Source organism: Ananas comosus, linkage group 4 (assembly GCF_001540865.1).
Source record: "Ananas comosus cultivar F153 linkage group 4, ASM154086v1, whole genome shotgun sequence".
In the NCBI taxonomy this organism is placed as follows: domain Eukaryota; kingdom Viridiplantae; phylum Streptophyta; class Magnoliopsida; order Poales; family Bromeliaceae; genus Ananas; species Ananas comosus.
In genome coordinates this window covers 4,821,119-4,893,207 of record NC_033624.1, presented here as the reverse complement: position 1 = coordinate 4,893,207, position 72,089 = coordinate 4,821,119, and the positions used below count along the sequence as shown (strand labels likewise).

Genomic DNA, 72,089 nt, shown 5'->3' with positions numbered 1-72,089 from the left:
CATCATCCTTAATCTTATTGTGGTAACTCTAATTTACACCAAAGGGATAGTGGTGATTTCACATTCTCCCTCCTCTATCTATCAAGGCAAAGTGCGAAGAGAGCTACGTGAGGCAGACATAGGTTAAGCGTCAGATCATGTAGCCACGACATATAAAACTTACACCAGCAGCGAGCATCTACGCAGATATCGTTTGTGAATCGAACGCGTTCACTTTAGACTCAAAAAATTACTTCTACCAAAATCACTTAAACAAACAACCCACCCAAGCCACTGTACGAGGTACCGTCCCTAAATGTTGCTCAGGACCCAGGGCGAGGGGTGCAATTTCGTCTTCTCCCGTTACCAGAACGTCTCTCAATAATTGCGCGCGCACAGACCTAACTTACCACGGTGCTTGGGTCGCTGTCGAGGTGGGTTACATCGGTTTGATCCTAAGTTCTAATCGTCGAGACATTAGTTTTCAATTTCTGGATAATCTATTCTACTGCGATCGAATTTATGGATTAAGGTAAGATTGCATATCTGAATTTGGAGCATGTGGTAATAAATTGAATAGGTTATACATGTTGGACTTGGAAATTGAATTAGAGAAAACCTGCGATTTGGACTGTCACTTGATTAAACTGCCTGATTTAACTCTAGGAGCCGTTATTAAATTGTACTGTCGCAGTATCCTCGAGACGAGTATCCAGGTGGTTTAGTATACATTTACGCTCGTGCTGGTATGCCGAGTGGATTTTTACAGTATTGTTCAGGTTGTTCCGGACTTGGGGTGCCGTTAGATGACGGTGGACCCGTATCGCCTTTTTGGCGTCAGATTGTGCTGAGGGCACGTTACTTGTTGGTTGTTAGACCAGTTAGAATCGATTTCTTGACTTTGGCTTTTCAGAGCCTGTTTGAACTCGACAGAGATACGCTGCATACTCGGTTGGTAGGCGCCACGAGTGCCACTCCGGAGTCAGGCTTTATGCTTTCGCGTTGGTGTTGCTCATGCCAGTTGGACTTGCTCTCCACGGACCAGTTAGTGTGGATAGAGCCTAGTAGTCGCAACGGGGCAGGGACGGGTGTATTCACAGTCCCGGGGACGGGTATGCTTACAGTCCCGATTGGATTGGGTCAGATTTGACATTTACTACAGTTGGTTAGTGTAGAGCATGATAGTGTAGTGATCGATAGCGGTAGAGTTTACTTCCTGCTTTTCTGACTACTCTTGCTCCCTTCTGTAGACTTAGTGGGTGGACCGATGTGGTTTTGGGCGGTACCCACTGAGGACTACTTGTTTTTACAGTAGTTCTCACGCCCAGTTGTTACCTCTATTTTGCAGAGCCACAGGTTCCGGCTGCTGCGCCTTCCGCGGATCAGGATCGAGGCAAGGGCGTCACGAGTCAGAGCCCTACCCGTCGTGCTGAGCGAGAGGTGCCCCTACTGCAGGTAGATGTTTTGTTTCGAGTTTCTGTACATAGTAGACTTAACTCGCCAGTGCGAGTAGCTCTGTATTTTGGATTTGGACTATGTATATGAAACTCAGTTTGTTTATCTTCTGTTTTTTTTAGCAGCTCTCTACTACTGTTCGTAGTAGCGTTTGATTTACAGGTACAGCTGTCGCTTCGTATACAGAGAAAATTTCTTTGTATACGGCGGATTTGTCGGCGTGTCCGGGGAACTAGACATCCGGGGCGTGACAATAAGGGTAAAGTGAACGAGGCATCAAAAGACCAAACAGCCCCTCACCTATCCTGGAGTACCGGTACCAGGCCGATGCCGTACCGGTACCCCGCAGCAGAAATAGCAACCCGAGAGTGGCTGTTCGCAGATTACACTGGAATTCCGGTATGCCGCTGTGTGGTAATTAACGGTACGCATTGCTGAAAATCTGCAATTGGCAGATTTCAATGCTAGAAATCTGCTCTCGCGTCGCAACGAGTCCGTTTTGCGTCTATTTCGCGCCAACGCGACTCGGACTTATCCCGACACTTCCAGATGTGTCGACAAGCCTCAGATGCTGTAATTTCACAGCTGCTGTAATTTCACAGCTGCTGGACACCAGAAATACTACAACTGTCATATTGAAAAAAATGGTAGAATGTTCCGTAATCTCATCATATAAGCATTGTGTGCAATTGAAACGGTGCAAATGGTGCAATTATAGAAGTGTTATATGTTACAATATTGTGCTATTTAATAAATAGTGATGTTTGTAATTAAACTCTATTTGACTAATATTCGTTTGAAAATTGTTAAACAATGTTATACATTAATAAAGTACCACCAAAATATTATTGTTAATATTTTTTAATAAAATATACTTTAAGTATATGGTAGAAAATACATAATTTAAAAATAACTTAATTAAGAATATTCTTATACATAATTTAGAATTATCTTTTTAATGAGGTAAATATCAAAATAGTCCTAACATGCATGACAAATAATTAAATTATACATAATTCAAATTAATTTGTACATAAATATTTTGCAGCCCTCATCAAGGAAAAAGCAATTCGATTATAAGTTTAAATCGTAATATTATCATCAAATGATGTGCACTATCTCCTTATAGTTTTTCATTCTACTCAAGGCAAACAGGCTAAATAGCGGTCCTATCTAATGTATATAGGGTCTGTTTGGATGCATAATGAAATATCTCCATGGAATTTATATACTGTGCTTTTAGCTTCGATGAATTAAAGAATTCTATAACCATAAAAAATTTCACAGATTAAATTTTTAAACTGTTTGAATGCACATTGTGCAACATCATGAAATTTTTCTTAATTTTAAAATTTGAAATTTATAATTTTGAAATAGAAAAATCTAAATTTAATATTAAAATTTAAAAATTTAAAATTTGAAATAAAAAATTTAAATTTTGAAATTTAGAATTTAAAATCTAAATTTTAAAATTTTAAAAAATAAATTTGAAATTTAAAATTTAGAATTTGAAATTGGAAACTTGAGATTTGAGATTTGATATTGGAAGCTTGAGATTTGAAATTTGAAATTCGAAATTTAAAATTTGAGATTTAAATTTTGAAATTTGAAATTTAAATTTTGAAATTTTCAATTTAAAATAAATTTTGAAATGTGAAATTTAGATTTTAATTTTAAATTTGAAATTTAGAATTTAAAATCTAAAATTTAAAATTTAAAAAATAAATTTGACTTTTAAAATTTAGAATTTGAAATTGGAAACTCGAGATTTGAGATTTGATATTTGAAACTTGAGATTTGAGATTTGAAATTTGAAATTTGAGATTTGAGATCTAAATTTTGAAATTTGAAATTTAGATTTTGAAAATTAAAATTTAAAATAAATTTTGAAATTTGAAATTTAGATTTTGAAAATTAAAATTTAAAATAAATTTTGAAATTTGAAATTTAAAATTTGAAATTTGAAATTTGAAAATTGAAAATTGAAATTTGAAAATTAAAAATTAGAATTTAAAATTTGAAATTTAAAAATTAAAATTTGATATTCGATATTTAAAAATTAAAATTTGATATTTGATATTTAAAAAATAAAATTTGAAATTAAAAAATTAGAAATTTTGGGATTTAAAATTTAAAATTTATTATTTGAAAGATAAAATTTAAAATTTAATATTCAAAAATTAAAATTTAAAATTATAAAATTAGAAAATTTGAAATTTAAAATTTGACATTTAAATTTCAAAATTATAAAATTTAAATTCTTGATATGTAAATTTTAGAATTCAAAATTTTAAATTAAAAATTAAAAATTTGAATAATAAATTCAAACTATAAAATTTAAAATTTAAAAGTTAAAAATTAAAATTAAAATTAAATTTTAAATTTTTAAAATTTACAATCTAAAATCTAGGTTGCAATTTAAAATTTTATTTTAAAATTTAAATTAGAACTTGATACATCTTGGAACTAAGGGAGCTCAAAAATAATAGAATTATTTTTCTTTGGTTAGAGTGAATTATAATTTTACTCTATTTTTTGGAATATAGTTTAACTATACTCTAAAAATTATGTTATTATTTTTTTCTTCCAAACGCTTTACAGAATAATTTTACTGTAGTATCCCTGGTGGTTGATTGCTAGTGAGATTTCAGCATCTAAGGCTTGTCGACACATCTGGAGAGTGTCGGGACAAGTTGGAGTCGTTTTGGCGCGAAATGGACGCAAAACGGACTCAATACGACGCAAGAGTGGTGTATTGATATTGGAATCTGCAAAGTGTAGGTTTTCAATATTGATTACCGGTACCACGCAGGGGAGTACCGGTACCGCAGTATAAATCCTGGACAGCATGCTCTCGGGTTGCGCCAATTGATGCTGGGTACCGGTACAGCATCAGGCTGGTACCGTTATCCGGTGTACGAGCTTGTGGACTGAGAGGCCGAGTACCGGTAACCAAATCGGGTACCGGTACTCCAGCTGAAATTTTAAGTTGGTGAGGGGTATTGTGGTCTTTTTGTTGATGGTTATCATCGCTACCTACCCTCCCTTATCTATATCAACCTGAGTTGCTGAGAGAGGATACTCTTCTCCCTTTTCCTCTCTCTCTTTAGTTTTTGATCGTGTGCTTGATGGAGGCCGTGGCTCGAGCTCGGGAGATTTCGACGTCGATCCAGAGGGTCATTCGAGCGTACTTGCGTCGCAGTTGCGTAGTTGGAGACCGGGCGAGCGCGTGGTTTTCTCTTATTTCGACTTCTTGCCATTGTTGGACGAGTTTTTTGAGGTGGGTTGAAGTTTACCGAAATCGTCGAATTTTCTCCTAAGCCTAGATTTTTGTCAACCTGTAAACTTTCTGTGTAGTACCATGTTAGTAGCTCAATTCACCGATTTGCATTGCTTTAATGAAATCTGAGTTGGAACTTTGAATTCTAGATTCGTTTTACATGTTGGAGTTGGAATTGACTTAGGAGAAAACTATTAAACCCTACACTGTCATTTTTTGAAAATTACCAGATGTAGCTTTAGGAACTGTGATTCGTCTGTATCGCCGCTATTTATATGCGGTGGATACCCAGATTGGTGCAGGATGAGTTTACGCTCGTACTGGGGTGCCGAGCTTATTTTACAGTAGTGTGTAGATTGTTTCGGACTGTCGGGTGCCGTCGCGGTTGACAGTGGACCCAGATTGTTATTTTTGTATCAGATTGTGCTAAGGGCACGTGCGTTTTAGTTGTAGGACCAGCTAGACTCATTTGCTTTGATTATAGTCTGTAAGAGCCTGATTGAACTCGGCAGAGACACGCTTGTATACTCGGTTGAGTAGCGCCCATTAGTGCTTTTGCGTTGATGTCGTGGTGTCCTGGTTGGACTTTCTCTCCACCAACAACCCAGTGTGGTAGTGGTTGGTGTAGTTTCGACAGACGGGACAGGTGTGTTCATAGTCCCTAGTGAGATTGAGTCAGAGAGTGCAGTTTTTATCTACAGATAGTGGTTAGCGATAGTATAGTGACATGTAGCTGTAATGTTTTGTCGGCATCCTTTACTATTCTTGTGCATACTTTCTGTAGACTTAGTGGGTGAGCCGTTGAAGTCAGTAGTGGTACCCACTGAGGACTATTTCGTTTTACAGTAGTTCTCACACCCAGTTGTTGACCCCTTTTTGCATAGCTTTCTTCTACAACTGCTAATGTCGCCGATTCTGATCGTGGAAAGAGAGTTGCGAGCTAGATCCTTTCCAGACTTGTTGCAGTGTTAGGGAGTACCTCTCACAGGTAGTTTTGGGGTATTTATGTACATATGGTTGTTGTCTGAGTACTCGCTGGAGCGAGTGGTATAGTAGATATTTTGTATATACTGGAACCCCTTGAGATTTTTATTTATATATGTTTTTCAATTTGGCAGCTCGTTATCTTGTGGTTCTAGCTCGATGTGTTTACAGGTGCAGCTATCGCTTCGTATATAGAAAATATTTCTATATATACAGTGGGTCTGTTGGCATGTCTAAAAAAATGTGTAATTCGGAGCGTGACATTTACTATCAGTGTAATAGAATTTAACTACGCTTCGTTATCAGATATGCAAAGGGCCTCAATGTGAAAAGACTATGTTTTGTCTTTTTCTTGTATCGCAGAAACTCTTGTAGAGGAGACTTTTGCAGTAAAGCTGCTGAATGTGGCCTTTTGCTAATACCAAAAGGCACCAAGATTTTGCAAATAAAAAAAATTTGAAAAACATGCTTCTAGACCTAGCGAGCAAAAATTGGACCAAACAACCACAGTACGTACTATTCATTTTTGCAAACTAAACGATCTAGGTTCTGTTTGCGTATCACGTGAAAATAAAGTATTTGTTTAATATAAGGTGTTTTGATTAGTAAAGTATTTTTTTAAAAAAAGAGCTATATGGGTTCTCTTTGTAAAAGTGCAAGATACAACACAGTGATCATAATAATCCTGTATAATTTTGGCATATCAAAGAGTTTGAACCTATGTCATTTTAATGTAAATCAATAAATGAGTGCTACCATAACCATTTATTCTCCTACTTTCTGATAAAAAAATAATAATAATGGAAATTGGCCAAAAACTTTCTCTTTCTAGAACTCGACCACTTTTTGTGAGACCTAATTAAAAGATTAAAGTGATCCAAACACCTCCGACATAAAGTTTTTAATCCAAAAATAATGATATTTCAGACAAATTCTTATACTATTGTATAAAAAAAAATTGAAATATGTTCGAGTGTGCTCAAATAGAGGCTATAGAGCCTGATTAATTTAATATTTGTAGCATTTTGACATGATATTATTACTATGCCAACTAAATGGGAAAAAAATGTTATATCATGGTAATAAGTTACAGAAATAAAATTGTAAAAAAAATCAAACATTACCTGTATATCTTGCGCACTAGGAACAAAGAAGGTTCAAATTATATACACATTATAGTATAGCGATTTTTTATAAGAAAGTGTATAATAGAACATTTACACCACATCATCAATAAATAACCAATCACATATTTTTATTTGAGGAAAAAAGTATAATAAAAATAATTTTTAATAATTATGATGAGATGGATAAATTTAAGAACAATAGTCTGATTAGTTGGAAATGACCCATTAATAATATGCTCGGTGCATTTTTAACTTTTTTATTTTCTACAGCCCCAACTATTGGGCCAATAGGAGAAGGCCACATGTTTGAGGCAAACGGTGGGAGATTGGGAATATTGGGCGACCTCCAATGAGTCAATGACACGTAAATATTAGCAATGTGTCCGCGCTTTATCGCAGATAAAATTGATATATTTTTAATTATATTTCTAAAATATAATATATTTTTTAATATATATATTTTTTATTAATATTTGATTTCAAAATATAAAATTTTGTTACATATTTTGTATCTAACTATTTGATAGTTCTTATTTAAATTATTGGGGGTTCTATAAACTTTGAAAATTTTCTGAAGTAAAAAGGAAAAGTTTGTAATATTCTTATTTTTGGACCAGTTTGTCCAAAAGATATATATCCTCTTTTTGTGTTTTTTTAAAAAATTTTATTCTTCTAACTCTATTCAGATAATTTTTGTCGACTCATGTAAGCAATATCGAGAATTGAAAATATTATAATAAAATAAAAAGTAGTTACTTAATTCATAGGTTTTTAATTGACCGACTTTATAATTTCTATTTAGAATTTATTAACATATATTTAATTTTGTAAGAAATTTCTAAATTTAGAACAAATTATATTTAATTTCTTCACATTGGTGGTTAATTGACCGACTTTATAATTTCTATTTAGAATTTATTAACATATATTTAATTTTGTAAGAAATTTCTAAATTTAGCACAATTAACCACCAATGTGAAGAAATTAAATATAATTTGTTCTAAAATTTGGACTTACAATAGATAAATAACAAAAAAAATGGAGTACTCTAATTAGTTTAATAGTTGATAGGCAATAACCAATTTAGAAAAATAACTCAAAATTTTATATAGTTTAGGATTTAAAAATAAAAAAGAATAGACGAGATGCGCCCAACATTATCCCATACGCCATACATATGTTCACAATCAACGGTCTACGATGCACCGGGTATACCAAATAATTGAGTCAGACACATATCAATAAACGAAGAATACCCCACGCACTTTAGTATATAGTAATAGATGGATGGAAAGTGGAAACCCCCTCAACCATGCAGAGTCGTCAAATGGACTCGATTTGATTTTTTGATTTTTTTTAATGTTGAGATCCTTTAATTTCGAATTTTTCCTGAATTTTTAATTTTATTAAATTAAAAAATATTAATTTTTTTGTCGGAATTAGCCATAAATATATAGCTAATTATTCTAATTTTGTTCATTACAAAACAGTTAAAGGCTACTTTGATTGAGAAACTTCAACTTTTATTTTTAAAATTGAATGATTTTAGCGGAATAAATTAGAAATTTTACCAAATTAATTGATAAGTTCATTAAATTTGGCAGATTAAACTATTTTAAACCGAATTAAATTAAAAAAAAAAAGTAACACTCATTCTAATAGTTAATTGAGTCATAGAATCTAGAAAAAACTTCAAATACCACCCTCTAATTTCGCACTTTCTCACTTTAGTACCCTATAGCTTAAAGTGTATCACTTTAATATCCTATAGTTTTATTTTTCTCTTTCCGTCAGCACCTTTGTTAACTCTTCATTAAATTATATAGAAAAAAAACTTCAGATACCCTACCTATGGTTTATTGAATATTACTTTAATACCCTGTAATTAATGATTCACATTTTCATCTAAATTTATTTTTAAATAAAATAAATAAAGTGAATACCATGCTATCTATCTCTCTCAAAAAAAAAAAAAAAAAAAAAAATTGTGGAGGTTATTTTGGTCCAAATTGTACAAAAAGTCCACCCCTTCTCCGTGTCGGGCCACCGGCCAACCTATTGCCCGACACGACCTAGACCCGTCGCGGCAATTGCCATGCTGGGCTGGCTGGCCTAGAGGGTCTGGCTCAAATACAACCAGCATCGATGCCAGGCCACGGCCTGACCCGCTATCGCGTCAGGCTGGACGGCCTACTAGCCACCTGGCCCATTTTACGTTTTTTTTTTTTACCTTTTTTTACTATGGATGTCTTTTTTTTTTTTTTTTTTTTTTGGAGAGATAGGTAGCACGCTATCCGCTTAGTTTATTTCATTTAGAAATAAACTTAGCTGAAAATGTGAATCAACTAGGATTCGAACTTGGGTCTCGGATACCAACCATCAAGCCTAGGGATGTCAATGAGTATGGATACCCGAAATTTTATTCGAACCCGAACCCGAATGAAGCGGATATATCTGATGGATATGGATATGGATTCGGATATGGATATCAAAAATAGAAACCCGACGGATATGGATTCGGATATGGATTTTGATTGTACCCGACTCAAATCCGAACCCGAAAATTTGAACCCGAATATATATATATATATATATATATATATATTTGATGTTATATTTTTTTATATTTTAAAAATTTAGATTTAATATAATATATTTTGAAAAATTGAAAAAGAAAATAATTATTTCGGGTTCAAATTTTTGGGTTCGGGTTCGGGTTTGAGTTTCGGATTTTTGGTCGGGTTCGAATTTGGATATGGATTTTTAAATTCCGTCGGGTTCGAGTTCGGGTTCGGGTCTCGAGTTTGGAGTCGGGTTCGAATTCGGATTTTTAAAAATCCATCCCGAATCCGACCCGTTGACATCTTTAATCAAGTCCTTTGCCACTTGCTTTAGGGACGGTCGGTTTTTTCTATGAATGTCATTCGATATTTTTGCTGGTTGTCTGAAACATCCCGTCGTCTTCTATCGGACCAACAACGTGAGACCCCTCTCTCAAACCTCAATCAGTTATTCTAGAATAATATGTTGGGAGAGGAGAATTATTATTCTTGCCTCTCCATAGAATAATTGCTCTTATCTTTATTCTCCCCTATTAATAATGATTTATTTATTAAGCTATGATAACTAGTATATTATATATTTATTTTTTTAACTAATTAAATTTTTAACAGATCAAATTCTTAAATATTTTTTCTATTAATTAGTTTCTAAATAATTTTAAAACATTGTTAATTAATAACTAATTAACTTATTCAATAACTATTAACAACTTGTGACTTATTAAATTTAACACATAGTTAAGTAAATACTTGAACAAATAATTTATTATTTATAATCTAGCAAATTAAATAACGAACTAATTTAATATGTTTATTCAAGTAATCACTAGAATTTATATTAATTTAGTAATTAATATTTCAACTAAATACATAATAATATTAAATAATTAATTAATTAGTTATTGTAACTAATTAACATGCTTCTTCATCATCTTATACAGTATCCTTAGTTAGTTAATTAATTAACTTGTTAAAATATTATTTTATTAATAATTTTAAAATTTATGCTTATTATTTAGATAAAATATTATTAGTTTACAACTATAACTAATCTTATTCGTATTATTCCAATCTAACCATTCAAACATAATTTTTCTTACTCCTGAATAATCTAATTCTCATCCATACACAAAATCGATACCCCTTCATTTTTATTTTTTTTTTAGAGAGATAGGCTGACCCGCTTCGTTTATTTCATTTAGAAATAAACTCAGTTAGAAATGTGAATCAACTAGAATTCGAACTTGGGACTTCGGATATCAACCACAAAGTTCTTTGCCACTTACTCCTGTTAAAATATACGCCGTTACCCGCTACCGTGTGGCAGACGCGGCAGATCATAGTTTTTAATGTCTATTTAAGAGCAAGATCAAGCCGGTTGGAATCTTTGATCGAGTCTCTCATATCCATCCTTATTTTTTGCCGGCCTAAAAGCTAAACACGTACCACTTGCTATACAGAAAAGAACACAACAAGAACTTGGAAACAAATGAACAAAAAACAACTTTAAGCTTGTGGCCCAAATTAACCACATCTTTTAACCACTCATTCTCGTATTTATCATCCCCCTCTCACTACAAACCTAACTCTATGTTAATGTACCTATACAGCTTCTCCAAGTACGTGCACTCAGCAATGGACACGGCCGACGACCTCTCCTTCGCATTCATGGCGGGATGCGCGGTCGCGAGCCACCAAACCGAAAGCAGAAGCCCGAAAACCACGGCTCCAACAGGCGACTCCAGCTTCGAGTTCTTCCCTACTGCTGCTGCTGGTGCTGGACAGGAATCTCCGTCCCTTTCCGACGTCTTGGCTGCCGCTGACGATCACGGCACGGTCCTGCTGAAGAAGAAGAGCGGGAGGGGGTCGGGGGCGCCGAAGCGCGTGACGTTCCTGCTGGCGGAGCCGACGAGCAGGTCGGAGAGGGAGGAGAAGGGAATGCAGAGGAGGGAAGGCAAGAGGCATCGGCGGCGGTGGCAGAAGCAGAAGGGTTTGTTCAGATTCGTGGTGTCGGCGTGCCGGGAATGCCAGGCAGTGGAGCCCTCGAAGCACGCCGTCAGTAATCGTAGGATCATCGCAGTCTAGCTAGTCGTAGTTCATGCATGCCAGTGTTTGCTTGGTCTGAATGTAATTCAAGTATCATTAGTTTAAAATGCTTAAACTTAGTTATATCATTCTTATGCAGTATGCACTCCGTCGTAATCCCTTATCAATCCAATATGCGAATAATATGGTGTCACAAACATGATATGCAATCAAAAACTGAGCCTTCTTGTTCTCCACTATATATATATTCTTCACTCTAGCACATCACATTCACAAAGAGCCGAATTATAAATCCTTCGTCTTTAGCCTAGATCTCTGTAAACTGAGCCCTCTTGCTCTTTCCTTGTAATTTTAATGAAATTTAGCTCTAGTTTGGCTCTTACTTCAGAGGAATTTGTGCAAAAAATTTGAGTTTGATTCATCTCCAAAAGCTTTTACATATTAAGAAGGAATTTGGTTGAGCGAAGCCCTCTTTAACCTATTGCTTGATTTTATCAACCGAGGGTCACTTCTTGAGCCAAGTTGTAAGTCAGTGGGAGTTCCACTCAGTCAATGTTTGACTCGGTCAACTAATTTGGAAATTGTTCGGCTCCCAAATCCCAATAACAATTTTGTTGAATATAATTATTAAATACACTTTTCTGTGGTAGATTAATTTTTTGAAGAATAGCGATTATTTCATGTACTTTAATATGGTATCAAAACAATAGTCTTGATGGGTTCGAGTTTCACCATACCAAATATGAGATAGAGTATTGAATATAATTAATTAATTATTAAAAAAATCATTATTTGATAGCATATGTTTTTGAAGAAAAATAATGGTTAAGAATAATTGTTTCATACAATTTAATAGATTGAAATCTAGTTGATTTATATTTCCAACTAAGTTTATTTCTAAATGAAATAAACGAAGCGGGTAGCGTGTTATCTATCTCTTTCTCTCTCTCAAAAAAGAAATGGATCAACAATGCATGAATATATATAATTTAATAGATTGAAATGGATCTAAAATGCATGAACATACGAATATTGCACTTAGAGTAGATAATATTTTATCAAAGTGTCTCAACATTGCTCGTAACTCACAATGGGCAAGATCTAAAAAGTGTTAAGAATTCACATGTGAATTGTGAGTTTCCTGAGATATGCCACATCCTTGGGCTCATATGGGAATAAGCTGGGCCTAGAAACTTTCTAACAAGAGGCATTAGAGCCGATGGTTCAATGATTCTAGGCTACTCGTGTAAGTGGTGTAGTGAGATTGGTTGGTGACTTTTACTAACATTACGGGTTCAGGGAGCGGAGTCGTGTGCATTGAAAAGAATTAGGCTCCGGAGGCGCAAGTTAGGCTTATGGGCTCAAATGGTTAGTGTATTCGAAAAGCAGTTAGGCTCGAGAAGCGAGAATCAGGCGCATGGGCTCAGATGAATTTTCGAGTGGCGCAGGTTAAACACACATGCATTAGATGAGTGGGTTCGCGGTGAAGTGGTATGGGCTCAAATGGTTGGTGCATTCAAAAGCATTAAAGCTCGAGAAGCAAGAGTCAAGCGCATGAGCTTAAAATGAATTTTGGAGTGACCAGGTTAAACATGCATGGGCCGGATTAGTGGGTTTCATGGTGACTTATTGAAAAAAACTTGAAGAACATGTCTTGGAGAAAAAGCCAGAAAAGGCGACAAACTTAGGCTTCGTTTGGGATTGCGGGGAGATTGCGTTATGTGCGGTGAGAAACGACGATGGAAAAATACCCTGTTTGTTTCCGTACGTAATATTGCGTTCCGCATATCGCGATGAGTTGGTTACGATATATTTTCTGTGGTCCTACTGGAGAACGTAGAAGCATATCTCTATATGCTTTTTCCTCAACTCCATTTTATCTAATAGCGTTAGATAGACCTCAATACCAAACTAAGCCTTACGCTTCGTTTGGGATTGCGGGAAGATTGCGTTACGTGCGATGAGAAACGACGATGGGAAAATATCCTGTTTGATGGGAAAATATCCTGTTTGTTTTCGTACGTAATATTGCATTCCGCATATCGCGATGAGTTAGGTTACGATATATTTTTTGCGGTTCCACTGGAGAACGCAAAAGCATATCCCTATATGCTTTTTCCTCAACTCTATTTTATCTAATAGCGTTAGATAGATCTCAATACCAAACTAAGCCTTAGAAAGCAAAAATCTTGATTTTTCAAACTCTTATTTTCTGCATTTTTTGACCTAAACTTTCTAAATTATTGTAATCAAATCTTTCAGTTCAATTAAGTTGACTGAATAACGGAGTAACGCTGATGTTGGTAGTGATATGATATTTTAGTTATTATCACAACATACCAATATGATCTCATGGTGATAATATGATATTTCAGTTATTACCGTATAATCACCATGTCATTAAGTGGGAGGAAGAGAGATTAAAAAAAAAAGATTTTATATGCACCTGATGCACTCGATCATCCATACACTGCAAGTGACATTTATTTAATGTTTGTAAAGTAACTGCCCAAAATTCATGATTTTTTATATGTTAGGATTTTTTAATGTTATATATATTCCATAGGTATGCTATAATTTGAGAAGTTTTTTGTTCAAAGTTTGTTTATAATAGATAGATAGACAATCTGGTGCACCTAGTGATATGAGTATTACTGGTATACTAAATCTATCGACCACTCACTCAAACTCTAGGGGATCACCACTAATAAGAGATCACCATTATCCCAACCTTGCAATTTTTTATCTGAGGGTTAGAAAGTTAGTAGTAAAAAAAGCTTAAATATTATGAATAGTATTCCAGCACAATTCTATATTTATATATAGAGAGAGAGAGAGTCCGGCTACTATAGTACTATCCATTAGATCTCTTTCTTTGACTCTTTTCACCTGTTAGATCATACTATTCAACAACCACTCGCTCAAGTCACGAGGACCAATATCATCCTAATTAGGAACCACTATCATCAGCCACATATCCAAATCTAATAGCACCAATTTTATCTCTATAATAGTATAGTAATCTAATTTTATCTCTATCTCTCTCTCTATATATAAAATTATATATAATGTATATTTTAATTATATATAATAGTATATATTATGTATTTTAATTATATGTATATAGAGTTTAGGTTATTGGGCATATTTGTTGGCCCACAAAACCAACCTAGTAAAATTATACTATAATTGCTCTCTCTCTTTCACTTGCTTGCAGAGTCGCTTTTCCTAATTTTTTTTAATATTATAATATCGTATTTCATATATTTATTTTGTATGTTGAATTATTAAACATTTTTTTGTATTAAAGATAATATTTTATAAAAATTAAGCTATAGATTGTATGATATTGAGAATTTCAAGGGTCTTATTTAGGACTTGAGCTCGCTCGACTCGAAGTTAAGCTCGCTCGAGCTTGGCTCGAATTAATTTCAAGCCCGGCTTGTGTCTAAATTTAGATCGAAGTTAATTTCAAGCCAAACTTGAGCTAAGATAAGCTCGCTCAAGCTCAGCTCGTTTCCACCCCCTATCGGGAGTGTTTGGTTCTCCGCAAAAATCACAGAAAATAATTTTTTTGGTGGAAAATATTTTTAGTCCGCTAGATTTCCAGAAAGAGTAGTTTTTCTAAAAAGGAAATTTTCATATTTCATTGAAAGGTCTTTTTTATTTTTCAAATTATTTATCCGTGGGGCCAAAACTTTGGAAAGGATGTTTTCTATGAAGAATATTTTCTTTTCTCGTAAATAATTTTTCATGATTTTCTAAGAAAAAAAGTTATTATTGAATAATTTATTCCATTATTTAAATGACATTTATGAAAATTTAAAATAATATATTGACTAAGATATTCATGCATCTAGACGGCCATGGCTACTATACTATTATGAGTATTGGAGCTCTCGTACTCATAAGTTGTTTTCAATGATGGAGCTTCCGAATCGACGATCCACTCCGTTATATATGATCTAGAGTATTTGAAACTTCTAGAAAATAAATTTTGTAAATTTTCGAAATCATAATAAAGTCCATTAAGTGGGTATAAAATGAACGGTCAAAATCGAACGACATTCTAAAAAAGGATGATCGGATCTTTCAATTCAAGATCGGAGTTATTGATCTTTATCTATGCAGTGAATAGAATTTTCTATCAAAAATTCAACAAATTCCGATTCTTTTACACCGTTAAACTAGCAAGTATCTCATACCGGCCGTTAAAAATTGTCAAATTTGTGACCTCTTGATCGTAAGGTAAATGATGACGAAAAATTATAAAATTTGATTTCTAGAAGTTTTTAAATGCTGTAAATAACGTTTAACTGTGTGGATCGTCGATTCGGAAGCTCTATCATCGAAAACAATTTATGAGTACGAGGGCGATCGTACTCATAATAGTATAGTAGCCGGACCCCATCTAGACATGCCTTAAAAATCTTATTCAACTAAGCACAAACAATTTGCTAAACAGAAGTTGCTATGCTGGAGAATAGGGTTATGTGTTGATTGGAACAAGGAGTTTTCTTTTGTTTTTTATTTCTTTTGAACATATAAAAAAATGAATTTTCAAATTGTATTATATCCAAACATTACGTAGTTTCTAAAATCAATTGTAAAGGAAAAAAAAAAGGTTCATTATTTGATTAGTAAGAATTAGTTTTCAAGAATATTATTTCTACTACATTATTACTAAGATGGCGAATTCCACCTAACTCAACAGAGATTGCGCTGAAAGAAGTTCTAATTGAAATAATTAAAAGTGGTTAAGAAACCCTTTTCATGAGAGAGAGAGAGAGAGAGAGAGTGTTGAAGCCATATGAAAGGTACACTAATATCCTTTTGTATTCATAAATTTTCGATCATTGGATGAAAAAATGGGCAGTTAGGATGATAGTGGTTCTCGATTAGGATGATAGTGGTCTTCTAGAGATGAGTGGGTGGTTGATCGAATAATATGATCTAATAAGTGAAAATGGTTAAAGGGATAGATCTAACAGCCGAAAATATATGAATACAAAAAAGTCTATACTCATAAGAGTATAGGCTTCAGACTATATATGTAAGGACTGAGATTTTTGACAGTGCAACTAAACTCTCTGTTGATGATGTTTATGTGTGTAATTTAATTACATAAGCACTCGTCAAGTTTCGGGCGAAAATGAGCTAAAATGGAGAAGATACGCGACTTTTAGTTTTCACTTAAGTGAATAGTAACTCCGGTTTTTCGGGGAAGCCACGGAGTAGAGTTGGCTTCTGGTGCGTATCGGACTCCGNAAAACCAAACCAGCAAAATCCTATTCTAATTGCTCTCCCTTTTTCACTTGCTCACAGAGTCGCTTTCCCTAATATTTTTTAATATTATAATACTGTATTTCATGTATTTATTTTGTATGTCGAACTGTTAGATATTTTTTGTTTTAAAGATAATGTTTTATAAAAATTAAGCTATAGATTGCGTGATATTGAGAATTTCAAGTGGCTCGTTTAGGACTCAAGCTCGCTCGACTCGAAGTTAAGCTTGCTCGAGCTCGGCTCGAATTAATTTCAAGCCCAACTTGAGCCTAAATTTAGACTCAAAGTTAATTTCAAGTCAAGCTTAAGCTGAGGTAAGCTTGCTCAAGCTCGGCTCATTTCCACCCTACTGGGAGTGTTTGGTTCTCTGCAAAAGATCACAGAAAATGATTTTTTTGGTGGAAAGTTCATATTTCATTGAAAGGTCTTTTTATTTTCCAAATTATTTATACGGGAGACCAAAACTTTGGAAAGGGTGTTTTCCATGAAGAACTTTTTTTTTTTCTTGTAAATAGTTTTTCAGTATTTTCTAAGAAAAAGAGTTATTATTGAATAATTTATTCCACTAATTTAAACAAGATTTATAAAATTTAAAATAATATATTGACTAAGATATTCATGCATCTAAACACGCCCTAAAAATCTTCTTCAACTAAGCACAAACTATTTGCTAATCAGAAATTGCTGATGCTGGAGAATAGGTTTATGTTTTGATTGGAACAGGGAGTTTTCTTTTGTTTTTTTATTTCTTTTGAACGTATAAACAAATGAATTTTCAAATTGTATTATATCCAAACATTACATAGTTTCTAAAATCAATTGTAAAGGAAAAAAAAAAAAATGTTCATTATTTGATTAGTAAGAATTAGTTTTCAAGAATATTATTTCTACTACATTATTACTAAGATGGCGAATTCCACCTAACTCAACAGAGATTGCACTGAAAGAAGTTCTAATTGAAATAATTAAAAGTGGTTAAGAAACCCCTTTCACACAAGAGAGAGAGAGATAGAGATAGAGAAAGAGAGAGAGAGAGTTGGAGTCATATGAAACATACACTAATAAACTATTTTATAAAGACTCGATTCCTATCACCTGTTTCACTTTTTCATTCACATACCACTTCTATATTAAGCCTAAAATTATGATTTGATTACTTAGAATATTATTTAAATTGAAGTACATAATTGACTTGAGGAAAGGGAAGATACCATGGTAAAAAAAGGCATCTCTTTTTGGACATCCAATTCTTTTATAATCATTTTGATGAAATCTTGTTTAAACATTACTTTAGATAATGTAATTTAGTCGCCGGTTGGATAGCTAATAGGGTTAGAGTGCAAAACCTTTTTCCTGATCTAACCTTTGATTTTGAGTAGTAGGGATAAGAAAAATAAGAATTTATTGCGAGCATTCACTTTCCATAAATAAATAATGAGACCTATGTTAATTTTTATATAAAGTTTTTCTTTGTAATTTTAAAAGAAAAGGATAAAGTGTTTATGGAATAGTTTATTACTAAGGCACTTTATCTCAGCAGTTAGAGAGAGAGAGAGAGAGAGAGAGAGAGAGAGAGAGAGAGAGAGGTGTCACAACATTGCATAAAAGTATAAGAAAAAAATAAAAATTATTTTAATGTACAATTATCATAATTGTTTCGCTTCTCCATCTCATTTGCCATAATATGATTGGTAAATAATATATTTTGTATATCCTTCTATATATATACATAGTAAGTAGGTCTTGTGTTGTGTGCTTGTTTCTGTGCTCCTAAGTCGTTTTCGATGATGGAGATTTCGAATTAGTAATCGGCTCCATTATATTTGATTTAGTTTATTAAAAGTATATAGAAAATAAATTTTGTGATTTTTCGATATCATTTACCTAACGATCGAAAGGGTTCCAAATCAATAATTTTTAATATTTGATATATATCATTTGCAAGTTTAACGACATAGAAGTATTAAAATCAAATGAACTTTTGATAGAAAATTTTTTATACTATTTACTGTAAGATCAATATCTCTGATTAAAAATTTTAGTGCTATATCACAACTTTTTATGAGATTTTTATTTTTAGCAGTTGATTTTGAACCCTTTTGATTGCTAGATAAATGATATCCAAAAATGACAAAAATTATTTTTTAGATATTTCAAATACACTAAATCAAGTCTAACGAAACCAATAGTCGATTCCGAAGCTCTATCGTCGAAAACGGTTTAAGAGCATGAAGGTCTCCGTGCTTCTAATAGCACATAAGTTTTGATGTAAATTTTTAATATTTAATTTTTAAATTGAATTTAAATTAATATATTATAAAGATAAAGTTAGTATATTAATTTGATTGTGTTTTTTATATCTATCTGAACCAAACACGGACAATGGAAATGATTTATTCTGATTCCGATTTAGGTGATAAACCAAACAAAATTAGGTAATAAGTTATTCCGATTCTGATTTCAGCTTATTTCGATTCCGATTCCAATTCCAACGTCGAACCAAACATGTCCATAGAGTTAAATTCAGTTAGTGAACGATTAGTAACAACCTTTATTTATGTAAAATTACTATTTTACCATTTCAAATGTATCTTTTTATAGTCACCAACTTTTCTTATTTGTCTTTAAACTAGGGAATATAAAAAGTATTTTGACTTTTTACCCTTTCAAATATATCCTTTTACCTTTATCAATTTTTCTTATTTGCATTTAAGGGCGTGTTTGATTCGAAGTCGGAATCAGAATCAGAATCGGAATTGGAATAAACTGGAATCAGAATTGGAATGATGCGTTACCTAATTTTGTTTGATTCATCACCTAAATCGAAATCTGAATAAATCATTCCCATTGTCGGTATTTAGTTCAGGTAGATATAAAAAACGTAATCAAATTAATATACTAACTTTATCTTTATAATATATTAATTTAAATTCAATTTGAAAATTAAATATTAAAAATTTACATCAAAATTTTGAAATAATGTCAAAATTTTAAATATATTTTTTTTTTAAAAATTAAACTTTGAAGTTGAGTGGATAATTTAAAATATAAAACTAAATTTCGATTTATTCAAATTCAAAATTAAAATTACAATTTAAATTTTAATTTGAATCCATAAATTTAATTTAAGTTTTAAATAAAATTTTATGTAAATTAAAATTTAATTTAAATTCAAATTCATAAGTTATGTGACGTCCCGACTTCCCAGGGCGTCACCCATCCTAGGACTACTCCCGTCCTACACACTTAACTCTCTTAACCTCTTGGGTCTAGCCACCACCCAAAATGCTTAAGTCGGATTAAGAGTTTAGCCCTATTATATCTCATATATAGGACTATCTGGGGTTTCACAATCTCCTCTCCTTTAAGCCCTGACGTCCTCGTCAGGCTCAGACTCACAAGTACCAGGCGATGTGAGACTCATCTCACTAACCCGTCATCCAGACACTGGCTCAGCCAAGACTAATCTCACACTTCCGGCTGGTAATTGGCTCTGATACCATCTGTGACGCCCCAACTTCCCAGGGGGTCGCCCATCCTAGGACTACTCCCGTCCTAGCACGCTTAACTCTCTTAACCTCTTGGGCCTTACCACCACCCAAAATGCTTAAGCCAGGTTAAGAGTTTAGCCCTATTATATCTCATATATATGACTATCTGGGGTCTCACAGTTAGATTCGAAATACTTGATGAAGTTTTAATTTTTAATTCAAGTTCAAATTAAAAATTAAAATTATATATTTAATTTCTAAATTTAAACTTATATTTTAATTAAAAAGTTGAAAAAAATAAATTTAATCCAAATAAATATCTATTTCGTCCGGATTGAACTTTCAATGATTGGAGGATTCCCATTCCACTCAAAAATCGGAATCAGAATGGGACTCCTGCGTACCAAACACCCACAAACGGATTCGTCATTCCGATTCCAATTCCCAGGTGAAAAAGAAGTGAACCAAACACGCCCTAAGTGGGGATAAAAAACTTATCTCAGATTTAATTCGAAATGACTTAATGGATACTAACAGCGAAACTATTTTTAAATAACAGAAAAAATAAACGAGATGCATATTTAAGATAAAAAAATAATAATAATATATAATATTTCAAAAGTTTTAAAAGATATATAGATAATGCATAGAGCTACCATACTTTCGGAAACATAAAAGAGTGAGTGCTTTTGACTTTTTAGCCATTGGATCAAGAATATTATACGGTTGGGATGATAGTGGTCCCTTCTAAAGTTGAGTGGTTTCTCCAGGATTGAGATGTTTCCACGGAAGAATAATATTAATCAAAAGATTAGAAATAGTCAAAAAAAAGTTGATCCAAGAGTTAAATAGTCGGAAGCACTAACTTTTTAATACTTCTAAAAGCCTAGTAGTTCTACTCTATAAATAATTATTCCTTAAAATTATACTTTGATCATTAGAATCTAATATATATTATAATGAATCCAGCTACTATTTTTTTAGAAGGACGGAAGCCTTCGTCCTCCTAAATCATTTTAGGTGATAAGGATTTCGAATCGATGATCAGAATCGTTAAAGTTAATCTAGAATGTTGATCTAGAATGTATTTAAAATGTCTAGAAATTAAATTTCATGAATTTTTGAAAATTATTTACGTAGTGATCAAAGGATCACAAAGTCGACAGTTCTTGGTGGCTTATATGAGCCGTTTGCTTGTCTAACAGCGTAGAACAATCTAAACAGGTTGAATTTTTGATAGAAAATTCTTTATACTATTTAAATAATGTTTGATAATTCCGATCATAAACTAAAGAAGTCTAACATCTATTTTCACAAAGTTATTTATTTTTAATCGTTTATTTTGCAACTTTTCAATGAGTTTGATAATGAATTTAAAATGTATGAAATTTAGTTTCTAAACATTATAAATACTCTAGATCAACTCTAACGGTTCTAATTATCGATTTGGGATTCTTATCATCTAAAACGACTTCGTATTCTTAAATGAATAGTAGCTGTACTCATATTATAATTAGGGAAAACTTCAAATACTATTCTTGTGGTTTCACATTTTTTATTTTAGTACGTTGTGTTTTAAAGCGTATCAATTTACTAACTCGTGGTTTTATTTTTCTCTTTTTACTATCCCCACCACTAATTTTTTCATTAAATCAGTAACAAAGTTAAAACTAAAAGATACTAAAATAAATATTCAATAAATCTAGGCGGGGTTTCTGAAGTTTTTTTACATATAATTTAATGAAATATTAACATAGAAGCTCACGAAAAAAAAAAAAAAAAAAACTATAGGCTTGTGTTTGGTTTGGGGTTAAGGGGTGGGAAAACCCCTTAACCCCGGTTTTATTCCCAAACATTGATTTTAGAGGGGTGGGGTTAGCTAACTCCACCTCAACCACCCCAAATGGGCTAACCCGGAATAGCCCATTTGGAGTGGGGTTAGCTAACCGCAGCTAACCACACCCCACACCACTACTCCAACTAAACAAAACGCTATTTTACCCACTATCCTTCTTACCCACCTACTCCAACCAAACACTATTTTCTTTAATCCCGAACTAGCTCCAATTCTCGACCAAACACAAAAATACCCTAACCCCACCTTAAACCTGAACTTAACCCTATCCCTGGAATAACTAGTTTTTCCTTAACCCCGAACCAAACGGTAGCTAGGATACGAAAGTGAGAAAGTGCGAAAGATGCTATTTGAAGTTTACCCATCCCTGTGGTTTCGCACTTTCTGACTCTAGTACCCTATGGTTTAAAATATATCAATTTAGTACCATATGGTTTTATTTTTCTCTTTTCGTCAATCCGTCCGTTAACTTTTCGTTAAATCATATACAAAAATTTTCAGATACCCCATCTATAGTTTATCGAATATTCACTTTAGTACCTTTTAGTTCTAACTTTATCATTGATTTAACAAAAAAAAAAATAGTGAAAGAGATAACAAAAAGAGAAAAAATAAAATCACAGAATAAAAAAATAATATACTTTAAATTATAGAAATTATGCTACTATACTATCAATAGTACTAAGCCCTTGGTACTATTGAGTTTTCGGCCGTTGGATGAATAGATGTGCGGTTAGGATGATAGTGATTTCCGGTTAAATTGATAGTAGTCCCCTAGGGTTGAGTGGGTGGTTGGTTTAATAGTATAATCTAACGAGTGGAAATGATCAAAAGTAAATCTAATGGTAGAAAACTTAATAATATCAAAAACTTGTTACTATCGTATAGTAGCCGGACTCAAATTATAGAATACTAAAATAAAAAAAATACTAAATCACACAGTAATGGTATTTAAAATTGTCCTTAATTATAAATGTGGCCGAAAGGAATCTTTTGGAAGAAGAGGGCGAGGGGGAAAGCAAGCTAGTTGGACTTGGTACTGAGCTAGGGGATTGGAGGGCGACACGAACCTACCGCGAGTAAGCAAGGGCACGTGTCCGCCGGCAGCAGCACCTACTTAGACCCGTCTCCTCCTCCCCCCCCCCCACCCCCTCCCCGCTGGCCCTCCTCTGGATATGGCGGGCCCCCACCGGCTACTCACCATCGGTCCTGCTGCCCTCCGCGTGGCTTCTTCGCCCCACCCTCCCTTTTCGCCATTCTTTCACGCCGACGTATCAATCAACAGCAGCAACAATTAAAAGAAGAGTTCTGCACCAGAAAGCAAAAAAAGAAAAAAAAAAAAGAAAAAGGGGAAAAAGCGCCTCTCGCCTTTCGCTTTTGCCCTTTTCGGCTGCTCAATTGGAAAAAGATGAAACTTCGGTGGTTAGCTCCCTTTAATGCCAAATTTTTTTTATTATTATTTTATTAAATGGAGATAGAAGTCTCTACTTCAGGTGTCGTTGCAGAACTCCCTATTACTAAAGTTTTTTCTTTTTTTTTCCAAATTAAAGCGAGTTTTAATTACCTCAAAGAAAGGGAAAAAAATAAAAAACTACTATTAGTGATAAGTTGCGTTTTGAGCTTTCTTTTTTTTTTTGGTATTTAACATCCTCAAATTCTTTTTATAATTATTCTGAATTGAGCTTCCATATTTTTAAAAGTATTAAGTCGTTGATATTTGTAAGCTTTCGATCCTTGGATTAAGGGATGTACGATTAGAATGATGTGGGCCCCTAGCATTGAGTGTATGATTGGTTGAATAGTATAATTTAACGGGTGAAAATAATAAAAAACGTAGATCTAATGGTAGAAAATTTACAAGTATCAAGTGTTTGGTGCTTTTACAAGCACTATAGCCAAACTCAATAATTCTAACGAATTTATATTTGCACGTAAGCGCGTAGATGGCGTCTTTAAATTAAATACGGTGATTGGATCACAGTATTGTTCCCAAGTAAAAAAGGAATTAAATTGTGAATATGAGTACGGTGATAACACGGTGATTTAATTATTTTGTTCAACTTAAAATTATCAATGCAGTGCTTGTATAGTAAAAAGAGGACCATGTATGTAAATATAAATTTGATAGATCCATTTATAAAAAAAAAAAAAAAAAATTGAGGGGGCTAAATGTAAAAAGAGACCTTGCGTTTTGAGATGAAATGTGAACAGGGGGAAATTGCATAATAAAAAGAGTAGACTCCAATTTGTCCAAGGTGGATTAAGTTAAATTATTTTGCAGTTTTGATTTTATTTTTATTTTTTTTAAAATAGCATATATGTAGTTGGACCACAAAGTATTATATTATATTTACTTGTGGTTTACAAAAAAAATATTACTTTTTCTATTTGGCAGATGATAGTTCCTTGCAGTAAAATAAAAAAATAAATAACAGTATGTTTATGTAAAAATCTCTTCCCTCAAAGTTATTTTATATGAAAATAATAATATTCAACCGAAGATTCCCACATTACACATAAATACAATAAAAAATTTATTTTAAGAAATTACTATTTTATCCTAAAGACTTTTTTCTCAGCTACAGGTCTGTTGGAAAATTTTATTAAAATTTATAATCCTATTTTATTAATTGTTAATTATTTTAGTTTTATCTGCTGAAAAATAACTAAAATCGCTAAAAATGAAAATTCCGACTAGTTTTTGGATAAGATTATCTTAATTTTAAGAAATTGATAGTTGAGAAATCGCAATCAAAAAGTTCAATATTGAGGGGCCTCACATTTTTGACCCGAAAAAAATAAAAAAAAAAAGAAAAAGAGATGAATTGTGTGCGTGTTTGTTTCCTCTTTATTGCGCGGAAAACGAAAGGGGAGAATTACAGAGCAGAGCTGTTGCGTTCAGATATGAATTGTGTGCGTGTTTCGTTTGTATTTTTTTTGTGTGCGCGTGCGTGTTCGATGTTGGGCCTTTTTAAAAAAAAAAAGAATTTTGTCCTCCAAAAAAAATTATTTTTATAAATAGCTCTAATTTTATAATTACAATTCAAAGTTCTGTTCTCGCCATGCAGATGCTATACGTAAGCATACTGGAGTTCAGTGTTAAGTTAAATACTATAAATTATTTATCGTATCCAAATACAGTGAATAATTTACTGTGTTCAATAATTATATTGTCCTGCGGTCAACCAACATAATACAATAGACACGACAAACTATTTACCGTGTCTAGATATGGTGAATGAATTACCGCGTTTAACTTATTTCACCCCTTTCAGCCTGCTCGGGTAACGCTTATGTGAAGCCTGTGTGACGGGAATAATATCAAAATTATAATTATAAAATTGATAAAGCCATTTGTGAAAATAATTTTTTTTTGATGGACCGAAAGCAAAAACAAGCCTTGCATAAAATTATTTAGGGTAACTTCAAATACCACCCATGTGGTTTCGTACTTTCTCACCTTAGTACTCTGTGGTTTAAAGTGTATCAAGTTAGTGTCCTATGGTTTTATTTTTATCTTTTCGTCGGCTTTTTCATTAATTTTGTTAAATTATATACAAAAAACTTCAGATATTCTACCTAACTTTATCAAATATTCACTTTACTATTCTTTAGTTTTAACTTTATTACTGAATTAATAAAAAATTAGTAAAATCAATAATAAAATGATAAATATGAAACTATTGGACACTAAATTTATACACTCTAAATTACATGATACTAAAATGATTGGGCTATCTCATTTCCCAAATTGAAATATGAGAGACAGAGATCGATAAATCATTCTAAGTTTCTTTAAGATTGATTGATGAATTGTTTACATCCTCCCACATCATCACCTTTTGGTGTTTAGTCAATCTCGTATATGAAAAAGTAATCAATTTAAAAAAAAATAATATATATATATATATAGAAGCTAATTTTTTAATATTATTTTGTCAGGTGGATTTATCAATGAAAGTATTTGATATGTATTAAAATAGTGCGTAAGGAACCATCAACTTAATAAAAAGGAAAAACTTCGAAAAAAACCTCATGTGGTTTTACATTTTTTCATTTAAGTATCTTATAATTTAAAGTGTATCAAATTAGTACTCTGTAATTTCTCACTTTATCACTTTAGTACCGTGTGGTTTAAAGTGTATCAAGTTAGTACCATATGGTTTCTCACTTTATCACTTTAGTACCATGTGGTTTCACAGTTTATCACTTTAGTATCCTGTGATTTAAAAACTACAGGGTACTAATCTGATACAAAATTAAAACCACAGGGTACTAAAGTGATAAAGTGCAAAACGATAGGGTACTAACTTGATACACTTTAAACCACAGAGTACTAAAGTAATAAAGTGCGAAACCATAGGGTACTAACTTGATACATTTTAAACCACGGGATACTAACGTGAAAAAAATTGAAACCACAAGAGAGTTTTTTGAAGTTTTTTCTAATAAAAATGAATATCTGTATCTATATTATTATACATACATATATAAAAACCCAGTTTAAATCAATGTGGAGCCATCAAGCTGATTTAAACAAGCGGACTTTTTTTTTTTTTAATTTCCTTTGGCTCCCATAGGGATGTCAATGGGTATGGATGCCTAAAATTTTATCAGAAGTCGAATCCCAATGAAACGGATATATCTGACGCTAAATGGATATGAATTCGAAAATGGATATCAAAAATGGAAATCCGACGAATATGGATTTTGACAGTACCCAACTCGAACCCGAATTTATTTTGTATTTTATATATATATATATATATATATATATATTTGATGTTATATTTGAATTTGTATTTTAAAAATTTAGATTTAATATAATATATTTTGAAATATTGAAAAGAAATAATTATTTCGGGTTCAAATTTTCGGGTCCGGATTCGGGTTCGGGTTTCGGATTTTTGGTCGGGTTCGAGTTTGGATATAGATTTTTAAAATCCGTCGGGTTCGGGTCTCGGGTTGGAAGTCGGGTTCGGATTCGGATTTTTGAAAATCCACTCTCCTTGGTTGATTTGGCAATTTTTTTTAAAAAAATTACATAATTTAAGTTTTTATAATAAAATTTGAAATATAATATTTAAAATTTACTTTTGCAATCGATACGCATAACATTTTTTTTTTTTTTTATCTTCTGTTGCTCCAACCAGTTTTTCTTTCTTAGCTTCTTATTTTATTCTTTTTTATATATTTGTTGTTGCTATAAACATAATAAATTATTTTTGTAGTTTTTATTTCTTTATTCTTTTATTCTTTTTATGCTCCGCTTCTTCTTTAGCATCTTCTACTTTTTTATTTTTTTATTCTTTTGCCTTTTCTTTTATTTTTCTTATGCTTTTCCCATTTCTTCTTTCTTCAGCTTCTTTTATTTTTTTGCTTATGCATAATTGATTTGCTGCAATGCGTGGATATACTCACTTGTGTTAATATTATTTTTTTGTTATAGTTTTTATAATAGATTAATTTAAAATTGTGTTGTTCACAATAGTATTACACCAAGTTACGTAATTTAATTAAGCTAAGAAATTCTACAATCAATTTAAATTTATTCTAAATTATAAATTGTACTTTGCGGTTTTGACCAGCGAGATTTATTTGATTTTTTTTTTCTCCTAAGACTCTATAGTCCAAATTTATTATATAGTTAAAATTTTAATTGTGCTCTACATTTGATTAAGAAAAATGCTACCTGCATATCTATACATTTATAAATATTACATCTTCCAATTCTAAGATCCATAAAAATTTAAATAAATTTTGATGAAAAACAGTTGATTAAACTGAAGAGAGAAAAAGAGCTAAAGTATTTTTGGGCCCAAAAGCGATTTCCAGCTCAATAGAGCAATTTGCAATGTCGTTTTTAAAATCTGATTCTAATTTTTAAAATCAGTTTTTTGATTTTCGAGATAAAAAATCAGAAGCAACTAAACCTGCTTCCTAAAATTTGATTATGATTTTAGACTCAAACATTAAATTTTTATTTTGATTTTTGATTCAAATTATAATTTTAAATTATAAATTTATATTTGAATTTTAAAATTTTAAATTATAATTTATATTTAAATTTTGAAATTTTAAATTTTAAAATTAAAATTTAAACTTTTAAAATTGAAATTTTAAATTGTAAATTTTAATTTAATATTATATTTCAAATTTAAATTTTATCTCAAATTTTAAATTCAAAATTTTAAATTTTGAATTTAAAATCTCAAATTTTATATTTAAAATTTTAAATTTTGAATTTAAAATCTCAAATTTTATATTTAAAATTTTAAATTTTGAATTTAAAATTTAGGATAAAATTAAATGTTTGAGTTTTTTTTTTTGAGAGATAGGTAGAATTTAAAATTTAACATTTAAAAATTTTAAAATTTTAAATTATAAGTTATAATTTTCAAATTACAAATTTCAAATTCTAAAGTTAAATATTTTAAAATTTTAAAATTTTACATTTTTAAATTTTTATATTTTAAAATATTTAATTTGAATTTGAATTTTAATTTTAAAGTTTAAATAAAGTTTTAAATTTTTAATATTCAAAATTTAAATATTAAATTTTAAATTTCAAATTCTAAATTTAGATTTTTTAATTTGAAATTTGTAACTTTAGATTTAAAATTTTAAAATTTCAAATTTAAAATTTATATTTTATGTTAAAATATCAAAATTTATAATTTTGTGCAAATTTGAATATTTAATATTTGAATTCAAATTTTAATTTTTGATTTTAAATTTAAAATTTTAATTTTTTAAAATAAAGCTTTGTGGAAAAAATTATTATATGCCAAAAGCTAGAAAAATTTCGCCAAACAAGTTTTTACATAAACATTTCAGAAAAATTCATTTTTTTTTTTATCTAAACTGAGCCAAACACTCTACAATTTTTAATAAAAATTAAAATTTTAAATTAAAATTAATTTTATAAAAATTATTTTTTAAGAATTTAGACCAAACGGACGCTAAGAATGTGTACAAGCAGACAGAAATGCTATATATGTGATTGAATTTTGCACCTAATTTAGTTTATTATTGTATTTAGTGGCAAATAAGTAAATTGTTGAAATTTCAATGGTAAATATGAAACTGAAGAAAGCAGCAAAAGCACCCATCAATCTCTCCTGAAACCTTCTAGTAGCACAGCTGGAATCCTAGTACAACAAACATCCTAGTGCCCATTGCTTTCTACTTAGCAAATGTGAACATGTATTTTGCCATTTGTAGAGAGAAAAGTATTTTATTTTCCACAGGAAAATCAAGGGAAATTTTGCTCCCCACCTCACTTTTCATCCCCTTATTATGAGTACTTGTTTATCTATGTTTCAACAATATTTTTTTTCACCGACCATTTCTATAGCAAGTGGTAAAAAATTTGGTGATTGGTACTCGAGACCCAAGTTCGAATTCTAATTGATTCACATTTCCAGCTAAGAAATAACAAAGCGGGTAGCGTGCTATCTATCTCTCTCAAAAAAAAACAATATTTTCTTTCTACTTTACGGATATGTCGGTATTGATTATATATAATGAGTAGCGCTATTATACTTTCGAAAGTATTACGGAGCTAGTGTTTTTAACATTTTGGCCCTTAGATCAATCTGTTTGATCATTTCTGATATTTGGATGAATATTATTATCCTAAGGGGACCATTTAACCTGAGAGGGATCACTCAATTCTAAGGGAGAGCATTACCATTTTAATTCTATAATTTCTGATCCAAGGGGCAAAAAGTCGAAAGCACCGATTCACTTATACTTTCGATAGCATATATAGTAGGTCTACGCTGCATATAATTTTAAAATAGTTCATAGATATAATTACAAGTATTATATGAATTTATCCTCGGATTGCCAATATATTACGATAATATTATGATAAAATTATTGTTGTAAGTTTTTAGATATTGTACTTTTATGTTGATGATATGTTGGTTTTAATAATATAAAAACACTTTTCTTATAAAACATTAAATGCAGAAAAAATTATTTCTTCTATTCGTACCATATAAAAAAGAAACAAAAAAAAAAAATCAAAGCTAGATTCATTTTATTCTTCAATTCTCATAATTAATTACCAAATTTAGAAGAGAAAAAATAGGTGTCTATATGTTTTAAAGTCCTAATATTTTAGGGTTAATTTCATATAGGTCTTTGTAAACATAGTAAATTACGAATATATTCATATAAAGTTCAACTTTCATATGTTGTTTCTACAAAAGTCCTAATATTTTCAAATATATCACCGACGTTAGAATCCGGTAGAAAACTTTAATTAACTATAGATTAAATACTTAACCTTGATTAATTTATAAGATAACTTGATATTTTTGCCCCTCTTATATTATACTGTTGTGCTTTTTGGAATGACATATTTATGATGAAAAAATTGACATTTTACTTAAAATATAAACAGTTCTATAACGATAGCAGATTTGAGAAATATATTTGAAAATATTAGAATTTTTACAAAAATAATATATAACAGTTAAACTTTATATGATAATATTTGCAATTAACTATATTTGCAGGGACATAAATGCAAATAACCTAAAAATTTAATTCTGGTACTTTTCTCCAGGAGAAATTTCTCCCCTTACCGCAGGTGACCACAACCCCCCGTTCCTTTTAACCCACAAAAGCTTAACACCCAACGAAAAGAAGCAGCACAGTTCCCACAAGAGAGAGAGGGAGAGGGGGAGAGAGAGAGAGAGAGAAAAGAAGAAGAAGAAGAAGAAGAAGAAGAAGAAGAAGAAGAAGGAGGAGAGGACATGGATGCAGCTTCTTCATCCACTGGTGCAGAGGGTTATGGAAATACAACCAGAAATGGAGGCATATTCTCTTTCTTGTCCTCTGGTTTCCTCATCTCCCCATCAGGAGACAAGGTGTTCCCTTCACCTATCCTATTGTGTGTGTGTGTGTGTATGTATTTGCTTATTCTTTTTCTGTGTCTCAGAAATAGAAATACATTCATACCATTTTTGCTTGAATTCATTAAGTTGGTTGCATAAGAAAAGAGGGGGAAAAAAACTCCTGGGTTTTTGTCAGCAGCTGATGTTATGGATTCTTCCCTCCTCCCCCCCCCCCACAAAAAAAAAAAAAAAAAAAAAAAAAAAAAAAAAAAAAAAAAAAAAAAAAAAAAAAAAAAAAAATTCTCTAACCCTCCCATCCTTGTTTTTCACATGTGAAGCCCATAAAAAAGAAAAATAAAAAGAAAAGAGGGCAGAGTCAAATATGAGTTGTGTTGTGGTTTTGTTTCTTTTTGATTTATTTGTAGGATGAAATAGTTATTTCTAAGGACAAGGAAAGTGAGATAAAAGATGAAATAGTAAACAATTCAAAACATACTATGTAAAAATCCTTTGGAGTTGCTTTCAAACCATGTTTAGAAAGCTCCCATAAGGTCTATGTATATATGTAGAAATATTTCATTCTTGATAAAATCATGTATATATATGAGCCCGGCTACAATGCTATCGATAACACCAAGCACTTGGTGTTGGTGCCACCAAGTTTTCTGCCGTTAAATCTACCCTTTGATCATTTCTACCCGTTAGATCATACTATTCGACAAACCACCCATTCAACCCTAGGGGACCACTATCATCATAACCTACAACCCTTTATCCAAGGGCCGAAAACTTAATAGCACCAATGACTTGGTGCTATTAATAGCATTCTAGCCTGGTTTGTGTGTATATATATATATATATATATATATATATATATATATATATAATTATATATATAGTCGGCTACTTTCCTATTAGTAGGATAGGAGACTTGTCCTATCAAGTCGTTTTGTATGATCGGAACTCAAATTAATAATCGGCACCGTTGAAATTGATCTACACAATTAGAAATGTTTAGAAACTAATTTTGTAATATTTAAAAATCATTATCAAGTTCATCTTAAGAGTTGAAAAAATGAACGGTTATAATAGAATAGCCTTCTTAAAATAGAGGTTAGACTTTCTCAATTCATAATCAGAGTTATCAAACATTATCTAATAGTATAAATAATTTTCTATAAAAATTCAAGCAATTTGGATTGCTCTACACGCGTTAAACAAGCAAACGGCTTATATAGCTGTCAAAAATTGCGATTTTACGACACTTTGATCACCATATAAATAATTTTTAAAATTATGAAATTTAGTTTCTAGATATTTCAAATACTCTAGATTAACTTCAACGCTCCGATCATCGATTCGGAATTTCTATCATCAAGAACCATTTTATAGGACAAGTGCTACTATCCTATTAATGGATAGTAGCCTAGCCTATTATATTATATAATATATATATATATATATATATATATATATATATTATATATATATATATGAGTGCGTCTGGTATGCTTCTGGAAGCACGGAGCGCTCCGTGCTTTAAAGTCGTTTTCGATGTTAGGACTTTCGAATCGACGATCGGATCCGTTAGATTTGATCTAGAGTATTTGAATTACCCCGAAAATAAATTTTGTGATTTTTCGATATCATTTGCCTAGTGATCGAAGGGGTTCAAAATCAACGGCTGAAAATAAAAATCTTACAAAATATGATGATATGACATTAAAATTTTAGATCGAAGTTATTGATCTTGTTTTATATAGTATAGAGAATTTTCTATCAAAATTTCACGTGATTTGGATATTTCTACACCGTTAAACTTGCAAACGACTCACTACGGCCGTTAAAATTATTGATTTTGAGTCCCTTCGATCACTAGGCAAATGATATCGAAAAATCACAAAATTTATTTTCTAGGTACTTCAAATACTCTAGATCAAGTGTAACGGAGCCGTTTGTCGATTCGAAAGTCCCAACATCGAAAACGACTTGGAAGCACGGAAGGCTCTGTGCTTCCAGAAGCATACCAGCCCACCATATATATATATATATATATATATCAGTGTTTGAAAAGGCGTAAGACGCAAAAAAGCACAAAGGCCTTATGGAGCCTAGGCGTGAGGCGCACTACGTGGCATGCGCCTCAAGAAGGTGAGGCTCACATCTAATAAAAAATAAAACACTCTTATCAAGCCTATTTTAAATGAATGTTTTATGTTAAAAACTTCTAAAATAGTTATACAAAAACAAAATAACCATAAAAAGTAAAAAAATCGCATGCATAAATATTCTCAGCCTAAAAATAAAAAAATTATATTTTAACTTTCAACTTAAAAGTGCTTGCTGCTGCTTCTTGTTTCTTGTCGCTGCTACTTATTGCCATTGGGGGGTGGAAAAGAGAACGACCAAGAGAAAAAGGAAAAAAAAACGTTTAATTAAAATTTTTTTAGAAAAATTCTTAACATTTTAGAATATATTGAAGAAATTCAAAATTCGAAAACCCAAACTCTAGACACATTAAACGTAAATATCACGAGGTGTGTTTGAGACGTGTCTGAGGTGCGTGCCTCACTCCTTGAGATGCCGAGACTCGTGCCTTGCGCCTAGGTGCTAGGGCGCGCGCCCCTTTTCAAACATTGATATATATATATATATATATATATATATATATATATATATATATATATATATATATANTACTTTCCGGCTCTGATACTAATTGTTGGGAAGTGTCATTTTCTCTAATACCAATTGTTGGAACCGGTATTTGTGTTGATACCGATTATATAACCCAAGATCTAAAATAGAACAAAATAATATGGAGATGGGATATTGGAGAAAGAAGAAGATAACTAAAATAATAAGCAATTAATTACATTCTATATGACATCCTCAGCCATGTCTATTATGACTTATTTTCTAATTAAGCCATGCCTAACTATATATAGCTATCAAATCATAACAGATAATAAATGCAACTTTTACAAGCACCATAGCCGGACTCCATGTTGGAATAGTAATCCAAACTTAATTAAAATATAGTTAGAGATAAGTTTAAGTCTTTTATTTGATTATGATTGGAATTTGTAATTATCCAAAGTAAAAGTTGCATTTATTATCTGTTATGATTTGATAGCTATATATAATTAGACATGGGTTAATTAGAGGAATAAGTCACAGTAGACATGGCTACATGGGTTTCATCTTGCTTTTTATTAATAGAGTATTAGTTTACTTTTCTTCTTCCTCTTCCAATATCTCTTCTCCATATTATTTTATTTTATCTTAGATCTTGGGTTATATAATTGGTATCAGAGCAAATCAAGCTTCCTACAAGTGGTATCAGAGCAAATCACCCTTCCAACACTCTATATATATATATTAATCAACAACTTTTCTTCTAACTTATTAGATGGAGTTTTTGCTGTTTCATTTTGTTGAATATAAAATATATTAACACAGCGCTTTCTTCAAACTTATTAGATGGAGTTTTCACTGTTTCATTTTGTTGAATATAAAATACATAAATGCCGTTCTCTAATAGCTTAAACTTTTAGAGTACACCGGTTAAAATCTTGATTTTCGTCTCAATTTTTGAATTTAAAAGGAATATTCATCACTGTAGTTCTTAAAGAGTAGTGTGATTTGAGAATTTGTGTGAGACCCATCTAATTCATGCTGTTCTTCAGGCTCAAGAAACTTTTTCTGGTTAGCTCAAGTTGCGAACAATAGAAATGAATGCTTAAATGGAATGTCAATCATCCTCTTCTCTTTTAACTTTCCTAATGTGCGTAAAGTATTCACAAAACGGAAAGATTGCAGGTCGATCTTAAAGAAATGCAAGGAAAGTCCGTAGGATTGTACTTTGCCGCGAACTGGTACTGGAAATGCGAGACCTTCACCCCGGTTCTGCACAAGGTGTACCATCAACTCAAAGAAGAAGGCTCCGGATTCGAGGTCGTGTTCGTGTCTTCTGACGAGGATCAGGCGTCATTCGATCGGTTCCACCGCTCAATGCCATGGCTCGCCGTACCGTTTACCGATCTCCGTTCTAGGAGATACCTAACCCAAAGGTTTCAAATCGAAGGGATTCCATCTCTCGTCGTACTCGGACCAAATGGAGAACTAGTAAGCACGGATGGTGTCGAGCTTGTGTGTCGCTATGGGGCGCGCGCTTTCCCCTTCACCTCAGAAAGGATAGCTGAGTTGGTGGAGGAGGAGAGACTGAAACACTCGTCTCAAACCTTAGAGATGCTCCTCTCAATAGAGGGTAGAGATTATGTGAATAATCATGGGAAAAATGTTAAACTGTCGAATTTGGTGGGAAAAACAGTAGGATTATACTTCTCTGCTCAACCGTGTCCTCCTTGTGTGAAATTTACTGCAAAATTGGCATCCGTATATGCCAACTTGAGAGAAAAGAATGAAAATTTTGAGGTTGTGTTTGTTTCCATGGATAAAAACATTGATGACTACTTGCAATGTTTTGATAGCATGCCGTGGCTTGCATTACCATATGACGAAGAGTTCTCGAGGGCTTTAGCCCGATATTTTGATGTGCAAGAAATACCTACTCTTGTCATAATTGGTCCTGACGGAAAGACGGTTACAAAAGAAGGGAGAAGTCTAATAAACCTGCACTCTGAACTGGCTTTTCCTTTTACTGAACTGCAACTGCGATTGCTCCAGGAAAAGCAAAATGAAGAAGCCAAGGCTTATCCGAGCTCTTTCGACCACGTGGGTCACCATCATGTGCTTAATTTGGTGTCTGAGAAATCAGGCGGCGGCCCTTATATGTGTTGCGAGTGTAACGAGCAAGGATTGGGTTGGGCATACCAATGTCTTGGTTGCGGTTATGAGATACATCTGAAATGCGGTCGAGAGGGTGAAGAAGAGAGCACAGGAAAGAAGTAGGCTGCAAGTAATAACCTTTTTCTTTTTCTTTTTCTTTTTTCGTTTCCTTAGTATTTGCTTTTACTGGCAGCAGATTTTAAGATAAAGCCTACGAATTGTCGGGCTTTGGGCAGAACTTTGATACTAAAGTTAGACAAAGAATTCAAATACCTCTAAAGGGGAAGGAGCGTTGAGAATAGTAACCGAGGTGTTCTCCAAAGAGGTATGTGTTATGACTGAGTGATATGATTATACGTCGTCGTCGATTGCTAGTTAACTAATGAAGGTGAGTCCTGTATCGATATGTACTGTTTGCTATTTCTTTTCCTTTTCTTCAGGCTATGAATTGTCCTACTGAAATGAAAACAGTTATTCGGAACAAACTGCGACACTGCTCTAGAATTTCGTAAGCAACTGATGAATCTCAGGTTTTCGAACTCGAAGTACGTTGAAGGGCAATGGTGTATAATCAACCCTGCTATTTAGTCGGAGGGATTTTAGCACATAAGTGTCTGAAACCTTTTAATATTGCATATGAGTCCTTCAAAACTTTGTTATTCGGATGACGTCGGTCGGTCCTTTAGGAGATGAAAAGAACACTCCTCAGTGTCTTTTCTGACTATCTTCCTTCTGACATCCCATTCTACCTTCTGTACTCTCCCCTCAGCTTCAAAATGGTTTATATATCTCTGAATATCATCATGTCTTCATCCCAAGAACATTCTACGAAGAAATCGAAACCTTCAAATCGCTAGTTTAGTGGAAATTAGTTCCTGCTCTTTATTTTGTCAATCTTAATTAGATCTTACATTCTAGTTTGTATTTTGTACCTGTTCTTTGCCATTTGAAGGGTCATAGAGGCTGAGAAATGAACAGGGGAGCTGGTGGGGTTATTTGAGAATTTATTGGGGAATGCTTTGAATGACGCCATTAGTTACATAGGTTTGCGGGGTAGAATTGTCATCCTATTAGGAGTTGAGCTCCCGCGCTTTTATAAGCACAGGAATTCAACGTGCTTGTGATTTTTCAGCAGTCGAATCGTTTCGAGATCCGTACAGTACTAATAAAAAGGACTTAATGGGGGCACACCGTTAATAATATTGTACTGATCTTGAGCTCATTCAACGGCTGAAAAGTTATAAGCATAAATGCTCCTGTGCTTTTAAAAGCCTAGGTGCTCAGCTCTCCTATTAGTGTCTTATTGAGAGATTAGCATTGGTAAAGTTTATTTTTGAAATATTTCTTAGACTAGCTATTAAACTTAAACTTGAGGGGCTAATATGCATAGAATAGGTTGATTGGGGGAGTAGCATGCAATAGTAAGCGTTAGAGGAGTTATTAGCAATATAAAAAGATTTTGTGGACTACTATGCAAAAAAACCTCCATAAATAATAGGGCTGGCAAGTGAGTGAGCCGTCATGTTCGGCTTAGTATTCGGATTGCTTGAGCTCGACTCGTAATTAGATGAGCTGAGCTTGAACAGGAATAAACAAAATAACTCGAAATTAATTTCAAGCCGGGCTTGAGCATTACTAAACTCGTTCGACTTACAAGCAAAAAGCTCTAATATATTTATATATATATATATATGTATATTAAAATTATTTATAAATATATATATATATATATAATTATATGTAATATGTATTTCAATTATATATAATATGTATTTTAATTGTATGTATATGTATTTTAGGCCATCGGGCCATTATCCCCACATAATCAAGCCGACCCACAAATAAAAATGGATATTCCTTACAAGTTTAGATATATATCAACAAACAAATCATTTTTCTTACTAATATACTATTGCATTTCATACATTTATTTTGTAGAGTGTGGCCGGTATGCTTCGGAAAGCACGGAGCTCTCTGTGCTTCCAAATCGTTTTCAATATTGGGACTTTCAGATCGACGATCGGCTCCGTTAGACTTAATTTAGAGTATTTAAAGTATTTAGAAAATAAATTTCACAATTTTTTGATAGCATTTGCCTAATGATCGAAAGTGCTCAAAATCAATGGCTAAAAATAAAAATGTTACAAAATATGATGATATGACATTAAAATTTTAGATAAAAAATATTGATCTTATTTTATATAGTATAAACAATTTTCTATCAAAATTTTATGTGATTTAGATATTTCTACACCGTTAAACTTGCAAACGGCTCACCACGACCATTAAAATTATTGATTTTGAACCCCTTTGATCACTGGACAAATGATGTTAAAAAATCACATACTTTATTTTTTAGGTACTTCAAATACTCTCGATCAAATCTAGCGGAGTTGATCGTTGATTCGAAGTCCCAACATCAAAAATGACTTAAAAGTACGAAGGGCTCTATACTTCCAAAAGCATACCAGCCTCACTTTATTTTGTATATTGAACTATAAGATAATTTTATGCCTTGAGTTCTAGACAATTTATTTATAAACTTACTAATTGAGAACCTTTCGAAGCCTTCTCCTTGACTCAAGGAATGTGGGGCCCACCATTTTATTTTATTTATTAAATTTATTAGATGGGAATGCTTTTTTTATCCTCATCTTTGAAAATGGACTCAAATAAGGAAATCTGGGCCCATTTTATTATTTATTAAATGAAAGTAATTTTCTTATTTATTAAATGACAATAGCTAAGTTTAAGTTAAAATAATTTTCAATGTTTCTAGAAAAAGTATATTAATTACCCCAAAGCTTACAAAATGTTTTATTATTGATTGTCAACATTTTCATCCCAAGGTATTGATTTCTTTATTAAATTATTTTTTTTGCTTTCTCTTCTTAAATTATTATCTTACTTTTTTTTTCTTTTTACACGCTATTTAGTAAAATTGTTATAGTTTTGACGACATGTTTCTGTCAGCAAAATAACTTTGATATTTTTAAGACTTAGTTTGGTATTGAGGTCTATCTAACGCTATTAAATTAAATGGAGTTGAGAAAAAAATGTATAAGGATATACTTCTGCATTCTCCGATGGAACAGTAGAAAATATATCGTAACCAGCTAATCGCAATATGCGGAACGCAATATTATGTACGGAAATAAACAGAATATGTTTCTTTTGTCCTTTCCGACCGCACGTAACGTAATTTTTCCACAATCCCAAATGAAGCCTAAGTACTAAAGAAATTGAATAACGGCTTCATAATTGAGTTAAACACAAAAATAGTAAAACCAAACAAAACCGTCTCCTTCTATTTTAGTTACTAAAAACTTGTCTACTCGGTATAGTTTACATTTTTTTCCTTTTTTTTAAATTTTCTGTTTCGGTTGGTTTATGCATTTAATAAAGCCAAGTATGTTGTACTAAAGTATTTACTTTGTTTCTTCTGATATTTTTTTTTTCACATTTGTTAAAGAATTTATTTTATAAATAAAAATAGTTTGTTGNAAAAAAAAAAAAAATCTAGGAAACCTCCGCTTAGGAATTAATGTATGACACAATAAATATCTCTCAAAGCTATGTTCACTTCCTACTAATTAGGTAGCACCATGAAGATCAAAGAAAAAGAAGGGAGAGTATCAGATAAGAGAGAGAGCATGAGAGAAAAGATAATGGAGCGCTACACAATGAAGAGCTTGTCTGAAAAGTGCAATTAGGGAAAAAAAAAACAATACATAAGTTTCTTCCTACAGCTGTACAATCAAAAGCACAAAAATGAAATGTTTTGTTTTTGGACCTCAACATGGCATTTTTATTTGGGAAAACTTCAAAAACCCCCCGTGTGGTTTCGTAGTTTCTCACTTTGCCCCCCGTAGTTTAAAATGTATCAATTTGGCCCCCCCCCCCGTGATTTCTTTCTTCCCTTTTTCTTATCAATTTCATTATCTTTTTTTCTTAAATTAGTGATGAAGTTAAAATTAAAGAGTACTAAAGTAAATATTTGATAAATCTAGATGAATATCTGAAATTTTTTATATATAATTTAATAAAATATTAACGAAAAAATTACCGAAAAGAAAAAAACGAAACCATAGGGAGGCAATTTAATACATTTTAAACCGCAGGGGGCCAAAGTGAGAAACTACGAAACCACACGAGGGGTTTTTGAAGTTTTCCCTTTTTATTTTCTTCAATTCCTTATTGCTAATGTTTATTTAAAGACGGCTGCAGCTGAAAGCAAATGCAAGAAAACGGCAGAACGATAGACCCATCCAGACACATTTCTCCTTCAAGAGCACTCCATCCAACATTCCTATTTTTTCTCGTCCAATCAACTAAAGCTTGCTGGTTGATATTCGAGGTTCTAAGTTTGAAACCTAATTATTTTACATTTTAAGTTTAATTGTAAAAGAATTGAAGCAAAACAAAAAGGAAAATGAATAAAGTAAACCTTACCGCAATAAATGAATTTGAAAGGACTAGCTAGATAAAAAGCATCAAAATTCTTATAATAGCTTCTAAAGGAAGCTCCTTATAGAAATCTTTCTTCTACACAAAACTTAGTTTACCTTAAACAGGGAAGAAGCAGACAGATTAATGCTTTCTCTTATTCTGTTTCAGCATCTTGCTGTTCTCATTCCATCAACATTTCCAAGCCCTCAAAGAAACAAATAATCCCCTCACAGATATTTTCTGACTACAAACACCCTGCTAATCCTTGCCCACTATTAAAAAAGAATCATTGCAACAGCCAAAAAATAATGCAAGTCCTACATAACTCTGTTTTGTGACAGGTAATGTACTAATTATGCACCTCCTACACAAACATTCCATACAAATTATGCAATTGACACAAGAATTTTTCAGCATTGCTACTTGCCTGTAAATCCTAATTACCAGTATAACATGAACTTTACCTCGCAACAAATAGTTATTCGAGAGGATGATGACACAAACTGAATACAAAGATTCGAAAGGAAAATTCTTTAAACCAATTTCTTCTATGCCCTCAGACTAAGGAATATAAACCCCAAACAATTCGAAATAGAGGATAAATAAAAACAATTTCAAACTCTTTAAGACTCTTTTTAGTCATACAGTTCGAGAGGAATCACCATATGCAATAAGATACGTAACTGGAGAAGTTATAAAAACCCCACAGTATTAGAGTCCATCCTTTTTAAACCATAACTAATATAATTAGGGCTTAATCAAAGAAAAATCATTTCAAAATCTTAAAACACAAGTGGGGCGTAACTGAACTAAATCCCAAATGATGTAGAACTAATATTAATCAAAATTAATATTAATCAAAATCGAAGCAATTCATTCTCATCCAAGCAACTACTGAGAAAAAACATTTACTTGATCCCAAGCCATAAACGCGTCACGAAACACCGTAAAAATAAGGAATTAAAATGATGTGACAATGTGCAAGTCCAATATACATACAATGAAAACCATATTAAACTAATCCAGAGGGAAAATATAGCATTTCCTATAATTCCGTTGGCACCTACACTTAAATAATGATTCAAAGAAAGCTTTCGGAATGAATTTGCTGTAACTGTTTCATAAAGCTTGTAAAAGCCATGCTAAAGCCTACATACCATCTATAAACAAACTCTCACTAAGTGTATATGGAAGACTGATTACCCTCCTGTATTAAACTGTTAATTACGTATGGTTGCCACAAATCAAAACAGATTAAGTCACATGACAATTAAGAGACAGTACTTAGATACATCTTTTCCTGCTTTAGTTCAGCACGTCATGTACCATCAATAGAAGCAGCGAAACTTTGTCTACAAAATACCAAGATGATCAATTGTATTTGATGAGAACTATTATTTCAAACATGTCAATAGTGCTGGAAATAAAAGTTCTAGCCACATCAATAACCTCTATAGTATTCAAGTGACAATAGCTGAAGCAAAAGAAACCCCCCTTAACATACTTAGTGAAGACATACAACAAAATAATAACAATGCAATTAGGAAGCTCGTGCAGTTAACAACAGAAAATGTTTGTGCAGGCACTCATCAGAGCACAAGGAATAAGATGTAGAAAAGCAAACCAACAGCAATTATGGTAAATCCACCGCAGGTTGTTCGAGATTCAACATTCAAGGATTCTATAGTGCCAAAACAGAGTTGGGAGTAGGGATAAGACCGAACATCAAGCTTGATTTTGAGGTATCTAAAACTAGACAAACCCTGCACCACAAGAGGAACGTCTGGAACACAAAGTAGGAAAATAGCCAATAATAGGCAAAAAAATGAAAGAAAAAAAAGGGGTTAGTTACACTTTTAACTTTTGAAGTACGACACCAACTACATCCTCAGAGTTTCCACATTAACAAATTTGTCCCTGACATTGGTCCTATGTAACAACTAAGTATTTCCGTTAGCCTACAGTTTTTCTCAGATGATGGTGATTTGTTAACCTTTTAAACAAGTACCTGGACGGAAGGATTTAGTTGTTACATCAAATAAACTTCAGGGACTAAAGTGTTAAATTTTAAACTCTAAAGAATGTATTTGAAATCAGGCTTAGTTTGTAATTAACCCAGAAGATCCGTGTTTCATAAATAGACATCGTTTTCACCGATCAAACATATCCATTGCAGGTATGATAACTCCAAAATGATCAGTTATGAGATGGCGGGCTCCTATAGGGTACGTGTTCGTGAATCATGGTACTCATGTAGAGGTTCGCAGAGTTAAAAAGGGACAGATAACTTTCATGTACTATCTGCTCCTGTAACCTGAAAGAGTTCACAAGAGGTATTATTTGAAGGAACAGATTCCCCTCATTCTATTAAATATCTAAGCGTGACACGCAAGCATATCTTTTACGTTCATAGTAATTATCAAATTCACTATTAAAATTTTTAAAGCAGACAAATAGATCCTAGTACAACATCAATAGTCCAGTTTTAGGGTTAAAGTAATACTTGCCATATAGGTTCACAACTTATGTAATATGGTTGAAGGGAAGATTCGGTATGAAATGCTGGGAAAATTGTAATGGTCCTCTCTCTCTCTCTCTGTGAATGTTTGAAGATGGAACTTCTTCAGCGTACAGGCGTCTTTGATTTCTCCACAAGGACGATCCGACCGTTCCACTCAGTCTGATCTAAAGCACGTATTGCTGCATCTGCATCTTCATCCCTCTCCAATGATAAAAACCCAAAGCCACGAGAATCCCCAGACCTACAAGCAGAAAATGTTATCGCAGCCAAAAGAAAAAAATACAGTAGGAATGAAGAACATGTACCAGTGGATAAAATGTCAAAGTGACCTTCACATATTCACCTCATCATCTGTTTATATATATATATATATATATATATATATATATATATATATATATATATATACATATATATGTATAAAATTGAGCTGGAATGTTATCGGTAGCAAATAGGCTCCATGCCACCCATTGTTTTCGTGATGGAGCCTTCAAATCGACGATCAGCACTATTGAACATGATCTATACCACTTGAAGTATCTAGAAATCAAATTTTATGCTTTTTCGATATTGTTCTCTTATCCATAAAGTGGACACAAAAATGAACGGCTGAAAATGAATATCCTCTAAAAAGTGATGATAGAAGCCTTGTTCCAGATCTTGTTCTAAACAGTTTAAAAAATTTTCTAACCAAATTCAATTGATTTGGATATCTTTTCACCGTTAAACTAGAAAACACCTCATATCGACCATTAAAATTACAAATTTTGAAATCCTTTGATCATTAGGTCAATGATGTCGAAAAGATTTGAAATTTGATTTTTTAGATACTTCAAGTGCTATAGATTATATTCAATTGTGCCGATCGCCGATTTGAAGGCTTCATCATCGAAAATAAATGGGTGGTAACGGAGCCCGTTTGCTACTAATAGCATTCCAGCTCAACTTTCTCTCTCTCTCTCTCTCTCTCTCTCTCTCTCTCTCTCTCTCTATATATATATATATATATATATGAGTAGGGCTACTATACTCTTATGAATATAGAGCCCTTCGTACTCATAAGTTGTTTTCGATGATGGAGCTTCTGAATCGACGATCCACTCCGTTAAATATGATCTAGAGTATTTGAAACTTCTTAAAAATAAATTTCGTAATTTTTCGAAATTATAATAAAGTAAATCAAGCGGGCATAAAATGAACGGTCAAAATCGAACGACATCTTAAAGATGGATGATCGGATCCTTCAATTTAAGATCGGAGTTATTGATCTTTATCAAGATGTGAGAATAGAATTTTCTATCAAAAATTCAACCGATTCCGATTCTTTTACACCGTTAAAGTAGCAAGTATCCCATACTGGTCGTTAAAAATTGTCAATTTTGAGATCTTTTGATCGTAAGGTAAATGATGTCAAAAAATTATAAAATTTGATTTCTAGAAGTTTTAAATGCTCTAAATAACATTTAACGCTATGGATCGTTGATTCGGAAGCTCTATCATCGAAAATGATTTATGAGTACGAAGGCGATCGTACTCATAAGAGTATAGTAGCCGGACTATATATATATATATATATATATATACCCCAATAAAATCCAATATTTTGTATGAACCATCGAAAGGGCATTTCCCCATCTCAAGTTGGGGATCCATATCTTGGGGGAAGTAGGTTTTTTTATCAGAAATGAATTTTTAACAGTAGCATTTTAGGAAGGATAAGGGTATACAGAGGCACAAAATTAAGTTTTTGATGTAAATATATGCATATTCAGATTTGCAGAGATATTTATGCAAACAGATAACGTCCAGCGGTTACAATGTAAACTTCTAAAGCTTGAAAGCTTGATAATACTAAGTCAAATATGAAGTTTATATGCGCAAAAGAAAAACTATGCCAATTGCCAACTTCAAAACATGAAATTAAAAAAAAAAAAAAACAAACAAACAAACAAAAACAATGAAGATATCTGTAAAGAACACCATAATCTTGTTTTGAAAAGGCCATTCTTTATAGGCTGGAAATGTTCTCTCTCTTGGAAAGCAGCCTATGCTGCTCCTTGAACACCTAAAGAAAGATGGTTACTAGTAGTCCTTTGGTGATAAATATGTATCAAGTCCTTAGGTAATCAAACAATCAACAACTTCGAATTAGCACTCAATAAGTTTACCGACATTAGTATTATCTATGGCAGTTTTGGACCGTAATGGCAATTTTAGAGTTTCTATGTCCGGCAACCAGATTAGATTAGAGCAAAACTTTCAATCACACTGCCAGTCAAAGATGGGTGTATGTTATAGCAGATGTTAGAGTAAGATCACTCTCTAATATGCATCTTGATGCTTTGAGGGTCCAGATGACTCTAATACAAAATTACCACTAATCCTACTCAAAAAATACTCTTACCCAAACTAAACTTTATTAATTTCATGAACTGAACAGAGGCTGCATATTTATAGGCCACAAACACTAATAGATAATTGGAAAGCAAGAAAACATAACTTAAGAAGCAAGTTGTCCAAGTTATAAGATGTAAAATAAGCCCACAATGTAAAGAAAACATGTTGGTAGTTTGACCAGTTAAGATCCAGCTCAACCAGTCCAATCTTTGATTCTCCAAGCAGAGAATGCACTAACCAATACACATCATGAACTGTTATACACAAGGTACCTCTTCAGCTCATGCATGGTGGCTTCCAGTGAAATCAAAGTATCTCACATGTTGTTTAAATTCTTCTTCAACAGTCTACATTCTCAGCATTTTACCAATGCTAGTAACAATACGAGTATTATTTCTTTCTCTTTTTTTTTTTTTACATTTCATTAATATTGTGAATTTAAAACTTAAAAAGTTTAATATATTGAATCAAGAGCCAATGGAGTCTAGTCTATTTTGTCAGTTTGATACCCATGCTCAACTAGGTGAAGGCATAAAGACTTAAACATAATGTTTATCAATTGGTATTTCATACTTGTAACTTCTTAATATTTCATTATATTGTAAACTTATAAGTAAACTGCATAAAATATAGAGTTAGGTACCAACGGGAGTCTAGCTCATATTTATTTTATTTATACATGTGCTCAACCAGGTGAAGGTGGGAGACTTTGAAACTTAATTTTGTTATGACTCCGAATAAATTTCTAACTATAAGGGAATTCTTGCATTGAATATAACATATCTTGATGTTTCTGGTTCTTCATTTTCTTGATTCTGAAGAAAATAAGAGAAATCTCACTATTTATGATTAAATTCATGTAGGATCCTTCAATCCTTCATGAACTTTATACTGTTGAAGATCTAATTCCCATCTTACCAACCTAGAATACCAAAATGACGAGGGGTACTTGTAAGAGCAGACAAGAATTTATGTCAAGCAGTAAGCAATCAAAATGCAGGGATTTGACAATACATAATAGGATGGATTAAAGACTAAATTGGAATAATAGTCACAACTTTCCTTAGAAGGACTAGTTTAACGAGCTTACTTGGAATTGTCAAATTGTTATAGCAAACTTCATGAGTTACAATACCAGTATATGGAGCTTCCTCCAGCTTTATATTACAGTACATTTTTTCAGTGAAAAACAGACTAGGGCATTAGTGGGTTACAAATGCAGAATTTCTTTCTCAATGCAGAATACACATGTATATTGAAAAATTTTGGTGTAATTTTGCATGTTCCAGTTCTTTATCCATCTCTATTTTCTGCACTTTTATTTACAGCGAAGAATTCTGCTGCCGAAATTAAAACTGATTCTCATGTCAGTTCCTTTCATGACTTAGCTGATCTTCGTGATCTCTACTTCTCTTCGTCAAAGTAGATCTGAACTCGGATCTGAACTACAATGACCATAATATGTCTACTTCTAGATGATCTATCTTAAATTCTAGCCTCCACAAAATTATATGAATGTCACAACAGAGAAAAGCAACTTCAATAATGAAGATGGGCATAGAAGATTTACAGAGGACAGCATACGGCAAAGAAACCAAGACGAGAAATTCATATGAGCATAATGGAGTAAAACCACATCAGCTAGTTAGAATATCTACAAGATAATCCAAAGAATAGGAGAACCATCAACAGATAAATGTGGAGGCAAATATAATTTTATTAAGACGATGAATCTTGCAATATGTATGAGTCTTATGTCTATAAGCTATACCAAGAAGAAATTGACCAAGACTATTAGCAAGAAGTGAACACAACATGGGGCTCCCCATAAAAACTCCAAAAGAAGAAAGATGGTTCGAGTTTTTCTACCTACACTAATATTGGACTCAAGCAAAACTATAGATGTTCTTCAGACAGTTTCTTCCACAGATTAACAATAGGGATGACAACTTCAATGGAGTTAACTGGAGAAAACAGTGCAGAAAAAATTATACACAAGATGTGATCCACTACTCTTAAGAGTACACATAAGAACATACGTTACATTTACTCTGAATAAAGAATATTGTATACAGTTCAGGAGGTTAATAGGAAATGTTTGGTAGAACGAGGATATCACACAAATAATGAGAAAGGAGGAGAACCAATGTACAAGATAATGCAATGGGAAGGACTTAAAAGCTGATTGGCGATTCTAAATTAGTCTACAAGAGAAAATATTAATTTTGTAGGGACTTCAAAAGTAAAAGAATGACACAAGGCCTCTGTCAATATTTAAACTTAATAAATATATATTTGGTTGAAAAGAAGGTAACAGTAAAATATCACAGATGTACTAAGTGTCAAAGAAGATACATGAACATCACAGAGATATCGCTTGTGTCTCTACAACAACCACAAATAATAACCATTTTTGCATTAAAAAACTACCAAAAAGCAAATGTAGTGAACTTGAGAGTTGCATCAACTTGTTGTCTTAATAGTTTTTTCCGTGGACATCTTTAGGCATCAGAACAAAAAAAATCTGTAATATATCAATCAAGATAATGCAGCAAATTACTTAATACAACAGATAACTTCATATTTCTATGGAATGAAAAAAATTTTACAACATAGGAGTCTAACCATAGGAGTCTAGCCATAATGCAGCTAGTTATTTTCAAACAAGAAAAATTAACTCTATTGTGTGATTAATAAACAAAGATAGCTATAGGTATGAAGAAAAATCTTGAAAAGAATAACTTAATAGTTAGCAAAGTCCAAAGAAAACAAGGTCACCTTTTATCACGAACAATGCGAACATCTGTTACGCGTCCAAACCTTGAGAATTTCCTCTCCAAATCTCTCTCAGTTGTGACATAGCTAAAACCTGCAACAAACAAATTCCTTCCAGGCTTACCTATTCCAGTATTACGATTAGGGGGTGGTGACCAAGGTCTCCTGGGAGAACGTCGGCGAGAATAGTAACTTGATGGAGGGGATCTTCGCCTGGGTGAGTGCCTTTTCCTGCCATCATAAACAAGAGTACCTTAATTATATGAAAAAAGATAGACAATACTAAATAATCAAACGGATTTTACCCGGTCACATGCTAGAAACGTTAGAAAATACATGTTCTCAGATTTTCATCAATAAGTCTGTTAATAAACTTTCCGGTAAGGTGCCATGTTTAATCTCATTCCTCAATTGCTTCAGTTCCAACCGTGAATTGTACCTTTAACTTAAATAGGTCCAAGAGTTTGAGATAATACTCAAAATCAAAAGCAGAACTTCCAGTAAACAAGTAAGCAGATCACATGGGCTTTAACAATTTAAATAGCTGTAGTAAAGAATAGCACTTTCTTCTTCTTTTTTTTTTTCTGCAAAGTGATTGTTTAAATTAAAAATTCAAAATTGAGATATGCTGACCATGGTATATGCACAGTTATTCCAGCAAACTTTTGCATTGGAATTCAATAGTCATCCCAAAAAAAATAAGTCCCATTTAAGATGATAAGAAATACAAAGTCGAAAAAACAATAATTTTGAAATATAGTAGCATGATTAAGAGAGGGGAAATATCCGAAAAGCCAAAATAATTTAAAGAGAAGCTAACCTTTGACACCAACTTATGTAAGTCAATACCTTGGTGATCGGCGGTAATGATCCCTTGCACTGGGAGACCTTGATCGAGATCTACCACGGTGGTCTCTTCTGTGCCCCGAAGAGTCCCTCTTCCTTGGAGGTGATCGTGATGTTGACCTGTCCCTCCTACGTGGCGAATCCCGCCTTCGAGGTGACACAGATGTACGTCGCGGGGAGTCGTCTCTATGGCGAGAATCTCTATACGATGCCTTCTCAGATGATGACTTCCTTCTTACAGGAGGAGATGAGCGTTCATGTGAAGAAGCCCTTTTGCGACCCGCACTACTCTTTTCAGGAGAGCGTGAGTGTTTCCTTGTAGAAGGGCTTCTTGACTGAACTGATTTTCTCTCTGGAGATGGTATACCATTCTGAGCTTTAGGAGACCTATCCATTCCCACCCCTTCATTATGAGAAGGTGCCTTCTCTAAGGTGTCATTATCTTCCTTCGACTCAGTATAATGGCCTAAATTCTCATCATCCATTATCTCATTGTTAAGCTCAACCTGATCAAAATTAGCTACTTCAGATGTACTTTTCAAACTTTTATTATCTGTCACAGAAAAAGAAGTTGAATTCGTACATTCATGGTCACGAGCACTGTCATCAATTTTCTCATGACAGTTATTCACATCTGGTTCCTCACAAATATCTAATTTTTCATCAGCCTCATCTGTTCTGCTTTGGATGTTATAATCTTGTGAGGGTATTTTCTCTCCCTCAGCAATGCGATCTGAAACTCCCCTTCCCGAATCTTTTTGCATATCCGAATCAACTAGTAAATGTGGCTCTGCAGCTTTCTGGGAAGTTGAAGTTGGACTAACTGAATCAGATTCAATTACAGGATGCTTAGGCGAAGCCTCAAGATGTGAGTCAATTGGCATTCTTTCAACAATTTCTTCATCTTCCTGTTCTAAAGACCTCTTACCCTGAGAATCCTTGTCTTCAACCGAGTTAAATTCACATTCTCCCACTTTTAACGTCTCAGCCTCCTTGTAGGCCTCTTCTGAACTTCTATCTGGTGAAACCATATTATCCATCCCAAGTCCCAACCTAAATTACAAATGAAAAATAGCATGTGAACTCTAATAAAACTCAATGCCTTGTCTCTGGCATCAGTGAAATTATCTACTATAAGAAAACAACACTAACCTACCCTAGGGCACACCATTCATCATCTTTATCTCTCAACTATGATTCCAACAGATTCTCACAACTAAATCAACAATTTCACCATCTTCCATTGGAGAATAACATAGATATCAACATAATATTCAGCACTACTTTAAAATTGTGCACTAGAAAAGAAGTTTACTTTAGCGGTTTCATGTCTTTAAAAATTACTCTTGCTGTTTGTTAAAACCTTTGTCAAAGCTGAATTTCAGAAATTTACTTAAGATCCATTAAAAAGAGCTTCTAAAATCTATTTTCATGGAACTTAGCACAGAATTCTTCATAGAAAGATAATTAATCACTTCTTTTCATCAATCTTCAAGAAATTTGCTAACAATAAAAGTATTAGTTCTTTCTCGACTTTACATAAAATCCAACTACAATAAACAAGTCTGTTTCCAAAATGAACATCAAAACTTCACTTGAAAAGACAATACCATTTGATATTGTTTTCAGATCACAAATAAATTTTTATCACTACAAGAATTTTTTACGTGTAACCAAACATGCTAAATTTCAAAATTGTTAGATCTCATAAAGAAATATTATTAAGCATGCACATGATTCTGGACAAAATGTTCACCGCTATCTTAATATAATTCAAGTGAGCAAGATGGTTTTGAATTAATTACTTCTGCTTCAGTATGGCAGTTCAGACTATTCAAATTCAGACCAAGAAAGGGTAGAAATATACAGCTCTACTCTACACCTGCTTACGTAAGATAAAACTAAGGTATTAATGTATGGAGAACCCCTCAACTGCAGAACATTTTGAGATATGCCCCTAAACTTTATATTTTCTGATTAGAGCCTCCTCAACTTTCATTTATTTTTCTTCGAGGTATTTGAGCCATTTGAATTGGAGCTTTTGTCAAAATCAACTGCAGCATTAGCTATTAGTCATTAATTACTAACTAAATCCACACTTCCTTTAGATGGAAAATAGTTTGTAGCTGTCAAAATTCACCGATCATTAAAAAAAAAAAAATTCTGAAAATCAATTTAAAGAAAAAAAACTCACATCAAAACAAATCAAAGTTAGGAAATTGCGAATCAGAAAGAATAAAGTTCAAGGCCCTATTTCAAAATGCCTCGTAATCAAGTAATTTTCCGATACATTATCACCTAAACTAATACATAACCACGAATCCATAAACTCCGATCGAGATTTCTCAGTATATAAAATGGAGATTAGCAACGAATCAAATAAAAATCCTTTTTTTTCAAATTCGAACAAAAAATCCCAATATCTTCACCATGTGTACCATAAATCAGACCCAAACTTCAAAAAAAAAAAAACAACAACAACAACAACATAAAATCAAATCAAATCAAATTCAGAATCAGGGCTCCAAATCCCCGAAATTGAAAAAAAATGAAATCGCCGCTCAAATTAAACAAAATTAAGCATGTAAGATCGGATCAAAGAGGGTGAGGAAATGGTACCCTTTCGATCGATCCGTGGGAGTGCGAATTGGCGCGAGGAGGAGAATTAGGGAGGGGTTTCGATTCGCGACGAGAGATTCTGGTTTCGAGCTCGCTCGCTCGCTCGCACTGCTTCGCGGTGGTGGTGGTGGTGGTGGCTTCGGGAAACTGCTACAATTGTGAGATTTTAGGGCTCGGAATCGCCTCGGCGGAAACCCTCCTCGTGCTCGATCGCGGTTGGGCCCGAATTTGCGAAAACCCTAAAAAAAAAACAAGCGTGAAACCCACCCCGTCCGAACACGAGAGGGGGCCAATGCCACAACAATCGCACGCCGTTGGTTAGTTCCCATCCTCGGTTTTTCATCCTGGTTCCAATTTTTAATCTTTTTGGCTAAATTTTATTTTTTTTAGTGCTCAAACTATATGATGTACATGGCATTTTGATTCTTAAAAATTGCCACAATTCTAATTTATTATTATTTTTAATTCAAAAATTTTGAATTATTATAATTATGCTCCGTAACTTAATTTAGTTCACTAAATAATAATGTGTCACTAATGTACCAGCAATATAACAGTATTGTAATAAGAAGTAATATAATACTATTGTAACTAGTGATGTGATAATAATTAAGATGACACATTATTTTTACATCAGTAATACACTAATATTTACTCAACTAAATTTGGTTGTGAGTCTTGATCGTAATAATTTGTGGAGTTTGAATTTGAAATTGTAACGAATTAAAATTTAAGAATTATAATATTACATGCATCACAGTTTATCCTTTTTCTTCTTTACAATTGAGTTTTATCTTCTGTCAGATTTATTTCACTTAGAAATTTTTATCATTAAAAAATATATTTACTCTAGCAAAATTTAGTGTAGATGTGGTGGTGAGGTGACCGTTATTGATTGGTGTTGTTGCTATTTTCATCAGAATAAATGGCAATTGTAACGATGCGACTAAATAGAATAAATAATAAAGGTTAGGGATGTGAATCAGATAAAAGATTTGGAAAGATGATGATGAATGGTGTAATTAATTAAGACAAAAATTGGATCCATTACTAGGTGTAAGGTTACAATACTGCAGTATTAATGACTAGTCGATACATCTGGTCAAATTAATAATTTTCATTGTTAAATAAATTTAGATTATGTTAACATTTTAAAGATTGAATTTAATCATGTTATTATTTACCTAGCAATCAAATGGCGAAATTCATCTTGTACTAGTTCTTAAAAAGTATTAATTTTGAGACCACTAAATACTAGGCAAATATAAATATTATCAAAAGCATATAAAATTTAATTTTTATAAGTTTAAATAGTTTAGATTTGCTTTAACAATATCAATTTTCGATTCAGATGCTTAATTATCAAAAATGTATAATCCTATTTATTTCTAAAAGCAATATAGTTTTACTCCAATTACAATTGTACATAACATTCTCATGCAATTTTAAGAAAAAATAGAACTAGACTTACATGAACCACTTATATATGGGCCCTCAATTTTAAAATATTAATGTTGATTAACCACATAATTTATCCGTTGCAATAAGCCAATTGCACCTTATTTTATTAAATTTTGTCACATATATTTACACATAACAATTTTAGCCCCCTTATTTTGAATATTTACATGGCATCAGTTTATTTTTTTTTGAAATACTAATGATTGTTAGAAAAAAGTGATTAGAAATAAAAAGTAGATGATTAATTACAGTATATGGATTGTTTGAATAATTAATGATACGTTTTTCAAGTTGAAATGGTTAAAGATAATAAATGCTAAAATCTAATGCCTGAGAATGGTGTTACTTGATTTGGCCGTTAAAATTCACGCAATGAGATATTATCTTTGAGGTTGAATTAAGAAAGCATTTTTTCTCATCACACGAATAGAGCTAAGCTACTTATGAGGATCTGCCATAGGTGGTAACCCTATTCTTACTACTGCCACATGTAATTTTAAAAAATTGACTAGAAAAAAAATTAGGAATGTTTAGTATAAATGTAACAACACCTTATATCTTAAATGAGTATGCCAGTAATTTTAGAAAATTGCCATAATTGTTTCTTAGCACTTGTAAAATAGTACATTGTCAAATAAAACTATGTTTTGTAACTATTATAAAATTTCTAATTATCTGATTGTCAGTTATTGTAGCTGAAAATGAGGATCTTGATTTATAAATTAGTGTCTAACACATAGTTAGTTAATTCGGATTCGGCAAAAATTCGGTACGGGTATAATTCGGATAAAATTCGTCTTTTAATTTTTAAATTCGTTGAAAAATACGGCTAAAAAACAGATTCATCAATTATTCGGATACGTGATTTATTCGGATATTATACGTTTACCAATTAAAAATTCGGGATAAAAAATTCGGCTATTAAATTAAATTTTTTCTCTCAAGATTTATACTATTAGCATAAATATTCATATCTTTTACAAATATAGAAATAAATAGCTACAAAATTAAGATAATTAAGTAAAAATTTGAAAAGATTTTTTTTTTTTTTTTTGGGTCTTAGGTTAGATGTTTGGAAAGATTTTTTTTCTTCTTTTTTTTTTTGTAGTTTACTGTTTTGGGCAAGCCAGCGCAAGACCGCATGCGGGACTGCAGGAGCGCGGGCAGGTGCGGGCAGGTGCGGGCAGGCGCGGGTGGTGCGGGCAGGCGCGGGCAGGCCCGGGTGGTGCGGGCAGGCGCGTGTGCGCTCCGTTTCTTTTCGCCGAATGATTCGGCTCGGCGAATAATACGCGAACGCACATTTTTACTCCAAAAATTCCGTTTTTTTCCGAATTTTTTCCCAAAATTCGAAATTAACCGTTTAATTCTGGTTTTCAAAAAGTCGCGAATAATTCGCGAATTATTCGCGAATTAACTAACTATGGTCTAACATGCCTACTAACGTAAGGATTGCATAGTTTGAGTGTTAAATTTCGGCTAAATTTGATGCGCAAAAACAGCCTCTCCAATCACACGAATTAAGCTACGTTGGTCACGAGGATGGAGCATGGATGGTAACTCTATTCTTACTGCGTACCATATATAATCTAAAATGGCTAAAATAGAAAATTTTGAAATATTTATTTTAATATTTGATAACATCTCTTATTTTGAATGCATTTGCAAATAGTTTCTGATTATTCTCATTTAAGATTCCTCCATTAATATTTAGAATTAGATTAATTTCTACGAATAAATTTGGGTCAACAATTGCTAAGTACACAATAATGTAATATAGCAATATTAGACACTTTTTCATTTTTGCTTGGCCATTTGTGAGATAAATTGGTGCAATGGCATTATTCTATTACACATATAGGATCCAAATTAATTCCTGCACACTTTTTTCTGTGATATGTAGCATGTTGCACTATTTTTAAAGCAGAAAATTAATGTTAAGTGGTTAAGAACATATTCCATATCATGTTTATTTAAGCTTAAAATTGACTTTTGGGCGTAACTTAAGATAGGACAAAATGCAAAGAGGCAAATAAAAGGTTGTAGCAGAAGACATCATTAAAGTGTATATTGCAAGTGTTTTGTTTGTTTGTTTGTTTGTTTTTTTTACTCTTATAATGTTATCTCTACTTTTCTCTTGGTTATTTAAGGGACCCTCCTTTATTGTGTTCATAACCATGAGTGGCAAGTGATTCATACATGGAAGCCTTCTTTCTCTTACAAAATAATTTTTCTTCTTCTTTTCTCTCTCTTGTGTTATGAGACATCTCTATATTTTAGAGGTCAAATGTATTCTGCTATTGATTCTATACTATCTTTGGGAGGATATGTGAAAGATAGTTTTACAAAGATGAAGAGTGTGTTGAAAAGAAAATACTAAAAAGCTCTATCTCAATCTTTCTCCTCTTTTTATTATAATTTCAAATTTGTTCAATTTTTATGCCATCATTTACTACTCTATTTATATAAAAAGTGATGAACAACTGAGATTGAACTATCAAACTTTGTTTATTTGTGCATCCTACAATTAAGCAAAAAAAATCATATGCAATCATCTCTTTTTAAAATTTTTCTTAATTTCTTGAAAATTAATTAGACTACATAAGAATGAGTGTTGAGTTTACTTATTTTAGTTATAGTTTATTCATGCCGTTTAGCAAGAGGTATTGAAAAAAATTTTAGTATTAAAATAGTAGCAAAATCTTTCACTTGTTGTTACCGTTTGGAAGCCCTATTATCTTTATATCGAATATTATATAGTAGCAACTTCAAAAAATTTTAGTAGCAAAATAACGGTTTTTCACTTCTCAAGTAAAGAAACTATTACAAAGCAGCACAACAATTATTTCAAAGCTAAAACTATTTATTGGTTAAAAAGAGTAGAGCTTCCTTCAGTTCAGTCATAGATGGATGTAGGGTTAGGTTAGTTGCCAACTCATTCATCAAAATGCCAAGAAGCATCCCTCGGTGTCTGAATGGATGATGCATGAGCTATGTTGAATCCATCTCTGATGATCGTCCGTCCCTAGCGCAAGTGGCAAAGGGCTTGATGGTTGGTACCCGGAGTTCCAAGTTTGAATCCTAGTTGATTTGCATTTCTTGCTAAGTTTATTTCTAAATGAAATAAACGAAGCGGGTAGCATGCTACCTATATCTCAAAAAAAGAAAGAAAGAAAAGAATCCATCTCTAATGCGAGAGCTACATTGAATCCATCTCTATTTCGATTAGACTGAAGGGAGTTCCTTTCTCTACCCCCGCCATCCCCTTCCCAAGTGTTTGAATAGATGATCCAATGACTTTGTTGGATCTTTTTCTCTATTTTCATTGGACTGAATGATAAGTTTCTTTTTTCCTTAATTTTTATTATCTATTATATAATAATTTAGCTTGGGATTCAAAATCTATTCCACTATTTTTATTTTTAGTTTTTATTTATTTGTCCTTTTATTTAAGTGATGAACAATAAAGATTGAGCATTCATTTAATCTACCTTTGCACTTTCATCTAAAAGCAAGATTCTGTGAAACATTATATATATGTATATAGAGTAAGCTATTATACTCTTATGAGTATAAAGCCCTTCGTACTCACAAGTTGTTTTCGATGATGGAGCTTCCGGATCAACGATTCACTCCGTTAAATACGATCTAGAGTATTTGAAACTTTAGAAAATAAATTTCGTAATTCTTCAAAATCATAATTAAGTCCGTCAAGCGGGCATAAAATGAACAGTCAAAATCGAACGACGTCCTAAAAATGGATGATTGAATCCTTCAATGTAAGATCGGAGTTATTGATTTTTATCTAGGTAGTTAATAGAATTTTCTATCAAAAGTTCAACCGATTCCGATTATTTTACACCGTTAAATTAGCAAGTATCCCATATCGGCCGTCAAAACTTGTCAATTTTGTGGCCTTTTGATCGTAAGGTAAATGATGTCGAAAAATTATGAAATTTGATTTCTAGAAGTTTTAAATACTTTAGATAATATTTAACAATATGGATCGTTAATTCGAAAGCTCTATCATCAAAAATAATTTATGAATACGAGGGTGATCGTACTCATAAGAATATAATAGCCAAACTCTATGTATATATTCCAACTACTATCCCATTAATCGACAAAGCGTTTTGTCCTATCAAGTCGTGCTCCCCTATCTCCATATAATTATGAGATGTAATCTTTACCATAACAAATTCTTTGGCAAGTTCTTCACGAGTCGAGTTCGATTTGTTTTCTAGCTTTAGCTTGGTTAATATAGTGTTTGAATAGATACATTGACTTTACTACTACTATAAAAATGAAATTACACGAGGAGATCCAATCATTGATTTTTTTTTACTCCTTTTTCTTTAAGGAGAAGTAGAAATTGTAAGCGGCAATATTAAAAGAGGTAACGTTATTACTAACAGGATAAATTGCATAAGGTATTCATTAGGCCTAATGGGCTCACACTAGGCCCATTATAATCCAAGGGCCTAACATTAGTGAGCTAATTTGGGCCTAGCCTAATAATAATGTCTTTTGGGCTCCGTGCGCCAGCGGGTCGGTTCGTGCAGTTGACAAGTCACAATCCGAAACTGCACCCGAACTCGGCCGGATATAAAAACTCAAACCCACAACCAAGCACAAAAAAAAAAAAAAAACCCGACAACTTAATATACTAAATATTAAATTAAATTATTATTAAATTATAATTAATTGCACATGATACCATCACCTTTTGGTTTGTTATATCTCTAATTAAAACTATACCTATTTGGTATCAAGTAAATCCGTTATGTTCATATTCAAATAAGATTTCGGATGTCCTTTTCTCGTACCCGTACCCATTAACGTGTTTGATTCCTTTAGTCCCACATCGGATATGAAAAACGAAACATTAACGTATATAACAACAAAAGAAAGCTACAGAGCACGACCTTACTTGAACAGGATCTGTTCTATAGGTTGTACAACTGTGTCCTTGAGTGTAAAGGAGACAGGCAACAAAGTCTGGTGGATGAAACATGTCCTCAGAGCCAGAGCGTGATTGACGGCTGAGATTCGTTGCGAATCTCCTGCTGTAGAGGATCGTCCCTGACCGGCGAAAGCCAGTCGGGTTGGCTCTGAGGTTGTCTGACAGACTCAACCCAATTTTTTTCTTTCTCTCTTTTTGGTTGTTGTCGTCCGAAGGGTGTTCGAGATAATGCCTAAAAGAAAATTTTGATGCGGCATAAGTAGTTTTGTAACCTTGTTGATGCATGTTTAGTGTTTGATGAAAGCTGTTCGACGGAATGCCTAAAAGAGATTAGGGTGATGTGCTGCACTACTTTTTCTGCTTTTGGTTGTTGTTATTGTCCGAAGGGTGTTCGAGATAATGCCTAAAAGAAACTTTGATGCGGCATAAGTAGTTTTGTTGATGCATGTTTTGTGTTTGATGAAAGCAGTTCGACAGAATGTGGGGGGCGGCGCGGCAGGTGGGGTCGCAGACACCGACGACGTACGAGTCAGTGGCGGGTGGGGAGAACTGGACACGGATGGACGTGCGGTCGGCGGAGGACGAGGGGCCGATCCAGATCGACAAGGACCAAGAAAAGGTCGACGACCCCGTCGCCGGAGACTGGCGAGTGATAGCTAGTGGTTGGTACAAATTTACTATATTTCTGATGAATTAATGCATGCATGCATGCATATGTATGTTGTTGTGCGCGTAGTTTTAGTTTGTATGTGAATTTGTATGAGTTTGTGTTTATGTTGTTGTGCGCGTGGTTTTAGTAGTATGCTTGTTTTGGTGTTTATGAATGAGAATGTATGCGTTTTGTTTTGTTTTGTTTTGTTTCTTTTTTCCGAATAAAAGTACGTAAGTGTTTTATTAAGATAGAGCTTGCTTGATTATCATAAAAATATAGTTTTGAAAAACACAGTTTAAGAAAATGATAAAAAGAACATTTCCTATAGAGAGCAGTAGAAAAAATGTAGTTTTTATTTTTGAAAGAGAAAGGTAGCATGATATGCGCTTCGTTATTAAGTTTTTGAATCCGGTGCTTCACTCCAATTTTAATTTTGGACTACTAATTAATTACCATTACTGGCTGAGGAATGTTAATTTTATCAACACAAATGAATTTTAATCTTATAACTTCACTATTTTGATCATTAATTATTTTATATTAGTTTTATTGTTTTATTTAGTACTAAAATTTTAAAAAATTTCATAAATCCTAGCATTATGGATTTGTAAGATTAAAATCACTTTTGGTTGCAGTTTTTGGTCTCGTTTGATAATATGCCGACTAAAAAGCACTATTTTTATAAAGAATAATTACCAAAATTACCCATTTTTCAAAATTTGCCATTGAAAAATGTTCGGTTTTTAAAATATATCCCTGATTTTGAGGGTTTAGTGGGAAGATTTGAATTTTTAGTGGATATTTTGAAAATATAAGATAAGTTTTGAAAAAAATAAATAGTAGATAGGAGTTCATAAGAAACTGGTCTTTTTAATAATACGGAGGGCTTCAAAAAATTCAAAAGTGGTTATAATTTGTTTTCTCTCCAATAATATAAAATTATGATTATAACCATCATCCTAGAGTCATGCATGTAGTATATGCGATAGAAAAAAGAGTCAATATATTCGCGGCATATAAATATACAGATGAGAGATGTTTTATAAAATAAACTCAGTTAAATTTGAATATAGTCTATAGTCTATACTATATATAAAAACATATATAAATTCTTATAATAACTAATGAAATAAATAAATAAATAAATAAATGCTCCCTACAAATCGTTGTGATCAGTTGTTTGAGTGAAACATGTTAAAATTATTTATACATTTGTCATTTATTACCATATTTTCAATTTGTTTTTCGTTTTGTTATCTCTCCTATCATTTGCACATGATATGATTCTCTTGATAGTCAAGATGCATGCGAGCAAAAGAATGTTGCAATTATTTCTGATCTGATTCTTTTTAGATGAACTTTTTGAGTTAAAAACTATTCCAGTTTAGACCAGCATTTTGTTGCACTCAAAGAACATGGTTGGAGCTTGTTCAAGGCAAGAGCATAATTTGGAGGCTAAATCAATACTTGAAAAAGTATAAGAGAGAAAATGTGGCAAACAATGTAGACGATATTAATGGAGATCTCTCTCTTGTCCAATTTAATTTACTTGGTACTATTGTTGTTGGACTCACTCAGCGTGCGCCGCCGCGCACGCTCGGTGAGCTCGGCGACGCCATGTCGGCGGCGTCGTGGAAGCGCCGCCCCTCGGCCCAGCAGGATCATCCCGATCACCACCTCCCGCATCCGCGCCACCGTGTCCTTCGGTATCCGGATCAGCTCCTCCTCGATCCGCCCCTACCGCTCCAGTGCCCCAATAGTCCTACATCGAATTCTGATTTAAAATATAAGCGGCCTCAACGCTAATAATAATAATAATAATAACTAAGCTTAAATATTTTGGATCGATAGTTTGGAACGGTGCTTTGGACCCATCGAGTCATTGTTGCAAGCGAGTCAGATTGTTACAATTGATATCAGAACTGAATACTAGTTGGATGCATGAGAGCTGTAAATTTGGTACAGCTAGGGGCGTAATGTGGCCATCCGGAAGTCCCGGGCCGACCTCTTAAATTTTTTAAAATTATGTAAAATTTAAAAATAATAATGAATTATTTCTATTTAAATTGGTATTTTGATTAAAAAATTAAAAATTTATAAAAATAATTATAAAATAACAAAAGTTTAGATTTTTTTAAAAAATAAATAAATTTTATTATTACTTTTTTTTATCACCTCTACTGACCTTAGGAAGAGAGCTCTTGAACCGAACCCGAACCTGACCCAAACCAGAACCCGAACCAAACCTAGTGTACCCGATCCGAACCACGTGCACGCAATATTATTATTTGCAAAAAATAAATTTTGAAATATATTTTTTTTTAGCAACAAAATATTCTAACTATTTATTATGTCATTTTATCACATCTTTTGAATTTTATTGAGAAAATTACTTACTAATTTCAAGAATAGAGGGTTTTGAGCTGTGTCATCGGCACGGGGTCTGTATCGTGCCGGTATTTTGTTAGCACGGTTGGGACGATGAATATGGCCCGTGCCGACGGACACTTAAAATCTTGTAAAGCACCCAGGCCGGACGGGTTCAACTTGAGGTTCTATCTGAGTGTTTAAAGTAGATCTCTTTAATATCTTTTAGAAACTATTCGAAAGTACTTTAAACTTTGAGCTTTTGACTATTCTTACATCTGTCTTGCCCCTCAAAAAAAGGGGGCTAAATGTGCAAGTTATTTTAGGCCTATCAACGTTATCAACGGTGGTCTGAAGATCATCTCCAAGGTGCTTGCAAACAGACTTAAAGGCGTTATGAAAGATATCATATATTCCCGCTCATGCCACTTTCTTAAAAGTTCGGATGATCCTGGACTCCTTTGTTATGATAAGTGAAGTGGACTCCTTTGTTATGATAAGTGAAGTGGTTAGTTGGTATTAATTTTAAAATGGGTAAACTGGATTATGAGACTTTCGAGAAATTAATTGTTTTGATTAATCAGTGTTAATTTTTCAATCATATTACATTTCAATTTTAAAGGGTAAACTTCAAATACTACTCCTGTGATTTCACACTTTCTCACCTTTAATACCCTATGGTTTAAAGTGTATCAATCAAGGATTTAAGTGCTGTGGCACGGGATCGTGCTGGAAACTTGTCAGCACGGTACGGCACGATGTGTGCAGAACCGTGCTGGTCAAAAAAATTCTTGCGTGCCGATATATAATAGCATGAATTATTTATTTTCTTTAGCAACAAAATATTCTAACTATTTATTATGTCTTTTTATCACATCTTTTGAACTTTATTGAGAAAATTACTTACTAATTTAAAGAATAGAGGATTTTGAGTTACGCCATTGGCAGGGGGTCTGTATCGTGCCGGTATCTTGTTGGCACGGTATGGCAGGGTGGATACGGCCCGTTCCGACGGACACTTAAAACCTTAGTATCAATTTAGTGCTCGTGGTTTCATTTTTATTTTTTTTATCATCGATTCCACTAATTTTTTTCATTAAATCAGCGACAAAGTTAAAACTAAAGGGTACTAAAGTGAATATTCGATAAATCTAGTTAGAATATCTGAATTTTTTTTTTTTATATAATTTAACAAAATATTAACAAAAAAATTGACGAAAAGATAAAAATGAAACCACAAGACACTAACTTAATATATTTTAAACCACATGACACTAAATTGAGAAAGTGCGAAAGTACGGGAGTGGTATAAGAAGGTTACCCATTTTAAAACATTGGCAATAAAATATAGGGTGCGGGGAGCCGTGCACCGGTGCACCAGGTGCACGCAATATTTTCTCCGCCAAAAGCCCTAAAACCCTCGTTTGAAACCTTCTATACCTCCTCCGTCCCCAAATCTCTCCCTCCGCCATTAACGAACTCCGCAATGCTCTATGCTTGCTCCCGCACTCCGTCTCCTTCGACGAAGCAAACCCCTCCACTCCAGTAACCCAAGGTGCGGTCTCCACTTCCCTCCTCTCCCCCCTCTCCCCAACGACGACGAGGTCATAGTCGAATCCATCTCCAGGAACCTCCGCCACCACAAATGGAGCTTCCTACAACGATTCTCCCCGATTCTCACCGATTCAATCGTTCGCTGCGCCGTTCTTCGATCCCGAGGTTCGCCGGAATCGGCGCTGGGTTTCTTCAATTGGGTGGAAAGGGAAAAGGGGCCCAAAAATGGCTCTTTTCTCAGTTTGGAGACCCATTCGATCATGATCCATGTGTTGGTTTCTTCGAGAAAGTTCGAAGAAGCTGTTTTTCTCATGAAGCGGTTGATGCGGCGAGATGGTGTCTCTGTTTTGGAGCTTTTGGGATCTTTGGGTAAGAGTTTTAGGGTTTGTAGTTCGGTTCCTGATGTTTACGATGCGTTAATTAGGGCTTGCACTCAGATTGGTGCTTCTGAAGATGCCTATTTGGTGATCGAGAACTTGCGGTTGAAAGGTTTCCGGGTTTCGATTCATGCGCGGAATAACTTTTTGAATCATCTCCTGGTGGCAAAATGTGATCTTTCAGGGTTTTGGAAGAGGTATAGGGAAATGCTTTCTTTTGGGTATGCTGAAAATGTGAACACTTTCAATTTGATCATCTACGCCTTGTGTAAACAGAGCAGAGTTTGGGAGGCCTTCTCGGTTCTGTATCGAATGCTGAAGAAGGGGATTTCTCCTAATGTTGTTAGTTTTAATATGCTTGTAGATGGATTTTGTAGGAATCGTGAAGTCGATATCGCTCTCAAACTTATGCATCATATGTCCATTTTGTCGGGGATGAATGTTGAGCCTAATTCTATTACTTACAATAGCATAATTAACGGGCTTTGCAAGGTTGGGAGATCGACTAGTGGCGAGGAAATTGTTAGGGAAGATATGATTGGAAAAAGGATACTGCCTAATGTCAGAACTTTTGCAACTCTTATCGATGGTTATGCGAGGGAAGGGAAACTCGAAGAGGCTCTTCGATTGTTTAATGAGATGGTGGAAAAAGGCTTCGTGCCTAATACAGTCGTATATAATTCGCTCATGAATTGGCTTTTTAAGCAGGGATATGTCGAAGAGGCTTGTCTTTTATTATCCGACATGAGAGAGAATCATGCGCCTCCAGACCAACACACGCATGCGATTGTTGTTGATGGTTGTTGTAGAAATGGGTTAGTCTCAGAGGCTGTAGGATATCATAAGCAAATAAGGGAGCAGAAGTTTGTCGAGGATGTTGTTTCTTTTAATAGTCTCATCAACTATTTGTGTAAGAATGGGAGGATCAAAGAGGCAAATCAATTAGTCGGCAGCATGATAGCTTGTGGTTTGACACCTGATATCTTTACATATAGTACATTAATAGATGGATACTGCAAGGAGAAGAGTATAGATGAAGCTATTTGTATATATGATGGCATGGTGAGGGAAGGGCATAAACCTAACATCTTAACATATAATTCAATTCTTAATGGGCTATGCAAAGATGGGTCTTTAGATGTAGCAAGAACCGTAGTTGACGAGCTTAGAAGAGCAGGGGTGTTGCTTGATGTTATTTCATACAGCACATTGTTCAATGGATGTTTAAGCCACCAAATGGTTAATGAAGCATTTTCTCTGTGTTATGAAATGAGAAGAGTTGGCATCGAGGTTAATACAGTCACTTACAATGCCTTAATAAATTTCCTGTGCAAGATTGGCTGCTTTCAACGAGCAAAAGAGCTTCTGAAACTGATGTTCGATACAGGTCAGCTACCTGATCAAATTACTTACACTATTGTGATTACTGCATTCAGTAGGAACTGTAATCAGAATGAAGTTATTGAATTGCATGATTTCATGGTGCTTAGAGGAGTGACTCCTGATGATTATACATACAACACTGTAACGAGGTTGCTCATCTGAATACAACATGCAATTGCTGGTTATTACAATGATTATTAGCGTAAATCATGTAAGTTAATACTGATGTTGCTGATTATTGGCATTGGATACACAGAAATGGGAAAAATTTGTATACTGGTCTTAGATTTGTTCGTAAAGTTGGTATAGTGTGCAACAACATCCCTACTAAGTTGAGAAAAGGAAGAAGTGCAAAATTAGAAAGAGATAGAAGAAAAAGGATTTTGGTGTGCAAGAGAAACTTAGGCCTTGCTTGGTATTGTTGTCATTATTCTATGTTTTAAAGCAGAAGCTCTATGTGAAATAGTGTCGAAAGGGACGGTAGATTGCTCGCAAGGCATTTGTTTGGCGACAAAATATAAAAATTGGGAAGTAATTTTTTTTTCTTTTTTCTTTTAAGATTTTTTTCAAACATGTTGTCATCCATCACTTGGGCGGAGTGTATTACAAGCTAACCAAATAATAAAGAATTAGTGTAAAAATGGAAAAGGAAAAATGACAATGATGCCAAATGAGGCCTTACTTTATTATTTAATATGTCATGTGCATTGTCCCTTTTTTATCAAATTTCCTCTTTATCATATATGATCATATATGATAAGGTTAAGATGATTCCAAAAGGATATTGGAAACCATTTGAATCTTTTCCTAGATTTATCTGTCACCAAGTTATGACTCTTTTAACATAATTTGAAATGAAGAGTATCGTAAACTAGACAGTGAACATTAAAAAACAAAAAAAATTCTATCAATATAAAATCTCCAACTGGGACTCCCATACTGATTATAATTCTATCAATATAAAATCTCCAACTGGGACTCCCATACTGATTATGACTAATTTTTGAACATGCCCGGTTGGCCATAAATCAAGTCCAAAGACTCTTTCTAGGGTGTTTTGCCTTGGTCATATCTCTCTTTTATACTCACTAGCCAAGTTAGGTACTCAGGAGATATTTGATTCAATTAAGAGTCCTAGATGTAAACGACATTATGAGTACTGAAAATTATAGAACTTCTAAAGGTAAATTGTTATGACAAATATAAAAGGAACTATGGAGCGCAAGAACCTAACTGTAAAATAACTTACAGAAGCATCCATGCTCAATTTACAGAAAAGAAAACGTTAAGATTCAATTGAAAAATTGGAAAAAAAGGTTGGGGCCAATGGTGTAAAATACCTTTAATCATACGTTTTGGAAACCTGCTTGTTTAGCCACCAAATGGGTCCTTGATCAAAGTGTACAACTTTTTGGGAATGATTGATGGCCAAAAAATGAGAAATATTTATCCTAAATTAATATGCATGCATGGGGGAGTGTTTATTAGGCAGCTAACCAGGATGTAAGTCATCAGTATCGTAGCAAACATTCATTAATCTGGTTTCAGTTCATTCTTTCTAGTTTTGATTATAATGATCTCATAAATAGCTGTGCCATCCTTGAGTTTATTAAAAAAGGGCTAAATTACACTTTTGGTCCTCAAACTACGAAAGTTGTGATACTTCGGTACTTAAACTTTAATTTATTGCAATTTCTAGTTCGAACTTTGTAGATTATTGCAATCAAGTTCTGAAGTCTAATTTAGTTGAGTAAATATGACTTATTACTTATATGGTGGTGATATGACAGTATTATAGTTTATGATGTAATGATAATTAAAATACCACATTAGTGTTATATGAGCGACGCATCATCATTTAGTTAACTAAATTGGAAACGTGAGATTTGATTACAACAACGTTAAAATTTTTAAGTCAGAAATTGTAATAAATTGAAGTCTCAAGACCAAAGTGTCAGTGCCCCTCGTAGTTTGAGGACCAAAAGTGTAATTTAGCAAATGGATATGACAGAGCAAAATTAGATTTGCAACTTTTTTGGTCTTCGTCTAAATGCTATTGCCAAAATGCTGTTAGACAATGAAAGATCATAGGTCTTTTCTCTTTTTAACTCAAATTTTGATATAATTGGATGCGCTGGTGTTTCCCTGACTCTTTGCATGCTATTTAGGGCTTTTTCTTACAACAAGAATGAAAGTCTAGCAGAAACATTTTTTCCTCCTTGCTGTATTGAAAAGGATGTATTTGGTGAATTCAATTATATGAATACCGAGGACATGAGTAGAAATTCAATGTCAACAGTACCAAATGAGACCTTTACCTATTTTTTTTTGGGCTAAACTTTTCAGTAATTCTACTTTGGGTGCCTCTACTTATATTTGTTTCTTAAATTACCTAATATTGTCATCATTGAGTTTGTTGTTAGCATCCAAAATCTCTGCTGTGTGCCTGGTGATATGCAGAACTCTAAGCTGACAGTAAAGATTTTGGATGGCAAAAGCATCCAGGTATTTGAGATTGTAGAAGAAATAATGTTAGGAAGTAATCAATTAACTTCAAAGAACAAGGATTAAATTACAATTGTTGGGAGTTTCTAGCACTATCATATATTTCACCCTATTATTCTTAAAAATTGTATGAGAAAAGCCAAACCACAGTATTCCAACGGTAAGACATCAGGGCGCCGTTGGGTAGCGTCTTGCGGTCGAGTTCTAATTGGAGCTTTTATTTTTTTTAACAATAAGTTTTTTATAAAATTTATAATTTGCTAAGGCTCCAATCAAAATTTTAATTGGCAAATTAACTTTAGTTTGTCCATCTTTTGAATTTTATTACATACGGTGAATGATTTACCGTCTTTTAATTATTATTTCATCTTGATACTGAATTTGACAGAATAGAGTTATTTGGCCAAATAAATTTTTAACAGGACTATTTAGCCAAATATGAACTTTTAAGAGTTAATTTGAAAAAAAAAAAGTCGGAGCAACTCTAAGGGGAGGTGTAAAGGGGTTTGAGCTTTTGATTCTTTAAAAAAAGAAGGGGGTAAAATAAAAGAAAAAGGAGAAATTTCTGATGTGGCATCAAGCTAGGCCTTGGGATCTTGCGTTTGTGTTCCAGGTTGGGGGACTCAGAGGTAAAGGTTACTGGAGGTCAAGCTCCCACTTTTTGGACAAAAAAAATAAAGAAATTAGAAACTTTGCGAAACAAATACTCGTAACAGACAACTTTTGTTCTTAAAGAAGGCAAAAAGTATGGGTAAATTGCATTACTAATCCTACACTTATTAGGTTTTAGTTGGGTCCTTGACTTTTGAGTTTGACATTTCAGCTCCTAAACTTTCTAGTTGTTTCACTTAAGCTCATATATTATAGATAAGGAATGTCACTTGAGCTCTTATATTATAACATGGCTAAACTCTTGATCATCAGGATTCAAACAAGTGAGCTTTTTCTGAAGATATTGAGCATGTTTAAATGAGTCTTTGCACATCAATCCCATTCAAGTATTATATATATCTTAGTAGCAGGTCTCAATCAAAGTACAAAATCACAACCAATCACCCTGAAACGAAAGATAAATAACACCCAAACAAATCAAATAATTGCTGAGAAAATCTACTGTTATATGCGACACACTCTGATTAGCAACATTACATCACACTCTCTCGCGGACGAAGCTTCTCCCAATCTATTTCAGAAATGAAGCAGTTCTCTGCATGAACATTTCGTCTTCCTTTTCTGACAGTCTCTGCAACAGAGATCATTCATTCATTGATTCATTTAGAACTCGGCTTCTGGCACTTAGCCTTAACCCATTTGAAGCCTGTGCTTGTCCCACACTTCACCTTCTGTGCTCCCGTTATCGCAGCGGCCTTGGCCTTGTTGAAGCTCGCTGAGGCCAAAGACTTTGCATTGCCTCCCGTGCTCTTCTTGTTGTTCTCTTTTGCTTTGGCCTCTTTGTCGGGGTCGCCTCTGTCTCCTATTCCGCCTGCACCCCACTGATCTGCCCAGCTCGGAGCTTCATTCGTCGATGCCATCGTTCTAAAATGTAACATAGAGATGTTCAAGTTGAGTTATCCCTAGTTTGCTTAAGTAAATGAAATATGTCATTATATGGTTTGAGTAATCATCTTCAAGGAAGAATGTGTTTACGCAAGCAAGAATTATAAGCTGTGTCGCGGCAGGAAGGGAAAAAAAAGAGAGTTTCTTGGCCTCAAAAGAATCTGCCAAGAAGCTCCAATTTAGGCTTCTTTTGCTGCAGAACAAAGCTACGCAGATATTAAAATAAAAAAGATGTTAATTAGATAGTTCTTTTTAGAACATTTCTATTCAAACTGCACTTCTGTAGAAATTCTAGGTTAGAGGGGCCCTCGACCCAACCTACAATGAAAAGAGATTTATATCCAACAATCTGGAGTATCAATTACTCCCCACTCGTAGAAGTTACGAAATTCTCGAAGAAAAGGCAAATAAAAATCATGTAGAAACTAGAATGTGCCTACTCTATTAGCAATTTTAATCCTTGTTGCTAGTTGACAGTAAAGATGCCATGCTGCATGCTACTAACATTCTTTTTGCCGCCTTTTGTTTAACAACTTTATCTTAAATGGATCTAATGTCTCAGCCCCTAATAAAACTACCATTTCTTCTGTTCATAGGAACAGAAAAATGTTAGCTGTACTTGCCTAGCGCCAACTATTTCGATAAAATCACAGCGGCAACAGAACATGAAAGTGTTGTTGCTCTATGTAGTTAAACAATGTTCAGTAAGTTTTGGTTTGTCTAAATAATTCAATGAATTGATACCCAGGTAATGTGTGCTAATATTGAAGAGTGGAGCTTTAAATTGCTTAAAAACTCAGAGAAAGCTATTCTTAGATCAGTTTTAGTCAAACTGTTTTCTCAAACAAGACGAGAACTACTTTTGCGCGGCCAAGATGTCGAAAACTTGCATGTAGTCCATGATCTGGGCCAATGAACAATTCTTAAATCCTTGCTCACGCGCCTGACAAAGATCAAGGAGACATTTCTACATGCACTGGTAGAAAAGATAATAGACCAGATAAAGGATGGAAATTTCACCCAGTAATCTGTTGAGATGAGAAACTAACCCATTAACCTCGCCAAAGATGCAGTCAAACTATTACAAGAGATGAAAAATGTAGGATTAAATCAAGATGAGGATACAATTTTCTGGTGATAGTCAAAAGATGGGAAATTTACTGTAAAATCCCTCTGTGACCTTCTCAACTGTGGAGGTGTGAGATGGCCTTTTTATAAGAAAATTTGGCTTTGCCCCACGCATCTTAAAAATCAAATTTTTATGTGGCTAGCATTAAACAGCAGGCTCTTTACAGAGGATTCAATGACAAGAAAAGGTTGGCTTCAAAACAAAAGGGAAAAAGGGGGAGGGTTTTAGCTTTTAGTAATTCATGCAAATCTGCATGTTTTGATTATTATGCGATTTGATCTCCTATTTATGTTCTGAGTGTTGATTATGGGGATAAAATTTTAGGATTGTATAAGAAAAAGGTGTTGGGTGAGGTTCTAATCAGGCTTGGTACTCTTCTTAGATATTTTAAAGGTTGCAAATATTTGTTCATTAATATTACTCTCTTTTTGGGTGATTTTTTCTCTCCTTGTTTACTCTCTCTCTCAAAAAAAAAAAAAATCATAAGATCTAATGCAAATATCAACCTCTCTTATTCAAACCCAATTGATCTAGAAGATAAAAACTACACATACATATATGCACAGATCCTGGTGCCCTCAATTATTATGTTTCATTTGCATAGTTTGTACTATGTACAGTGCAAATGCTTTTAAAAAAAAAAGGACAAACATCACTGCACAACTATTGCCAACAATATCTCCCATGGGAATAACATATAAAAAGGAGAGAGACTTATTAGAATCCAAATCTAGAGAGAGAGAAAGAAGAAGATACCTTCTTTTGTTCTTTACAAAGAGAATGGAAGATGAGTGAATGGTGGTGTAAAGATGTTGTTGCCAATTAGTTCCTCTGATGTGATTGAGTAATTAGGGTTTGAGCCCCCCACCCCCCAACTTTAATCTTCTTTGCCCCTTTTTGGAAAGATGGTAGGAGGAGAGTTTTTTTTTTCCTTTTTCCTTTTTTTTTTTTTTTTGGGGTCTTAGAATATCAACTCAACATTGTTGCTGTTTTATTATTAAACTTTGAGTTAGTGGGTTTCCTCCACCCTATTATGGGTGGGTTTCTTTCAAGAGGTAGGAAAGTGATGTTTTGGAAGGCAGTCTTGCTTTTACTTCTTTTTTTTTTTTTTTTAATTCTTCTCAGGATTATTTTAGGTATCCTTGCTGGCTGGCTGTCATGCTTTAGACAGGCCAATAACATTGCTAGCCAGCTAGATTTCTTTATTTTAGCCAATGGAATAGTGACAGAAAGCTTTGCCAGGCAAAGTTTTCTTTTCCAAAACTATGGTCTGTGGATGATGGATAAAGCGAAAACTGGAATAAAGTCTTCTGTCTAGGTATAAGTGGTTATCCCTTCCCTTATACCTAAAAAAAAAAAAAAAAAAAAAAAAAAAAAGAGGTGGGNAATAGGGATGAGAATAGCTATTTCCATCCCTATTTAATTTATAAATTTAAATTTCAAAATTTAAATTTTAAATTATAAATTTTAAACATTTATAATTTGTAATCTTAAAATTAAAATTTATAATTTTAAATTCTAAATTTTAAAATTTAAAATTTAAAATTTCAATTTTAAATTGATATATTTAATTTTTTAAATTTGAAATTTTATATTTATAAATTTAGATTTGATCTTAAATATTTAAAATTTGAAATTAAAAATTTTGAAATTAAAAATTTAGAAATTTGAATTTGAGATTTTAAAATTTAAATTTTAAGTTTGTATTTTTAAAATTTAAGAGTTATATATTTAAATTTAAAGTTTTAAATATAAAATCTAAAATTTTAATTCAAATATAATAAAGAGCTAGCGCAATATCATTATTTTCTATTTATACCATCCGCTATCCTTCTTATTCTATTTAATCCAACCAAATACTATTTTGTTTATATTTGGACTAAACCCAATACTCAACCAAACACAAAATTACTTTATACTCTTGCCTTATACCTCATCTTATACCTATTCCTGAAACAACTAGTTCTTACTTATATCCGAGTATATGCTGTATTTTCTTTTCAATTTTTATTTTCATCAAAAAAATGCTTTTTTCGCAAAAGCATGGTAGCATTTTAAGTAAAACTCAGTACTAATCTTTGTTAAGAATATTATTTCCAAGCTGTATGGAAATAAGAATTTTGACCTACATATAAGGCCAATTTGCATAAAAAATTCACTTATTTTGGGCTTTTCCAAAACTGGGCCACCTTTTTCGTTTTTGCAGATTTGGTCCGTTTTTTCAGCAAACTGACCAAAATACCCTTATTATTTTTTCTCTTTCCTCTTTCTCTCCTCTCTTCGTTTCTTTCGTTCTTTTTTTTTTTTCTCGCCGAAAAAAGTAACGAAGGTAGAGGTGGAGGCGGAAACGGTCCGCCTCGCCTCTCACCCTCATGCTCTCACCCTCGCCCTTGCCCTCGTCCACGCACCCCCCACCTTCCTCGCCTCCGACCCCGCCAAGGCCGCGCCGCGACTTTTTTTTTTTATTTTTCTTTTCTTTTCTTCCCCGACTCTCCTCTACCGTCTCTGACGACGACGCCTCTCTCGCTCTTCCCCGCCTTCTCGCCTCTCTCGCTCTTCCCCGCCTTCTCGCCTCTCCCTCTCCCTCTTTTTCTGTCGCTTCCGACGATGATGCATTTTCGCCGGCGCCTACGCCGACACGGTGGAGGTCACTGCGGTGCTGCAGCCTCGGAGCGGGGGGTCCTTAACGGCGTCGTCGCCGGCGCTGTGGCTGTTGGCAGAGAGGGTGACAAAAAAAAATTATAGAAAAAATAGAAAAAATAAAGATAAAAAATTATATAAAAAGAAGGATGAAGATGATATTGTATCGTTAACTGCCAAAAAAATTATAAGT

At 33.2% G+C, this 72,089-nt stretch overlaps 3 protein-coding genes and 1 long non-coding RNA gene across 5 annotated transcripts; 3 read left to right on the top strand and 1 right to left on the bottom strand.

Moving 5' to 3' along the window:
* LOC109709028 (probable nucleoredoxin 2) lies at window positions 30,818-36,208 on the top strand. Its single transcript, XM_020231071.1, has 2 exons — window positions 30,818-30,946; window positions 34,711-36,208. The coding sequence occupies exons 1-2, from the start codon at window positions 30,837-30,839 to the stop codon at window positions 35,825-35,827; spliced, it is 1,227 nt and encodes a 408-aa protein (XP_020086660.1). The 5' UTR covers window positions 30,818-30,836; the 3' UTR covers window positions 35,828-36,208.
* On the bottom strand, window positions 41,629-51,597 carry LOC109708986 (serine/arginine repetitive matrix protein 2-like). Of its 2 annotated transcripts, XR_002215872.1 has the most exons (5): window positions 51,312-51,597; window positions 48,696-49,745; window positions 47,850-48,077; window positions 42,661-42,915; window positions 41,629-42,467 (listed from the first exon to the last, which is right to left on the bottom strand). XR_002215872.1 is itself a non-coding variant. In XM_020230997.1 (4 exons), the coding sequence occupies exons 2-4, from the start codon at window positions 49,730-49,732 to the stop codon at window positions 42,777-42,779; spliced, it is 1,404 nt and encodes a 467-aa protein (XP_020086586.1). In that variant the 5' UTR covers window positions 49,733-49,745; window positions 51,312-51,597; the 3' UTR covers window positions 42,549-42,776. The 2 variants fall into 2 exon arrangements, 1 of the variants encoding a protein (XP_020086586.1); XM_020230997.1 differs by lacking the exon at window positions 41,629-42,467 and having other exon boundaries at window positions 42,549-42,915.
* LOC109709373 lies at window positions 57,695-58,583 on the top strand. Its single transcript, XR_002216077.1, has 2 exons — window positions 57,695-57,885; window positions 58,210-58,583. It is a non-coding gene; the product is annotated as an uncharacterized LOC109709373 (long non-coding RNA).
* Window positions 62,210-64,256, top strand: LOC109708541 (pentatricopeptide repeat-containing protein At1g11710, mitochondrial-like). Its single transcript, XM_020230331.1, has 2 exons — window positions 62,210-62,306; window positions 62,730-64,256. The coding sequence occupies exons 1-2, from the start codon at window positions 62,245-62,247 to the stop codon at window positions 64,225-64,227; spliced, it is 1,560 nt and encodes a 519-aa protein (XP_020085920.1). The 5' UTR covers window positions 62,210-62,244; the 3' UTR covers window positions 64,228-64,256.

Coding starts and splice junctions, on each gene's coding strand:
- LOC109709028 (XM_020231071.1), top strand. CDS start 30,837: ATGCAGCTTCTTCATCCACTGGTGCAGAGGGTTATGGAAATACAACCA. Junction 30,947..34,710: donor TCTCCCCATCAGGAGACAAG/GTGTTCCCTTCA, acceptor ATGTGCGTAAAG/TATTCACAAAACGGAAAGAT.
- LOC109708986 (XM_020230997.1), bottom strand. CDS start 49,732: ATGGATAATATGGTTTCACCAGATAGAAGTTCAGAAGAGGCCTACAAG. Junction 48,078..48,695: donor CATTACCGCCGATCACCAAG/GTATTGACTTAC, acceptor TTATGATGGCAG/GAAAAGGCACTCACCCAGGC. Junction 42,916..47,849: donor CGCATTGTTCGTGATAAAAG/GTGACCTTGTTT, acceptor TTCTGCTTGTAG/GTCTGGGGATTCTCGTGGCT.
- LOC109708541 (XM_020230331.1), top strand. CDS start 62,245: ATGCTTGCTCCCGCACTCCGTCTCCTTCGACGAAGCAAACCCCTCCAC. Junction 62,307..62,729: donor CTCCACTCCAGTAACCCAAG/GTGCGGTCTCCA, acceptor TGCGTTAATTAG/GGCTTGCACTCAGATTGGTG.